Source organism: Pollachius pollachius, assembly GCF_949987615.1.
Source record: "Pollachius pollachius genome assembly, chromosome: 10".
In the NCBI taxonomy this organism is placed as follows: Eukaryota; Metazoa; Chordata; class Actinopteri; order Gadiformes; family Gadidae; genus Pollachius; species Pollachius pollachius.
The window spans coordinates 9,875,451-9,945,853 of NC_136943.1; the positions used below are offsets into that span (position 1 = coordinate 9,875,451).

A 70,403-nucleotide genomic window follows, 5' to 3' on the forward strand; every position below is an offset into this window, starting at 1 on the left:
GTACTTCATCTTAATTCGTAAATGATTATGTTTGGACTTTAACCCCAGGAGGTTGCGCGCATGGTTGTAAGCTGTGTGAGATGAATGAGTCCAGGCCAGATCATACGAGGACAGGGGGCTGTGAACGGCCACTGCACACATTGTGGTAGCCAGTGACAGGAAATCTCTACTGCCCCACATTTGGATGATTCATCAACAGGATTACAGTCGTCATTAGGCACATGAGGACCACAGGCATCGTTAAGATACTGAACAATTGTCTTTTTGTATGTGTGTGTGTGGTTTTCTCGATGAGTGTGCCTGTGTGTGGGTTTGTGAGTGTGTGTGTGTGTTTGTGTGTGTGTGTGTGTGTGTGTGTGTGTGTGTGTGTGGTTTGTGTGCGTGTGTGTGTGTGTGTGTGTGTGTGTGTGTGTGTGTGTGTGTGTGTGTGCGCGCGCGTGTAAGTGTGTGCACATGTGCGTGTGTGTGTTGCAACAGGATCCCTAGAGCATCACACATTTTGGGTTTCTAATAAGAATCAGCTCTGACAGCATGTATTTCCACGAGACAATAAGCCATCTTCAGATTACTCATGGCAATGTGCTCCCTGCAATTTTCCCATGCCCTCCTGATGTAGCAGCATGGCATTCTAGACCAACACGTCCCCTGGTTCACAATAGAGGACCATAAGGGTGCTGATGTCCCTGACAGTCTCTTCCTAATGAGTGACTGGAGCTCACAGACTCACTGGGGAGCACGGTGGTGGCTTTCCATCCATGGGTCAGACTTTTCAGGAAATCTGACATGACTACGGATGCTTCTTTTCACTGGAAAATGATGGAGAAGAGATGTCGGATGGAACACCTTTTCTCCACTCATAATAATAAGGAGCACAATTCAAACGTTGAAATGTGCATTTGAGACCAGGAGTGTGTTTTCTGTTGGTGTTCAAAGCTTGTGGGCTTCCAATGAAACTGGCTCAGAGGATAATTGGTTCAGTTGGGGGTGTAGTGTGATAAGTTCAATCCTTTGAGCTCTTTCTATTCCATTCCCTCAAACACCTCATATGAGTGCTCAACCCCACTACATTTTTGTTTGATCTAATACATAATGAAATCATTGTTAAAGAAAAATCTCAAGGTCCAAGTCCATGTCTTGCTTTGTGAAGGGTTTTGTAAAGGGCAAGTGAGGGACAATATAAGTGTTGACATTCATTAGTTTAAGGTTTGCATACAAAGGTATTAAGTGTGTTATGAATTCACAGCCTTACATTACACGGTAAAAATAATCAGGACATCTTGTTTTACTCCTACCATGCAGCATTGACAAAGTTATGCAATCAAAATGCTGGGTCTGATTAAAGATGAAGCTGCTCTCCACAGTGTGTGGTGGGTGGGTCAGCTTGGTGAGACAAGCACGTTCAGATTCCTGATTGGGCTGCATTTTCATTGTTTCAATGCATTGTTCTTCCATAAATATGTAGTCATTCACCAAACATATTTTCATTGATTCTTATAAATGCAGCTATTTTCCTGAAGCTCAATATGATTTATCGATCTATCTATCTGACCATCTTTCTATCTATCTATATATCTATCATGTATATATTTATACATACATATATAGTTATCTATTTCTATATATCGGATCTGTTTATTAATCATAGTTTATTAATTTGTCTGTCCGTCTGTCTGTCTGTCTGTCTGTCTGTCTGTCTGTCTGTCTCTCTCTCTCTCTCTCTCTCTCTCTCTCTCTCTTTCTCTATCTCTCTCTCTCTCTATCTCTCTCTCCCTCTCCATCTCAATCAATCCATATCAATGCATCCATCCATATTGAATCCAGACGAAAAACTAAAACAAAAATTACCCTCGAGCACCATCTAGTGGCTAGGTAGAATACTGACCAATTTTCATTCAAAAAGTATCAGCAAATAAGATCAACAGGGTCGCAATATGGGACTTCTTTTACTCAATAATAAAAAAATAAATAATTGAAATAACATACAATGCTCTATTTATGATTACAGTCTTTCCGTCATTTCTTTGACTCAAAACAGTGTAAATATTCAGTAAGCTCGAGGTGCATTCTTCTAGACAGCTGATTTGATAGAGTACAACACCACAGCCCCCTGGCCAAAGGTCATAACTCACGCAAAACCTTAAACTAATGCTTCAAAATCCTACATCCATCTACATTAAAGTGAATTAGTCATTGTGTAAACAATGGTGGTCAAATATAGATGTTTTGCAATTATGGCAGTGGGCCGTGGAAATGTTCCTTACATCCAAATTTCAGTTTTTTCATGAACCCTAAATGTTTACTGTATAAGAAGGTTATTTTTGCCTCGCTAACTGAATACTATTTTGTATCAAACTGAATGCTACTCAGATGCCAATTTCCACAGACCTACAATGTTTTACATTACACATGTCACTCATGTCACATGTTGACGTTACTGTATTTATATTTACGTAGAGTAACTTTCTTACACCACAGTAACGTTACTGTCCATCTGTACCAATGAGTGTCTCACATCTCACGCTGGCAGCCTGCGACGACGTCCGAACATCGTGTCCCATCAACCCTGCGTCGAAAAGTCTGCGACGCGTTCTCTTCAGCACACTCAAAAATGAAATGCTTCGAACTCTTTGATTTATGCAAAACCAACGGCATGCAGATAGGCTACAAAGAGGGCGAAGCAAGCGGTCCTTAGATGTGCAATATTTATGTTTTTTTCCCCCATGATAAGAATTATATTTTCTTGAATATGGCCGTCCCTGGAAGGAATTCAATCTCTTGATTACGACTGAAAGGTCGCAACTGTAACAATATATAATTCGTTTCTCATGTATTAATTGCATAAATTGCTGGTTTAATTTAGGTAAAGGAAACAGGTAGGAGTTTATAATTATTGTATGATTTAGTGAAAGGGGGTGGGATTAAACAAGTGTATACTTCTTCCCACTCCTTTTCGAATGTGTTTTTTCAAAAGAAAAAAGCAAAAAAATGGAAAAAGAGACCCTTGTTTTTGTTTCTGTCATTCGATGACAAGTTTCTTGAATATTTGAAATAAAATTTTCAAATCAAATCAAATCAACGTCCTCGTTGTGTCTAGAGTCAATTTAGTGTGCAACGGATGAATGAACGATAGTGCACAAACCTACTGCCTCAAACTCGAAGGACCTGCTTGTAGATTGTTGGTCGATACTGCCGTCTGTGGGAATCTTGAGGTATGACCAGACAGCGACAGCGAAAGAGCAATGGTTACAATAGCTGTTGGTGTCGCGCATAGTTCCGCACCTGACCACAAGAGGGCGCTGGTAGCCATAAATCGAACATCGGTGCGTAAAAAGACACTGAGACGTCCAGAAGCTATCACCACGTCAACAGAGAAATGTAACGAAATCAGAATACACAGAATGAAAACCAGTCCTTGGTTAACAAGATAACACATTGGTTAACGAGAAACAGTGGAACAAAGGCTTTAGCATGAAGGGACTTGAATATCGCTTCGGTCATAATAACATGAATTATGCAGAGGGGACAAAATAGCAATCCAAAACCCAGGTGAAGAGAATTGTCTTAGATTACAGTTTATTTAATAATTACTTAAGGATCTCAGCCAGGGAACATGGGGTTAGTTATAACCTTGTTAAAAAGTGACGGTGGACTAAAGGCACGCTTCTAATTGCAGTCTAATTATTTAGGCCTATGAAACCATTATGTGCCTATACAATTAGCCTACCACATTCATTTCCGATTGTATAACTTCATTATAGGTTTGGTTTACAGAGCAAAAAATAACCTTAATAAGAATTGCTTGTTTTAGCCAAGCCCTAAACCACAATGGATCTAAAGATTTCAAAAACATATATTTCCCCTATATGTAGACCTGCATCGACAGATACATAGATTGAGTTGGTTTCATTCCTAAATGTCTTTTCCTTTTCTCCTGTCCCATAACGCCTGTGAAATCAGGGTGTCTCGCCTTGGCTGAGAGAGATCGCTTCCTTCTGACCGGAATTAACTGTGAAGTGTGACCTTAAGGTGTTACCATGGAATGACTAACCCGTCTTGCCTCACGAAGAGTCCCACTTTACACCTCGTTTGCATAAAAAAAACCTAAAAAACAAGATCACAACACTTTGCCGAATGTTTGGAGATTAATGGCACCTTCATTTGGTTTTAACTACAGTCCACCAGGTGAATCTTCCAAAAAGCTCCATGGCTATTAGGCCTACTGTTGCATATTTAAACCAGAGTCAATAATGCGTGAATACATGGATGCATGAAATGTAACACAACATAACATAACAGGAGATTCAAAATGGACCTGCTTGACAATTGCATCTAGTATGAAATGCTTTTACGTGCTTGCAAAACTTCAGAAGTCATAACATATTCATGCGCAAAGCGCTGCAGGGCGCCCAGAGCTTACCTACGACAACATCTACTGTTTTGTAGGCTCGTTAAACCTGTGGCTACCATAGGCCACAGTGTGAATGTATGCATGGAAACCGACCTTCTGATGTCTTGGGATAGGCCGACTGGGAGGTGATGACGCAGCGCAGGACAGGCGCGAGGGGACAGTTGGGCCCAGCATCATCTACCCAGCCGTCATTTGGATGCAAATCTCGAAGAGTCAAGGAGCTTCCTGACGTCAGGAATTACATTAGTATGCTGCTTGCTCCTTGTCAACATAGCCACACTATGGACGGCTAGCAGCGCAGGACCTGCAGGTCGCCAATCATCTTGGAAACTTATTGGACTGTACGAGCCTCGGGTTTCACGGATTGTTTTACGCTAACAGATTTATAGCTTCAGTGTGACAATGTCACCGTAAAGACATCTTTATTTTCTCTGTGAAGTTATTACACATTGTGTGTTCCATGTGTATTTAGTCATCATGTATGTGGGATATATACTGGATAAGGACAGCAACATGTATCACCAGGGTCCCGTGAGGAGATCCAGTATCAATCTCCCTCCACAGAACTTTGTCACGACCCCGCAATACCCAGACTTTTCGGGATACCACCATGTGCCCAACATGGAGACGCACACACAGTCTGCGGGGAACTGGGGACCCTCGTATGGCGCGCCGAGGGAGGACTGGGGCGCGTACAGCCTTGGACCACCTAACGCTGTTCCAGCGCCGTTGAACAACTCGTCCCCGGGACAGGTCTCTTACTGCTCGCCTGAGTACAGCCACATGCACGCCCCGAGCTCAGCCGTGTTACAACCGCCACCAGAGAACATTAACGATGCGCAACTTTCACCCGAAAGGCGCAATTCGTACCAATGGATGAGTAAAACTGTGCAATCGTCTTCCACTGGTGAGTTTGCGGCAATCCTCCGTTTTGACTTGTTATGTAATGCTAGACGTGTGAGGTGTGGCCTTTCGCCTCGAGTAAACATGCCAAATTCAGAAAGTTCTCAATATTTATGCTGTGCGTTTGAGTTTTGATGTTTCATAATTGCTGCGTAATTCGTTTAAGGTTTGCTACTGGTGTATTATGAATAATAATAGGGAGAAAATAGTAGCCGAAAGTGCAAGTGTTATTCCTAGGCTATTAAGTATGAATATACATAAGAATAAAAAAGAAATTGAAACAGTTTCGTTAATAAATGCCTCGTCGAAGTTTAGCCTAACTAAACCAAACATTTCGGAATTCATTCTGCAGGCCGAATATGCTACTTTATTTTTTAATTTCGGCCTAGTAGTCTACAACTTTTTTAAGACGATAAAATGTATTTAAGCTCGGCCTATAATAAAAAACAAATTCGTGACATGTTCATTTATTATTGTGTAACTCAAAACAGAACCCAGGAGTCATTATACAGCGAAAACTAAAACGAATTGTAACAAAAACGTATACTCTATCCACCAGGCCTTCCTGCAGCCCTAACATAAAAAGGTGTTCACTTGTTATGCTGATGAGCTTCCACTTGTAAAGCACGTGTGAAGTCGGCTTCCCTGCACATTGCTGAGGGTTTGGCGGGTTATCCGTCATATCCAGGCGTGGACCCCTTTTTTCAACACCTCCTAGACTTTGATATGCACCGCTGTCTCTTCCTCTGCGAGAGTTATATTACCGGAAAGAGTCACGTGTTCCACAGCAAATGTCTCATGCACTACTCTAAAGTCCCAGTATAAATCTATTAAACCGTCTCTGGAGTTATGTAAACGAATTATACACTTATTTTTTCATGTGTTGAATGTATTTATTAACGTTGTAAGTGGCAGCTCAGTGGAGGAACTTCCACTATTTATTTTCTGCTTGAACGTTTATATAGGTCTATGATTTAGGCCTGCATCCTCATCATAATATATCAATTTTATGAATTATAGTGACCGATATGATCTTGATGTAGCCATGCGTTATGTATGCATTCATTAGGCCTATATTTATAGAATATAACGAAATACAAAATACCTTTTTGGTTTGTTTGACAATCTGCATGCAAAGATAATTTAAATCCTGAAAATGGTCAGGAAATAAATACATGAATAGTTACTTGTAATTGGCTGCATAAATCAGTCAAATAAATCAGCCTTAATTTGTGAATACATTTCGTTATTTGCTATAGGTAGTTATGAAGGGCCTGATAAATCAATATGGTCAAATGTATTCCGAAGCTCAAAAGTGAAGATATAAATTATGAAAGTCTTGAGTGAACATTTTTAATCCTAAATCAAATGTATTTCCTAAAATACAGTGTGCTGCAAAGAATTCCGCAGAAGAACGTCTGTAGGCCTTTTAAGAGTGTTTTTGAGGATTATTTCTGCGATGAATTTCTTAGATTTATGAGCTGCTTAACGAATACTGTGTCTCGTGTTGTGTATTCAAATTGACATCAAAGCCTGAGCAGGTACACAGTCTATCTGTGATCAACTGAGTGAATCTTTGTCCCAGACACCACTATAAAGATCAGGCAGATACATGCACCGCTCCGGTGCATGTATCGTCGCATGCTTGACCTCTGATAAAGGACTGGCCTTCTTTACTCTGTTGATTTAATTGTATTAAAGTCTAACCATTTCCCTTTTGTGTTTGTGTTGTTTCTTTTTAATTTAAGGTAAAACGCGAACCAAGGAAAAGTACAGGGTGGTGTACACCGACCACCAGCGTCTGGAGCTGGAAAAGGAGTTTCACTTCAACAGGTACATCACCATCCGGAGGAAGGCGGAGCTCGCGGCCAACCTGGGCTTGTCGGAACGACAGGTAACCCTAATCTCTTATCCTCCTTATTCCTGATTTAGTCCTTATTTCTGCACTGCACTTTAAAAACAATAACATCGTCCTTCTCACTGTGTGTAGGCCTTTGTGGTGAAATATTGTACTTCACATTTGCTAAATATATTTTTTCTCTTTGCGTTTGCAGGTGAAAATCTGGTTTCAAAATCGCAGAGCCAAAGAAAGGAAATTAATCAAGAAGAAGATGGGTCAGTCGTACGGCAGCGGGGGGTCGGTGCACAGCGACCCTGGCTCCGTGAGCCCGCTGACCGTCCCTGGGGCCCTCAGCCCCACTGAGATCCACGCCTCTCTTTATCCACCACAGGGTATGAACACCTTGCCACCCATCAGGAATATACAGCAACAACAACAGATACAACAACAAATACAACAGCAACAGCACCAGCAGCAACAGCAACAACAGCAAGTGACTGCCACTCTGTAAATTCGCTGTTGGACAACATAATATTGTATAACTGAGCACTCCGATATGCTGAAAGGACCTAGAAACTTTGAGACCCAGGAGGATCATTCTGGGATGCTGAAGAGAGAGAAGATGATGTATAGAATGACTCGCTGGAGGCTCTTGAAATATTGTTTTTATAGAATAGATTTAATAATGGAGTAAATAATCGTTGTGTTCAAATTTAGTTCTTAAAAAAATGTTTATGTTATTGATAACATGAATACCACTTTGTATGTTTAAAGCGTATGTGTTTGTTTATTATAATAAAAAAATACCTCAGAATGTTTGAGTAGAAGTTGAACTGAATCGACTGCATTTGGAAAGACAGTTGTGTGCTCGTCCAATAGTCTCTTCTATTTCATTGAAATCTTTTGTAAAAACAGGGAAAATTATAACCTATAGTTTCATGGGGGGACTATTTGTTTAATGGCAGACTTAAGGTGTAAATAAATTGTTTTTTTAAAGTAATTCTACATTTTTTTGACGATTATTTATTTGCTTGATATTATTTGCGAATTTCATCTCTAACTTTTTCAACATGAATTGGGCTATTTCTGTCCACAAGCTCGTAGCCATAACAAGCAATGTAGCTGTAACGTCCATCCATACATTTGTGCTTTAATCTTGCAGGTCTGGATAGCCTACTTTCTTTTACAATAACTGCCCCTTCTTTTAACTGTGTATTGCAGGTGTCAAATGGTTTATCCCAGATGACATAATAGCGTCCAAATAAAGGCAATACGTAATGTTAAGTTTTAACTCTTGGTTTGTTCATTTCTAATATTGTTTCGTATTATTCCATCATTAAAAAGGCAAATTGTATGCATAATTGCATGGGCCTATTGCTATTGGCATCCGATCTAATTGACTTTTTTGGGGTCTAATTGGTAATTATGAAATTATATTCATAGAAAAACTTTGGGTAATAGGAGTGTTGTCCATACGTTATTTTCTCGGCTTGTAGGCATGCAAGTTTCATTCTTTATTTTCGTCGTTGATAGAAAGATATCTCTAGGTTTAGTAAAATCACAATTGGGGCAGTATAAACGAAATAACCTTGTCGCATCTTCACCAAGTCTTTACAAATGCGTATGTTATAATGGAGAGAAACAAAACAACAGAACATTTTATAAAGTGATGTGAAAAGGAAACGATATGATCCAAGCTGTTCACGATCACCCCAAATTCAGCGCGGTGTATGCGCATGCGCAACAGCGAAGCTTGACGTCATGAGCGTCCTGCTGCCCAACATGGCGGACTTTGACACCATATATGAGTTAGAAGACGAAGACGAGGACCATGTAGTGAGTGAAGAAGTCCTGCCCAGATATTGTCCAGAGCCCGTGGTGGTGAGAGGGGCCGGGCACATCACAGTGTAAGCAAAAACAGATCGACTCTTATCTATTGGCTTTTATAGGACCTGAAGTCTGAACTAGCCTCATGCTAGCCTGCTAGTTCACGTCAATCACAACATCTGACTAGCTCCACAGCCACTATCTGTGTGAAATAACGAACACAATTCTTTTCGCGTTTCGTGTAAACTGGTCAGGGGCTGATGTTGTATTTCAGTTGTTTAAGCACTGTGTAGATGTCAGGTAATCTACTGTCACTTCTTGGTGCTAACATCACAATGTCTTTGTTTTCATTGTTAAGATGATTGGTCTGCAAGATCTACTGTATTTAATCAAGTTGACACACACACACACACACACACACACACACACACACACACACACACACACACAGAGTCTGGTTAATATAATTTATGGTCTTTTGTGCGAGGGGGATATCAGTCCTTGAACCTTTGACAGACGCTGTAGTAGGCTACTAAATCAATAAAATAACTAAACTAACTTTTGCACGAATTCCTATAATCCTTTGCTATTTCTTGCTGCTTTTGTTCGTTTATAAAGATTCTAATTCAGGCCCCATTAAAATTGGTGCATACTTTCTTGAGACTATTCAGACCAGATTTTGATCCAGTCTTTAGATCTATATTAAAAAATAATGTATAATAATGTAATTATTGTAATGAGTATAACAAATAGACACATTTACTTAACCAAGCTTAAAACTTATTACAAACTCTTGTTCACAACGTTGTTTTCCCAAAGAGATTGTAGAATCGATCACAAACCTTTTAATTATGTTTTTTGATTTCATCCCTCTATTTGATTTTCGTATTTTCTTAGTTTAAAATGTAAGTTGTTAAAGTTAATATGCATTTTCAATGTTCTCTTTGATTTACAGGTTTGGATTAAGCAACAGATTTGATTCAGAATTTCCCGCCGTTCTCACAGGAAAGGTACAGTTACATTCATTCCTCCTTCAGTCTCTCATTGGCTGGACTTTCTTCCAATTCCATGGGAATTGGGGGGAAAAAAGGGCAGTTAAACCCCCACAATACTATTGTTCTTTTGGTTGCCTTTGGATAAAGCCAACCTTCCTAAAGTCCTCTTTTCAGGGACGGCCTGGGTGTAATGGCGAGGTGTTTGAAGCCGCACACCAAAGTGTCCTGAATGTAGCTCTGTAAATGAGTAAGCCCGGCTCAGCTGGGCAGAGTACGACCCCAGTGTTTAGAAAGGTACAGTTCCAGGTGATAAACGAATTGAATAAAGAGTGTGCAACACACTAGAAAGGAAGGCTTCCTGGGCTGGACACTGGGACACAAAAAGGCTGCAGGGGCTTGTGCAGGCCCAGGGAAGTGGTGGGCAATAAACGGAGCGCTTGGTATTGTGACCCAGGATGACATGTGATGGATGAGGTCACAATTATGATGATTGAAGGGTGCAGATCAGGCCCTGCTGGTCTTTATTCCGAGGTCTGTGGCTGTTTGTAAAGAGACCTTTGCATCCTGTCATAAAAGCTTACGACCCCCGTTTTATGGCGTACAGACTGGGCAAGGAATGAGCATCTATTCATGTTGTTTGGCTGCTGCGGCCACAGGCAGTGAGCTTATCTCCCCTTTGAGTCTCCTCTTGCCTTCAGTGGTCTAGCCCTCGGGTTTAGCGAGTCACATACGTACGCTTCATAGATGTCATCTCATCTCTGGCCAGCATCTCACTGCATGGAACTGTTGGTTTCTCGGCGACTCTTTGATCCAGGGCAGGTTTCTGTTTGTAGTCAATCAGGAAGCTGTTATAACTCAGTACCGCCATAGCAGTGATTTGAGTTCCTCCTCTCTTCTGCTTCCATCTGGTTCTGCTATGAATTGCACGTGGCGACACCTTGAGGATTTTTCATTCAATGAAGTTTGTCTACAGCAGTTTGCACTCTCTTCTTCGTTTCCCCCCCCAATGAAAAACCCTTGTTCTGGTGTTCCTGGTAGGTAGCACCAGAGGAGTTCAAAACCAGCATCAGCAGGGTGAACGCCTGCCTGAAAAAGAACCTGCCGGTCAACGTCAAGTGGCTGCTGTGCGGCTGCCTTTGCTGCTGCTGTACAGTAGGCTGCAGTCTGTGGCCCGTCATCTGCCTCAACAAGAGGGTGAGCCTCCCCCTCCACACACATACAAACACCACACACTTCTGTGGCGCACGCTGCGCAATCCTACCGACTCTCTCCTTTAAGTCAGCACTAATTACTCTAGGGGCTGTTGCAGCAATCCAGGCATACTGGAGGAAAGCGCGCAGGGCAATCACAGACTCCTGTTCAATTAGTGGCCCTGTGCAGAAATTATACGTTGAGTGCATTATGCATTATTAATGACCTGGCCCAGCGAGGTCATTTAAAAGGTGTTAATGCTACAAACATTTACGGGCAACAAAGTGGAAATTACAAGCTGGTAAAATGGCCGTCCATAAATCCTACAAGTTGGTGGGTTTGGGTTACTGCTAACTCGTTAAGTATGTGTGTGTTTGAGTAATGGCCGAGCTCTCTCCTTCAATCTGTTAATGTTTTTTGTTCTCATCCAAACAGACAAGAAAGTCAATTCAGAAGTTGTTGGAGTGGGAGAATAATAGGTTATACCACAAGGTAGGTAAAAAAAAAAGTCAGTTCCTGTCTGAGAAAGTACCTGAGTGAAATGTGTCAGCAGGAGTAACTGGTTTAGATGGATCACGGCAAAAAGCACCACTCCTAGTGACCTCCGAGCTACTCCGAGTCAGATCTACTGATCGGCAGCTCAGGGTTGACCAGGGCAGACTGTGAGGTCAGCAGCAAAATGCTGCGTTCATTTTGTTTGGTCTCGCAGCAACTAATTACAGCTAGTAGCCGTACAAAGGCATAAAGGCAACTCTTCAGGGTGTCTGGCCACAGTTTGACCTCATTGGGACCAGACAGCCCTCCTCCCCCAGCGAAAGTGGAGATTCTGGACAGATTTCCCTTTGTTTATCGTGTCTTTGTGTGTCTGAGAGTGTTTGTTTGTCGGGGTGACTCGTCCACCCACTATGTCCCTTTGCTATCTTCTCTCCTAAGCTCGGGTTGCACTGGAAATTCACCCGAAGGAAATGTGAAGGAAGTAACATGATGGAATATGTAAGCCACCCTCCTTATGCTATCACTCTATATTTGAGATGACCTTAATTCATCTTCATTGATTATCTTAACATGTAAAGTAAAATGCCCCTCCCCCTCCCTCTCCCCTGTCTATAGGTGATTCTTGTGGAGTTCTTGCCCAAATATCCTATATTTCGGCCGGACTGAGGAGGCCACTCGACGACGGGACGTGTGGTCCTCAAACCCGCTCCTTAGTGCCTTGTATATACACACACGTTACACACTATGTCGGAAAAAAAGAGGTGATCCACACTGGAGCCGCGCCTTGGACCTGACCATCTCCCAGTACCTTGTACATACAACACTGTCACTTTGCTTTAGAGCAGATTTTGCACATCTACCGACTTAAAAGAAAGAAAATTGTGTTCCCTGGTTGCGCTCCCCATTTTGTTTGTTGTTACGTGACAAATAACAGAAAGTCGAATCGCTAGAGAAGTGCATTGACCCCAAAGAACTGGTAACCTTACCCCCACCTTATGTATCGTGAATTACTTTTAAATGTAGCGCCTCCAACCTTCTGACGCATCCTTGCCTTACGTATTTAAATCCCTTTTTTGTTTGTTTTTTACAACGTGGAAGGCGTGCTATGTATTATTTTGAGCTTTCCCCCCTACCGACTGCTGTGGCTTGCAGACGCAAAGCTGGAGGGCGGTTGTTTCCTAACACTGTATGTCAATACCCTGTGTTTTCTGTTAGGATTAACCGTGTTACATGAAGGGAGATTACCTTCCTTGTAAATGCAATGTCAGGATTAAGGTGTACATTTGTTTACATAATGTTACTTAGATATTTTAGTGGGGGCGCATCCTTGCCAATATATTGCTGTACCATGGTTTTTTCTTTTTGGAAGATGTGGATGTTCTTTTCCAGTTCACATGGACCTGTTTACCCAGTAAGCCATATAGTTGACTGACACACCTATGTGTAGGAGTTAGGATTGACAATTGCACTTTGCATTAATGTCAGGATTTTAGAGTATGATAACGTCGATCCCTAAAATGATGCTACGAATGCATGTTATTAACATTGTTGTTTTATTTGCCAAGGAAGTAGACAACACATTCATGTCAAATATTAACCAAATGTGGCTGAAATTCTTATGCTGTTGGAAAACAATTATTTTTTAATTGAATTTGTTTTGTGGTTTTCTCTGCTGTTCTTTCGAAAGGACATTGACATCTTTCTTTTGTTGCATTAATTCTGTTTGCCACTAACATTGTTCTTACCTAAATCTCGCTGCAGTGTATTGCATAAGAGTGCCTCTGGAATAGCTGAGGAATAACAGGTGTAAATCTCCTCACTTGTACAAAGGAGACTTCCAAAGTGTCTCCCAAGTTTTGTCCAGTTACATTTCTTGTTAATGTGTCATTTGAACTTACTTCCAGTGGAGTGAGTGAATAAATTGTTAATTTGGATTTTTCCTCGTTGCTAGCTTGTTGCTCTTGCCTCATTGTGAAATATAGCCCTCAAGGAATGTCTAAATACTATTCCACTGCATGCGTAAAGAGCCATAGAAATAGGACCTCTTTTGAATGAATAACCCATATCCACTAGGGGGCATGTTTGTGGTGAGCAGTCTAGGCAGGTATGGAACCAGCAATAAGCACACTTCCAATATGATATTCCTATGGATAAAAAAAATAGATGGCTCCTAGTTTCACACTACTATCCTAGGCCATAAGTATTGTCAACTGAAGTGGTTAAAACATGGTGTGATGGACATCTCGATAGACTAGTTATCTAGCAGACCTTATCCAAAGGGACTCTTGTGAATTGAGCTAAATGTCAGTAAGGAGCAGGTAAGATTAGGCATCTTGCTCAAGGATGCATACAGGTAGGACATTTGTGGATCAAACACAGCACATTTCAGCTGGGAGTCCCAACACCATTGCCAATACACTGTGCTGCCATGGACTAATGTACATTTAACCTCCCTAGGGTATAATTGCTGAGACTCTAGGGTTAAAACAAGACGGCCACAGAGCTTTCAGAAAAATGAATTGGTTCTTCAAGCAACTTAAACTGGGACATCATTGTATACTATCAGGTGTGGAGTGTTTGAGTCCCAGTAACACATTAAGTCAAAAAAATAAAGAACAAACATTACAATTCCTCGAGTTTATTGAAAGTGATGATAGAGGTGGTTCAAAACATGAATTATTTCAAATCATCTACAGGACATCAGAAAGGCCACTTGGTGATTAGCATCTCAGCATAGAACAGCTGAAGTACGGTTCCAAAAGAAATATAAAGGATGAATATAATAAGCACATCCTATTCATATTGAAACCATACACAATAAGTGTGAAGAACGTCACGTAAAAATAACTGTGGAAATGCAAAAAAAACCTTTGGATAAGGTGATCATAAAGGCAAGTGCACGTCTTGATTTCTCCCTTAATGTGTACCACACATCCATGTTGTAAGATACATTCAGCGAGATTTAGCATACTACAGTGCACTTTGTCATTGATTGATTGCAATCCATTGCACACATCTTTCGCTCTCTCAACATTCTGCATAATTCGTCCGATCACAAATGTGTGATGATGGGATTTATATTCCTAGCTTCAGCTAAAGATCATCAGCCGCTGTATTCTTAGGCAAAATGTTGTTGTTCAGTCAGTCCAGGCTTGGCCTGCAGGCTGCTTCTATGTACTGGTTGACTTCTGTGACCCAGGTTGTTGAGCGACATACCTGAAGTGGCCTAGTCTATTACAGCGAGGGCCCATGTTAACCTTTACTTGACCTTTGTCTTTTATCTTCTATATACATCCACACTTAAAACACTGTAGCAGCTTTGAAGGATACTTTATAAATGCATGTCATAAAACAACATGAGTGATGATAATGTCCTTAATATGATGATAAATGGACATCTGTGCGCATGGCCAACAGTCCATTTGTTCTCACTCCACAATGTACTCTGCATCGATCACATTATTATGATTATATAAACGCTGCACTCCTTTTTTGGATTCTACAGCTGACTGAATTACCTGTACCGGTGCTGTCAAAATGAAGTAAAATGTACATTAAGACATGATAAAATGTAATAAAAAATAAAATATTATATCCAGTACACGGTTAAAAGCTTGTCCACTGATTGTCGTCATTAATCTAAAATGATCAACCCCAACTGTGCCAATACTCTACTCAGATTATCCCAATTATTTCCGGATAGACCTTAAAAACACCCCCACTCTGTGATGAGTTTATACTGACATACGATCCATGCCAGAGATTACAGACTGAAACAGTCGGTTAACAGACTAGAGAGAGACAGGGAGGTATAGACACAGAGACAGAGAGAGAGGGAGTCAGAGAGACAGAGAGGGAGAGAGACAGACACAGAGAGAGGGAGACAGAGCGACAGAGACAGAGCGACAGAGACAGAGGGAGTCAGAGACACAGAGAGAGAGGGAGACAGAGAGAAATAGATAGAGAGACAGACACAAAGAAAGGGATAGTGCTTAGGTGTGTGTTGATTAGGCGAGGCTCCCTGGCCAGGACACCACGGTGAGTGTGACTTTGTTCTTCTGAAGCTTCAGCATGGGGATCAGAGAGGAGTTGTTCATGCCCACCGTGGTCGCTCCGTTCACCGCTACGATCTCATCGCCACATCTGGGGAGGAACCACAGACCAGCAGACATTATGGATGTTTTCTAAGGCCCAGGGGACCTAACTGTACAGGAGCTTTGACCAAAATAGGTGGTCAATTTATCCTCATGAATAGTCGATATTCTGACACAACATGCATAAAATAGGTACAATTCATAGTATTAACATGTCGATGAAATGCTGTATCCCTGGTCCTAAGGGTTACCTACATCTACGTCTACCAAAAGTAGTTGGCTGAAGCACATGCCATGCAGGCATGTATTCGTCATTTGTTATAAAACCGTGACAGTAAGACCGAAGTACAGCTAACACGGTCGTTGGGGTCCACAAAACGATGGCCGCGTTATTCCCGGGAACGCATTCAATCGCAATTTTCCCACAGTGAAGCACTTTTCTCGACGCATCACTCATGTTGACTGCTCAGCAAATGACTGGAATTAGCAACTGAGGAAGAGACCTAGGAAGCCTGTCATTTAAACAGTCATGAACGAATACCTCATGTGGCGACAGACAGCCAGAAGAGCTCTGTGATGGATTAATAACATTCGCTACAAACAACTCCTCCATTAACAATCTGGCAGAAAGAGTTTGATATTATTTCGCAGACGACTGATAAATACAAAACAACAAAAGGGGCTTTTAGTCGGGGTATTATAGGTAATTGCCGTGACAAATCTGCTTCTGACAAAGGGCGCCGGAGATCTACAGATCAACCTGGACACGGACGATTCACTTCATTTTATAGGCAATCCATTGCCAACCGTCCAATGGTACGCAGTGCGACCGTCGCGTTACCATCAAACAGTTTTAGTGTCAATCCATAATCACACAGCCCCTGAGCAGCATGCCACCTGTAGCGATGATGAACCTACTTGAGGCGCCCATCGAAGTGAGCGGGCGTGCCGGGCACGATGGTCTTGATGAAGAAGGGCTGCTGGCCGCGGCTCTCCTCGTAGCCCCCCACGATGCTGAAGCCCCAGCTGTCATTGTTGGTCTTCAGGAGGACAATGTCCCGGCACCAGTGCATGTTACTGGAGGGCAAAGGGAAGGAGACCCTACGTTTCATATATACGTCTTTTATATTCAAATGGGTTGTTTTCCATTTGGAAAACAACTACAGGTGAAACTGAGAATAATGGATGTTGCGATAAACTGGGCATAATCGATGGAACAACTCTCCAGATAATCAAGAGAGTTGTGGGGGGGGGGGGGGGGGGGGGGGGCATTACAGCAGAGCCAGGGTCGAGGCCTAGAGGTGGGGTGTGAGGCTTGAGGGGGTTCGGGCCGACGCAATCCCACCGTACCTGGGCAGACCCAGCCAGCTGGTCCAGGGCGGGGTCCAGTTCAGGTCGTCGTCGTGGGCGCTCTCGTGCGACTCGGCCTCGTCGCCGCTGCTGCCGTCGCCGCCCTCCACGTCGGCCTCCTCGGCGGTGGTCTGCAGCGCCCGCAGCACCACCTGGCCCTGGGCCGCCTGGGCCTTCAGCACCGACACTGCCTCCGCGTAGCTCAGCTGGGTCAGGTCCACGCTGTTGATGCTCAGCAGGATGTCCCCTGGAAACACGTCGGTAAGACCGGTGTGCAACGCATGAGAGGGAGACAGAGACAGACAGGCAGGCAGGCAGGCAGGCAGGCAGACAGACAGAGAGAGAGAGACAGAGAAAGAGAGAGAGAAAATAGAAGACAGAGGCAGAGAGACAGATGCAAAGGCAAGAGACAAAGAGAGAGCGACAGAGAGATAGGAAAGAAAAGAGAGACAGATTCAAACTGAAAGACAGCGAGAGCAACAGAGAGATAGAAAAGAAAAGAGACAGAGAGACTCAAACTGGAGGACAGAGAGAGGCAGAGGGAAAGGGACAGGGCCCTGGGAGGGTGTACCGGTCTTGATGGTGCCGTCCCGGTGCAGGCAGCCCACCGGCTGGACGCTGGTGATGTAGAGGGGCAGGCGGCAGCGGCAGTCCCGGCCCCCGGCGATGGTGATGCCCAGAGACAGCCTGGGCTCCTTCTTCAGGCTCACCGTCTTCTCCTGGCTGGAGAAGCCACTTGGAGGGTCCTGGGTGACAGGATGAACATAGACCGGACTCCTCAGTTGACTAGCCACTAGGGCAGGCTCAATTGGCTCAACAGTGTGGCTGTAGCCTTTAATTCTTGATTATGCTTGTAGGCGCAATGGTGATGTATGAAGAGTTTGTAAATAGTTGAAATGCATACACGGCATACCCTGGTGGCTGCCTGAAACAAGCACCAGGAAATAGGGCAGCAAATTAATGCAATAAGTTTGGATGAGTACGCAGAGAGCATGTGATTAAAACCGTTTTGTTTGTTGCTGCGGTATAAATCCCTGTGAAACCAAGCTAAGAGACTATTTGGATTCCTGTTTGTCCCTTTTTGTTTCCTTTCATGTGGTTCTGAACACAACAAAGAATGCATCTGGAACCACAGCCCTGCCTGCTGCCGCATCCCAATTTAACAATACGAACCAGGACCAGAACGAGAGCAGTGTGAACAACAAGGTATTTGGCAAAGAAAACAAACCATCTGCGCTTGTACGACTGCATTCTCAAACACTGCATCGAAGCCCTGACAACTCCGACCCCAAGCAATTAAGCTAATGTGAGATTAGAACTTTTTTCAGACAGCACCGTCCTTGAATAGGATGATATTCATTTAAGGGCTCGGGGGAGGGGAGGGGGGGAGAGGTGTGGGGTGTGGGGATGTGTGAACATTTGCAGCCCATTATCTTACACCCGTCTCCGGGAGACTCTTTGGCTTAATGGATCCTTTTCTGTCAAGTCGCTTGTGCAAACAGATGCGGAGCCACGCAGGAATTAAGCGGGCGGGGCCCAGAGTGTGCGAGGCCCCACGCCGGGCCCTCGTAGTCCAGGGGACGTGTGGGACCTGACAGCTGGGAGGGGGGGGGGGGGGGGGGGGGGGGGGGGCTTCCCTGGGCAGCTCCAGAGTCTGTGAACCACGCTTGGGGGAGAACAGGACGGTTGTAGGGAGGTGGGGGGGATGGTTGAGACAGAGGGAGGGGTGTCGTGCTCGGGGGTCGGGGGGGTTAGGGGGTGACGGTGATGTTGGTGGGGAAGTGGGGGGGGGGCCGAAGGTGGTGTTGGTGGGGAAGCAGAGGGGGAGGGGGGACGCTTTCTTCCTCCCCCCAGCAGGGAACCAGCCCCACCACAGCGAGACTCAAAGGATCTTCCCGGCAGGCTAAAGCCAACGGTCGCCAGCTTTGATCCTCTTGCCACCCAAAGAAATGACCCAGAGGAAAACAACCCCACAACAACAACACGCCGGAGACCGTGTAGCAGAGAGCCGCAGCACCCCTGGCCTTTTGATCAGGACGGAGGGGGTCCCGCCATGAAGAAAGGGGCCTTTTATCTTTGTTAAGTGAAGCAGGCGTCCACACTCAAGAGCTTTTCACCTCCGACTGCAGGGGGTGCTGGCCCGGCTACTGATAGTGCATACTGTAAGCACAACAGGGACGGATCACTGCTATAATATACAGGAACAAGACCGGATACGAGGCTCAGGTAGAAAGGTCAAAAGTGCTTGCACATGTCGATTGTATTTATTGAGCAGACACATTTATCGAATTCATGTGGTAGATAGTTCATTAATGCCTTGGTAGGGGTAAAGGATTCTCACTCTGTGATGCCTACAGGTAGACTGCTGACATTTGGTTTTGAAGCCAGACCTTTCGGCAAGACTACCTTACCGCTAGATTATCCTTCCCCAGTCAGCAAAGATTAGATTAGCTTTAAAAGCCAGCAAATTCCAAGTCGCCACTTTAAAAACTGTCCAGAGACCAGATGATTTCGAGCCTCTAAAATCAGACTCCCGTTCCCCTCCAGTCGGCAAGGAGGAACCAAAGCTGGTCGGAGCCGAGTGAAATGCACGGCCGCCCTCCGCCGGTGTCCGCGTTTACCTTCAGGAAGGTGGAGTGGCGCCTGAAGTACTGCTGGTCCGGCACTCTTCGGGACACCCGACCAGACCTCCCCTCTCCCCCACCGCCGTCCGCTTCCTCCTGGGCGTCGGTGGACCTCATCACCACAAAGTTCACCCGCACCTCGCTGGCCTGGAGACACACCCATCCCACCCAACACACACACACACACACACACACACACACACACACACACACATGTATTCAGATGGTGGACACGGTGGAATGGATGCCATTCACCCACGTCCATGTATGTACGCGCACAGTCACACTGTGAAAACGATGTCTGAGGATTTGTTTTCTCTAAACCACACTAGCTCTGGCTGGTGAGGAAAAACAATAAGTACACAAAAATGTCACGTAATTATAGCAGTTAAACTTAAGTGGTCTGCAAACTAGGGCTGCTCGATTATGCAAAGATCTTTAGCACAATTATTTCGTTCAATATTGAAATCACGATTATTCAAACTTTTATTTTTGAGTTTGAAACATGATGCATTCATTCAGCATTTCTCCCCCAAAAGCATTTTTGTAACTGAGAATTTTGAAAATTCGACTTAAAAAAAACACGCAAATTGTTGAAAATAATGTACAAATATGTATCCAGCTGCTCTGCAATTTCTATAAAACATTTAATGCATAAAAAAAAAAAAAAAAATTTAAACCAAGCACATCATGGTAGAACCACCATAAACGAGGAGCGGCTCCCCCTACCTGGATGATCTGGGCTGCGGTCTCGGGCGTGCCGTGCCTCAGGTCCTGGCCGTTGATGGCCAGCACCTTGTCATTGTTCCTCAGCTTGCCGTCCTTGGCGGCCAGCCCCCCCACCAACAGGTCCAGGATGAAGACCCCGCTCTCCTCTGACTTGCGGATGAGCTTGATCCCGAGGGGCTCGCCGCGGTCCCGCTTGACCAGCATCACCTGGACGACCGTGCCGTGGTGGGGGCCAGAGGCGGCGTTGCCGGGAGACCCCTGGGAGACCGTGGTGACGGGGCCGACGGCGGCGGGGTAGGGCTCAGCGCGGGGTTTGAAGCCCTTCTCCTGCAGGACGGTGAGCCGCAGCATGGAGCAGGGCTGCCGCAGGACAGCGATGGCCCTGGAGTGAGGGACGGCGGCCAGGCTGATGTCGTTCACCTGGGGAACGCGACACCGCACAGCCGGTCAGAACCGCACCTCCACCGGGGCCCTCTCCTGCCCGGGATCTGTGTCTCGCGAGCCATGTTCCTGTGTGTCTATGTTGTAAACACGGCACGGTTCGGGGCCTGCTCTCGGCCCGTCTGCATATAGTGTTCCAACAACACCTGATATGGATTATCTGAGATTCTAGCCTCTTATATTATATTTTTCATGTACTTTCGCCTATATAAATCAGATTGTACATAGTGCCTTTAGTTTTATGCTTTCATGTTTGGTAGAAAACCCCCCTTACCCTTGGGTTTGGTTGGTTTGTTTTAATTTATTAAATTAAATTGACTTTGTTTCTCAAAGCCAGCAACAACATGATCTGCAACACAGAACATGTTTTACATCGCTGCTGCCAAAATCAATGCATTGATTTAAGCGTCTGTGATCGAGTTTCAACCTATTCGGAGTGGAATCTTCCCTCCTCTTAATTCCAATTTCACCACCGGTTCTCGACAACAAAAAGTCATAATATGTATACATTTCATGTCCTGCGGCAGCAAAGGCCCGGTGTCTTATTTGGCTCTCGTTCCCTGGTTTGTGATTGGCTGGCCGGGAGGATGAGCACTGCTTTGGAGGGCATTCAGAGCCAGGGATAGAGCTCAGAGCGCAGAGCGAGACGGCAGCCTAGCTCGATTTACAGACGCACAACATTCCAGGACAACTGAGAGGCCGAAAGCCAAGGAGAGGTGAGGGGAGGGGGCTGGGGGGTGGGGAAGCATGAGAAAGGAGAATGAGAGGGAGAGAAAGAGCAGAGGGGGAAAGAAAAGGAGAGGGAACGAAAAAAAGACTACTGGGAACAACATGGGACTTGTCTGACTAGAGTGTTTACATTGAATTAAGCTAATTTTATTTATATATAATAATATAACTTCATTTTATTGTATCATAATTATTTAGAGAACAGAAATATTTGCATAGAAATGTGTCTTTTTTTTTTACCAAATTAGTTTAAAATTGACCCCGAAGCTGCTCATAGAAGGGCTATAAGCTGGTACCATTCACATCTTTCCTACATTCATCCTCCACTTCACACTTAAAGCGGAAATTCAGAATGTTATAAAAAAGCCAACTCTTGAGTTGAGCAGGAAAAAAATACAAACATTATTTTATCTTATTTAAAAAAGGAAATCAGTTGTTGCACTAGGATTTCCAAAGACTCCTCTCTCTTTAGCCTCTCATTTCAGTGTCTTTTGGGGACATTCTTTGGGTGCCATTGCACTAACGTATAGTACTGTTGATCCAGGCTAGCCCAGTACAGGAACAGAAGCCCTAACCATTACTGTAGACCAGAACATTCTGGGTTTACATACCATCCCCTACAAAAGCTCAATATTAGCTAAAACACAACCTATTGTCAGCCCAGAGCTATTGTTAGATTAGAATCAGCATGTGGGTCAGATAAGGTGGCGATGAACCTTACCCCTTTATAGACTGCCACTGAGTGAATCACTAACAAAAACAACAACTTTCAAAAAATGTCAGTTAAGTTAGCTACAAGTAGCATGGATTCTCCCTAAGGACTTGGTCCCACCCACCGCCGCAAACTTGCTTATCTTGAATGTCTGCTTTCCGTCTCTGCATACAAGCTCCATGTTTACTTAACACATCTTCACAGATCATGGGAATTCGTTTCATAGGCATAAACAGTAAGTCTGCCTTTGTTGTGAAGGTGAAAAAAATGGTTTGACCTTGTTAAGCTACGCAAACAAGCCTCCATTTCCCCTCCATTTTCCAGTCAAAACATTCCAGGAGGAATGCAACCTCTTTTTCCCAGACCATCTGCCCTTATACTCGGTCTGGTACAATCACCATACTGTGGTGGACTTTCTTTGTACTGTATTGTCAACGTACCTCAGAATAAACTTAGTAATAAACTGAGTAAAACTGAGTTTATCATAAAAATTTTAGAAAATAAATGTTCTCAACATGCCAATCGTATAAAAGCAGTGATCCCTGAACAGCGGGCACACTCCAGTGTTAAAGCAGGGAAACGTCCTTCAGGGCACAGGTGCAGACAGGGCTGCCACTAGCCCCTTCGGCCATCCCATGATGTACCTCGTGGTATAGCTATCACCCCAGGCTGTCTCAGTCTCCCCCCCCCCCGCCCACAAAGGCAAATATGCGCGACGCAAACAGTGAAATGGTTACTATAGATAATAACAGAGCTGACATTGTCTTATGTCTCATGCCTTATGTAAATGTCCAGGACAGTCCTCATCTAGAGTGAGAATGAGCCAGCGAGCCCCCCCCCCCCTCACCTCCAGGATGTGGTCCCCAGGGGCCAGCCGCCCGTCACGCGCCGCCAGGGAGTCGCGGACGATCTCCTGGATGACGATGTTCCCCAGCGGGGTGTCCTTCCCCCCCACGATGCGCAGGCCCAGGTCGTCCTCGGGCTCGTCCCGGAACAGCTCCACTGTGTTGGCCTCGGCCACCAGGCTGGACCTCATGGCCCCCGTGTCTGGGCAGAGGGAACACACAACACACGGTCTGGCAGGGGATCCAACGGGGGGATGCGTGGTGTAGTCCTGTGAGGCGGAGGTGTCTTCGCCTTCTGTCTCGTCCAATGGGTGAATTAATACGATGCTTGCTTATAAGCAATGTCGTATGTCGAAAATATTTTGTGTTTTTATACTGGATTCCTGGATTTCTTGATTACTTGAGAACCCACGCTCCCTTAAAACGGTCAGTGAACCCAAAATCATTTAATTCACGAATAATTTGTATTTTCTATGCCATTTTATTACTTTGACTGCAATAAGACCTTGGTTGAGAGAAAACTGGAGTCAAATCCTATGTTTTGCCAGTCTCCCCCAGTTTTTATAAACGCTCCACTTGTACAAGCGTGAGGTATTTGCCTTTTAGTATACTCTTCAAAGTCACGACATAGGGACACCGGTGGCGAGGTTTGTGTGTGTGTGTGTGTGTGTGTGTGTGTGTGTGTGTGTGTGTGTGTGTGTGTGTGTGTGTGTGTGTGTGTGTGTGTGTGTGTGTGCAGCAGTTGATTTCGACGTTAACGTCTGAGAGAGGGTGATGCTTCACACACGCTTACTCTATAACACCACGGTGTGTGGCGCAATAAATACACAACATCTCTCATCACAACGCTCCTTCACAACGACGGCACAATAAAAGTACCACAAAGTTTGCATGGGTCGTAACTATGGGGATAACCATTCCCCCCCACCTTTCTAGAATGAAGGAGCGCCGCAGGCCCGCAGTTGGGGGGTAGATAGGCGTGACACACCAACAGAGGACATTTCTGAGCAAACTTCAGCAGCGAGTCAGTTTTTCCTCATCCTGCCACACCTTTGTGTTTGTCTTCACCTGGATAAGCTGCCTGAGGGATGTGACTTCATCCCCTAAATCCCAGACCGCCTCAAACATCTCTCTCTCTCGCCCTGTCTTAACCGTCTACATGTTTCAGAGGTTAGGCGGAATCCAAAATGTATCTTCTTAAGTTTTGAAATTACATCAGCTATTCTTCTTTCACGGGAGATTACAGTTAACAATGATCCCCAACAACAACAACCGAGACTCTCTCTGGTGACACGTTTCCTTTTTTAGGGGAAGGCACACACACACACTGGTTACACACTAGATCAACACACAGATTGCAGGACTGTCACCATGAAGTCACTTTCTATGTTCCCACTTTGGCTTAACATCAATCTGTGTTTAAACGTTGAGTAACCATTAGCTCACCACAGGAAACACAAACAGATTTATTTTTTCGAAGGGAACTGCTCTACCTTCTTCGCTCTCCTCGTAGGCCGGGTTGATCAAGCCGGGGTCGGCGTGCTCTCGCGTCGACGTTCTGGACGGAGCCGCTGGAGGTTTGCTTTCCGCGCACGCCTCCACCTCCCCGCTGCGCCCCTTGACCTCTTTCCAGGAGGGCTTCTTCCTCCTCTCTGCCTCCTCTTTCAACTTCTTGTAAACAGGACATCTGAACGGTAGTGAATAAAAAAAAAATGAAAATGAATAAAAATGAGTGATACAGTCAGCAGAAATGTGTTTAGAATATACCCCATATGGAAGCCCTTGCCCACTGACAGTTTCCTGTGAGGTCCATCATAGTGAATACGTGTTTATGTACATCTCTTGAAATAAATAAGGGGGGGGGGGCTGTTTTGGGGGCTTCAAAGGCTGGCACAGACTATGTGACTATGTAAGAGAACCAGATGCTTGTCCCCACACACTGAATTTAGCCAAGTGCTCTGCTAGACCGATGTGCTCTGTACTGTTTTACTGCATTGCAGAGTCTTGGCAGGTAGCGGTGGGAGGGGGGGGCAGGTGGACTCTGATTTAGTCTTGTGAAACTACTGCTGTTTATTGCTGAACCCAGGGACTTTGCTGCTTGTTTGTTTAAAGGGTTAGAAGGCTAGGGTTATGCTTATGCTAGAAGGTGTGCAGCAGGGCAGAGGTCCATCTCAGCGAAACATTCACTCACAGAGGCTCGCACAACAACCACTGCCAGGAAACTTAGGCTCCACAGCCAGCATTGGCGGAACAATAGCATGGAGGCAGACGGTAATCAGCCAAGGGCCTAGTGATGGCACCTTCGCAGAGAGCCATTGTCGTGAGAGGTCATGGAAGGAAATTGCAGGATATGTCCATCACAGTTTAGAGGGAGTTCAGGTAAACAGGACATTTGCTCGTGCCATCACCCGGCTGCTGCAACTTAACAATAAAGGTCTTTAGAAGAAACACTGAGGATTGCAATGGAAATTTCCATAAGAAATGTGGTTTGCAGGACACTAAGAGACTGAGTTATTTTCTATAGTGACAATTTCCTTGTTTTGTACCATGGTTATCGCTCTTGAGGGGAACTGAGAGAACCTCAGCTGACTCAGACAGCAATACCACGAGCTACATTCCTGAGACGGAGTAGTGGCATCCCTGTCTGCAGCGGTGCCCTCCAGGATGTTCCCCTGCTTTAACACTGGAGTGTGCCCACTGTTCATGGGCCCACTGCAGCGCTTCAGCCTTCGAGGGCTAGTCGCACAGCGGGCTCTCTGCGCATAAACAACTTTTATTTTTTATACTATTTTTTTTACAATCAACTTATAAACTCAACGTTTATTCTGAGTTACGTTGTCAAGGAATTGTCAACTGTGTTGACGCTATTTATTTAGCATTCTACCAGGATGTAAATGTTATCGAGTTGTTTTCACAGGGCTGCCATCTCCCACACGTAGCAGTCTCACCAGCTACTGGAGAACTGATATCTATTGGTACTCAATCCAAGATACTCAAAAGAATATTGAATTTAAAATAGAATAGCTTAGTTCAAGAAACAGTCCAGAACATAATATTGAATTCATGTAGTGTTCACATTATCAAGTTGTCCTCGATATCTTGTGTAGCTTAAACAAGAAACCCTTCGCAGTGAAGGATGACTTGGCCTGATAGCAATGGTTCACGGCGTAACCACTGAGTGTTCATCGGGTGTATCTGCCCATACAGGCCTCATCAGACAGGCAAGAACACAGACCTGTGGCAGATGTCTGGGAAACATCGTTCGCAGCAATACCCCAAAGCACATGCAAATCATTCTACCCTGGAATGCACGGGAATATTAAAAGGGACCAATAGCCTGATGAAGTCGATTTGTGATTACAAACCATTTAGAAAATAGTATCGACCCAGATGTTTGATTGAGAAAAAAACAACAGCCTAACCAGACTGGCTGGATATCTAGCCAGGTTCATAATCAGTTATAAAATCAAAGCTCATTACAATACAAAATACCCTGCCAGCGCTCCCCAGCTCATAGCTCACCTGTTGTGCAGGTGGGGCATCAGCTCGCAGCGCTGCATCTGCTGGGGGCACTCTTCGTTGTGGGGACAGAGCACCATCAACTTGTCCAGCAGGTTCCGCACCAGCAGGCTGGAGGGCCGGCACTGGTGAAGCTGCAGCCTCAGCCGGTCCACGGGGCAAAAGTCCTGCTCCTTCAGAAAGTTACTGAGGCAGAAGAAGCAGTAGGTGTGGCCGCACGGGGTGTCCATGGGACGGAGCAGCGGCTGCAGGCAGATGTGGCACACCAGCTCGTCGTCCACCTCGTCCTGGTACTCGTACAGGTGGTTGTCCTGGCCCTCGTGATGCTGGCCACACTCCTTGCACACGCGCGCCCACGCCAGTGCCGCCGCGGGGCCCCCGCTGGCGGCGGTCTTGGGCTCCGTCATGGTGACTGAAAGAGGGACCACGCTCCGAACTTCCTTTGTTTCTACTGGAAAAGCTTCAGCAATCCCTCTCCTCTATTACCTCCTCCTCCTCCTCCTCCTCCTCCACACGTGCACACCTCTCTCCGGGGAAATCCGGTGTCTTGTTTCCTGAGGCTCTTCTGTATCGTCTAGTGTTTCTCCCCATGTACATCCCGAGAGAACTCCATTTAAAGACCTGTATCCTCTATTGGGCCGGTGTCTGTCTTCAGATCTCAATGATGGTCATCTGTTTGGAGAGGGAAAAGAGAATGAGAGGTCTGAAAGGCTGTACATTTGAAAACGGCACCAGCAACACAGGAAATGACACAAATCCCACACGCAGCAGCGACCCGGCAGCCAGCCACAGCTGTTTCCTCTCAGCAGGTTTCCTGAGGGACAAAGGGAATTCACAACTCAGCTAAATCAGTCACTGTGGGTTTCATTCACTCAGCTAGACTGAATGTAACTCGGCGAGGACACGGACTAACGCTGAACCGGGCTAATGTGACGGAACACAAGGCACGCCACTGCAATGACCATGGGAACACAGCAGCAGCAATGCAATCCTGTCCGCTAATGACCGCCGCGCATCCAATCAGCAGAGGTCTGGATCCCTCTGTGAGCAGCTTAATCTCCCCTAATTCCCTCTCATGAGGAGAGCCCAAGTTATGATTGCATTCTTTGGGGAAAAGTCTTGGTCCATTACCATCTATACACAGTCATCTGTTAGAAATGAAATTGATGCACGAGAAAGACATTAACATTTCTTGAGAAAGATTGAGAAGCAACAGCAACTGTATGTGTAAATCAATGTTCAACCTTTTAGGTGTTGTAACAGCAGAAATGGTAACCCGACACCAGGCAAGGACCAAAACCACCAAACGTTCAATTCCTAAGTAGCATAACAAGCAACATTAAACAGCAAAGCATAACATATATCACCCAAAATAAACGATGAGAAGCTCTGTTCTACTCACTGTGGCCCGGATGGTACTTATGTCGCTGAGACGCTGAGCCGTCCCAGCCACACAAACAACAGGCTCTCATCCAGCAGCTAGGCTCTGCCACTGAAGCCTGGCTGAAACCAGAGCCCTACCTCTCCAGTACACCAGCACAGTAATGATTGTGTCTCCGGTGTGAGTGAGAGACTGAGTGAGGCGGGATGGAGAGAGAGAATAGGTTGGTGTGCACAAGGGTGCAACAGCCGAAGTCGGCAGGGGTCTGAAGCATTCAGCCTACGTCCACCCTTGCGGGTTCCCAGTTCAGATCTGTATGTTTTTGTATGTCAGTGGTTAAGATCGTACGGCTGATGTTGCACTATTGAAGACGAATAGCTCCCATTGGCCGATGGTCGGACCGACAAATCAGACAGAGGCCCCAGTGCCTGCCGTCTTCCTGCACGTACAGAGGCCTTTGTGGGCGCTCATGCGTGTGTGCAGGCAAGGCGGGGTCAGATCAATTCAGACTTTGTCCTCAAGGCCATTCTTTCTCATTGTTCAGGTGACACCGACTCCAGTAACCGATAGGGGCCACGGAACCAGCAGCAAGACAAACATGAGAAACCAGGCGAGGCTCACTCCATGCACCTTAAACCCAGTCGCTCGACGATGAGGCAGAGGAAAAGATTGGTGGACTATTGTAAATAACCCACCCTGCCCTCACAGCTAACAGTAGGCATAGGGTGGCTGGTATTCAGGTAGGCTAAGGAATGATAGGCACTCTGTGGTTGTCGCCCAACCACATTGTTTCCAGGTGAATTGAAGTTGGCTGGTATCTCCTGGGGAGTTTTACGCATGACGAAGCGCATGTATTCATCAGAGGCCCGTGTTTCTCTGATCCTCCAGAGTCTTATGGATGGCAACAGTCAGTGAAGGTGAGAGAAGAAGATAGATGACCAGAGTCCAGGCAGCAGGCTGCTAGGTGTCATTCCAACACCATCATACAAATTGGGCGGTTCAGAGTTCGATCACAATGGTTCTCTAGAGTTCACATGACCTTTAAAAAAGGACATGGCTTTGTAATTACATGTTTACCTTATTGGTGGCACCCTCAAAGAAACAACCACAGGCCACAATGTTTGTCTGTTGGCGAGAACAGACATCATAAGATGATTACCTTTGGTTCCATTTGACATCCCTTGTTGACTGAAAACACAGATCACCAAACCATATCGATGCCACAGACAGATTTGAGAGTATAAAAGCTATTGCTCATACATAGGGGGTTGTCTCACTCACAAGGAGGGAAAACAAAAAGGGGGCAGGATAATGTTCTGGCTAGGTTGCTCCCAGCCAAAAGGTCACTGGGCTCAAGCCCCAAGGTCTTTAGTCTACCTGTAGGCATGCTTGAGCGAGATGCCCAATCCCTACCTTCACCTTAATAACATGCATTTGAAATAAATGTCTAGCCTCTACCTGCTACTTATGACATGCACTGGATTCATTGCAGTGGCTTTGAGTAATGGTAGTAACTTGAAACTGAAATAAAAAAAAATAATGTTCCAACCTGTTTGAAAGGGAGCCAACTGTAAGAAATGATAGGGTGTTATCAATGTCTCTGAAAGTCTAACCGTTCTGACATTGGAATGGCTTAGTTTTTTTTAACAACAAGAGCAGACTGGAAAATGTGCTCATTGCTCAATATTCCTAAACATATTGAAATCAAATTTCTCTCAATCATGTGACTCTCTAAGCTTTGAGGGTGAAAGTCTTAAAGTGTCCTATATTCTCATAGGATTACCAGAGGTGGCATTCCCCCCTTTCTGAGCCAAGTCACTGGTCCAGATGGTATGTGTTGGAGTCACATGCGTGTCCTGTACCTAAGGAACACAGGTGAGCTGCTGACTCTCACTTCCCACCACTGGCCGTGAGACTGTTTGTCATCATGTCTACTCAGCCTGTTGCTGCCTTTACTTACAAAACAATTAAGTCAATGCCTAACGCCTCAGAAAACACATTAAAAGGTCAAATGTGTTCAGCAACATTCCCTCTCTATGTATCCTGGTCCAAAATTTATTATATCACCCTTGATACTAATGATAATGATAAACAATACATAATTCATCATAATTTTTTTACTGATTTTGAACTTCTGTTATGCCTTTGTCTTACTGTCTCTTTTATTATTAGACCTTTAATCTACTGGTATGTGGGTCTATGTCTTTATAGTACTGCACAATAAGCATACTTAAATATCTATTGCACTAAATGTCATAATACACTTAAGAAACTAAACCACTTTATCGTACGTATTTCCTCCATATGCAGCAAGTATTAGGTTTACATTATTGTTTGATTAAATAATCATAGTCTTATATTTAAAAAAGTGTATTATTATAAATGTATTTAACAAATTTTCCCAAAAGGATGCTACAAATGTTATTGTCATTGAATTTATCCGAAAACCTTGTCATTCCACTATTTAATATTTCAAATTCATCCATATCTAAAAACATATCATATTTCTCATTACATCCTCACTGATTAATCCTGTCGTAAGGGGGGGGGGGGGGGGTGACAGCAATGACCCCCTTACGCATCTGACGGCTAATTATGCGGTCGCCAGAATCATAAATAATTCACCGTAGGCTACCCACTGTCAGCGGGTGACAGTCAGCTCGTTCCTTATCGCTACACTGACGTGACATACGCCGCTGATAGAGGAGGTCATAAAAGTACGATTCAGGGACGTCGGCGATGGGGCAACTCACTCGTGGCTGGTCGTCCCAAGAACATGGCTCACCTTCAGTACGTCGGGAACGAGGTTACACGACACATTGAGCGGTAAAAAGGATTTGGGTGTAAACTCGGCGAATTCGAAACAGCAACACACAAACCGCTGTATCATTGGGAACAAATGAATTGTTCAAACATCACGTTATCACACTCACAGTTGCCCACCGATACCGAAACTCGCCAGTCGCCATACCTGTAAAGGTTGTTTTTTTTTCCCCGGAAGTCGAACGAGTCGAAAGAGTTTACCGTGAAAAGCATTATTTCATTAAATAATAGTACTTACATTGACGGATCTCGACGATCTTCTGGCCAACGTCGCTTCTGATTCTGTGGTGTAAAAGTTATTATGGTACACCGCCCCTGCTGTAGTCCATCCGACAGGCGTGAGCTGGGCGATATTCCCAGTTTGGAAAAACAAACAAACCCAGGTCTGACGCTTCTTACAGGAAGTCCGCGCAGGTGTTGTACTGCTCTGTCTAGGAGGGAACACAGCCACGAGTTATATAAGTTACAATATTAAGTGATTTTTCACTATTACAAATAGAATAACGCACGTTAACTTGCAAACATTTATACGAATTAACGTTGTCATTGCAACATCGCATAACAGATACATTTACAATTCTAGAATTCAATGAACGGTAGTTCAAATGAACAAACTTCAATAGATATAATTGTTATTATTTATGACGAATAGGAACGTGTCGTGACTTATTTAAATAAGGAACACTGATAAATGTTTGCATATTCAATGTAGCCTAATTGTAATGAGGGTACGAAGTCACAACTATTATTTTCTTGATTGCCCGGGGAATTTCCGCAGAGACATCTACAATAATTACACATTTCAGAAAACCATGGACACCACTAATCTATGGGCCTACGAATGTCTTGATAAGCCACTCGTTATGTAAAAGTATAGCTTTACTTCTGACTTGAATACATTCTAAACTCAGTGACAATGTAAAGGCACCGTGCCCCCTGCAGGGCGCAAGGGAAGTGTGCGTGCTATAGAACTACAGTGTTGTTAACACTCCACCATGATTTATAGATGTGGAAGGAAACGCCACAACTGCAGGGGCCAATACATGGGGGAAATCTGGACAATTAAGTGATTTATCACCACTTTTATGCAAACCATGTTGATAATAATTGTGTTTGGCTTTTTGTAGAGTCTACATGTAGAACTAGATAATCTATCTGTTAAAGCACCTTTAATAGTTTCTCTATCATGTAACAGCTGTAAGATGTTGGAGACAAATTAATGAGATATTAAATAGCAGTTTACCAACTTAAAGTATACATCTCAAAATGGGGGAAAATAACTCATTTTTTAAATATAAACATTTGTGGGTCCAACAGCAGTGGTGAGTAAGAGTGACCCCCTGTGGGTTGCAACGTGTATTTAATCAATTTACAGAGATATCACTACATTTTAGATACTTAAACTAGGCCTTCAACGGTTATCTAGTCACTCTTCCTGATACTATAAGGAATAGCAAAAAAAAAACTGTAGTGATGTTTATTTTACGACAAATTAATCAAATTGCAACACTACTGATTGTTACGTCCATTGACTAAGATTCATCTATAAGTAAGAGGCTTATCCTAATTATGAACGAAAGAGTGAAGCCAGTTGTATTCCACACTGGTGGTGTGGTGGTGTAGAAGTGTTGAAAAGAAAGGGGGACAAGGTAAACATTGGACAACAACATGACACATCCTCCTCTCGCGTCCTGCTCTCGGCCTGTCTTTCTCGTGTACGAACAGCAGAAGAAGAGAAAAACCTCACAGGCCTCTGTTTGAGGTGGGCGGCGCCTACAAACAAGAAAAGGACGCTGTTTGTCTCTCCTGGGATCAGTAAACATCCTCTACACAAACAAGATCCTTTGGAGCAAGAGATAGCGAGAGGAGAGAAAACCTCACACCACCAGGCCAGCTGGACTCTCACTCCCGGAGACCCTTTGATGTCCTCGAGGAGGGGTTGTAAATGAAAGCATCGTGGGTCCCCACCGCTGGAGATACTTTAGATACATTGTAACCAAGTTCTGTCATGAACGTGAGTGTTCGATAAATGGATGACAGGTACAATAAATACACAAGCAAACCTGCACAAAAATACTTGCAGAAAAGTGTCATTAATCTAACAGAGAAGTGTAGGCGCGTGTGTGTGTGTGTGTGTGTGTGTGTGTGTGTGTGTGTGTGTGTGTGTGTGTGTGAGAGAAAGAGAGTATTTGTATTTGCTGTCAATGGTCCCAAACCTTTGTGCAACAACAGATATTTGCCAGAGAAATCTGATCCATTAAACAAACGTGATCTCAAAAGACAACTATCTACCAACAGACAGCTGTCAGAGCAATGCTGTAGTTACCTACAGAACATTCCCCCAAACACATGCATGATTGCAGGACTAGCCTATCGAGACTTTCCAAAGGTATAATAAATATCCACTCTGCAATCTAACTGTCACTGAGGGGAAACATAAGGCTAAACTAAGTAGGAACCTCCCTAGTCACTGGAGGCTACGCCTTCCTCCCCTGGGTCAGACATACAGATATGTGGTTCAGGCCATGGCTTGTACTCCAGCCTCAGGCTCTGTCTGGCCTTCTCTGCATGGGGTGAATGCCTGAAAATGCTAAAGGGACAAGAGCCCCTTCCACCCCAAACCCCCTTCCACCCCGCCCCTCTCCTTTACAACAAGATGCTTCAAAGGAGAATTTTGTGTGTGTGTGTGTGTGTGTGTGTGTGTGTGTGTGTGTGTTTGTGTGTGTGGTACTGCCAACAGGGTTTAATCGCTCTACCTGGTATCCAGAAACCCATTCCCCACACTACGTTATGCATAGAGATTGGGTAGCATACGGAAACCATTGCACACATCAACAAGGCCTCTAAGATATACAATCTTTGTACATTCCCTGGCATGATCGTATTGATAACCTTGTTGATGAGGTCTAACAAGTCTGGAGAACTAACTCCCTTTACAAGGTGAGGTGGTCAACAACAGTGCTCGGCATGTGTTCTTGAACATCTCAAACTGACATTATTCTGATAGTCAGAGGTCAAAGAGAAGAGTTTGTAATAGAGTTAGGCTGCCCATATGATCTGTACCTCAACGTTCAAATAAAGAAGTTAATCTGTGTGTTTGTGTGGGTTTGTGTATGTGTGCATTCATGCGTGCGTCGATGCTCGTGGACAGGTCAATGAATGTGTGTATATGGGTATGTTTGTGCCTGAGTGTGACTGTGTATCTCTGTGAATGTGTGTGTGTGTGTGTGTGTGTGTGTGTGTGTGTGTGTGTGTGTGTGTGTGTGTGTGTGTGTGTGTGTGTGTGTGTGTGTGTGTGTGTGTGTGTGTGTGTGTGCCCTGCGCTCAGTCTCCACTACATATTACCAGAGCCTCACCACTATCCTTTGTGTATTTGTTTGACTAGCCCTTAGCGCCCGGCCGGCCTTCAAGGCTCAGCTTGTTTGTACCAGCCGTGTCGAGGGGCTCGTCCTCCCAGCATGACGCCCTGTAGCAGATCAAAAGCCCCAGTGATCCTTATCAGGGAACGCGCTTGTACACCTTGTCCCCAGCCTCCTCACACTGTTGACCTGCGCTGTGCACACGGCTCTACAGTTCCTCCTCTTATCTGCATGAAGGCCAGGTTGTGATGATGATGAGAGAGAGAGAGAGAGAGAGAGAGAGAGAGAGAGAGAGAGAGAGAGCTGACCCAACTTAACTCAGGCTGAAGTAGAACTTGTTGTTATTATTATTGTTGTTATTGTGATGAGATAACATGGTACTGGTATTAATCCCAGACAAGAAGTTTTTTATTACTATCGAGTATTGAGTCATTTTATTGAGATACACCTGTGTTTTGTTACAGAGGTAATCTTTATCCGCATAAGCTAGGGGTTATGTAGGGGTTATGCAACTCAAGGGTGCCCACAGGGGAGGCCGTGGACATTAGGGGTTAAACTCAGAACCTCTTGGCCGGGAGTCAGACACAATACTTTGATTCCCAAACTATCCTGCTGATGTTAACGTTATTGTTTTATTCATCAATTACCTTTACAATATAAATGGTTCCCATACTGATGAATCTGGAAATCGAAAAATTGTTCTCTATGCTTCCACCATGTCACTGTTGTCATAGAAACCAACAAATAACACATGTAAATGTGCGGTATCAATAAAAGTGATGAACGGCCACGTTAATGTAGTCTAGAAGCGTGCCTTCACTTGAATCACCCGTGATCCGTTTGAGGCGTAACCCCCATCTCTGTCGTATTGCCTGGGGCCAGGTGTTGCAGCCAGCGCAGGCCGTCTCGCTGATGCATGACAACAGTACATCTGTGTGTCGCTCGCATTTTATGAGTGCGCAGAACCGAGAGACAGACAGGGAGGACCTGTGTCCAAAGTCACGACCCTACCCTGACCTGTGTTAAGGGAAATGGTCGAGCTGCCCGAGACAAAGGAGGAGAAGGGAGAGTCTGTGGACTAACAATGGGGCCGCACTCAGACTACGGGCCACACAAAGGCCGGGACTGAGCCCCCCCTACTCCTCTGTGCCCCCAGATTGCAATAGCGCTGGCATTTCACACCGGCCTGTGAACCAGCCATTCAATCAAACTACTGTTTAACCCGACCCCTCTGGCCAACACAGAAATCAGAATGGGTCTGGCTGGGATGTCTTTAGCTAGGTGACCTCATTAACCCTATCGGGAGCTGTCCGCTCCTCACCGGACACTCTGCTGTGATTTCTCTCCTAGTGTTTCCCTTCCATAGGTGAAGGACAGCTACAGTAATGGTTATGGTTGTGAAAACCACAAGGTGTCACGGGTTTCGTGGAGCACGTCCCTAATTTACTTGGACGTTCGGTAAAGGTGCATAAAAAACCACAACAAAGTAATCAATCGGTGTAGCAATAAATAAAACGTCTAGTGTTGGGTGTAGCAGGGCGATTGCACTCCAGGGAACGAGAGACATGTGCAAAGCACTCGTCCTGGTCAACTTCCCTGGAGGCAAGGCTGAGGAGAAACTGTAGGCCTCTCCCCCACCCACCCCTCCACCACCTCTCTTGTCAATGGACTAACCCCTCCCCTTCACCTGTATGCGGCTTGAATCAAGGTGTTGGGTGGCTGGGGGACGGGGACGGGGGACGACTGCATATCAAACACAGTGGGGCCTTTGAAGTAGCTGGAAACACAAACAATGATTTGGCCACAGTCGTAACAGCTTATTTGTCCCCTTTAGTCATTCATGGGCTGCTTGTTACATGTCTATGCTTTCAAAGGGCTGGCTGGGAGCACCAGAGGTACAGTAGCTAGGCCGACTATGAAGGTTTCTGCCTGTAGGGTTGTGGGTTTAGAGGAAGGCCATCTGGCTTCCTGTTCCTTAGATTTGATATTGATTTATTGGCTGTACACAGGGCAGATAAGGGGACGACACACCAGCTGCCCAAAGCCTAGAGCCTCTTACTGTTGGCCTAAACCCCCGCCCCCTAATTGTTCCTTGCTTCATCTGCCTCATTGAAACACATCAAGATGAAACAACCTAAAGTTGAACGACTATCCCTATCATCATATTATTATTTATTCAAAATAATCATTAGTTTTTGCTATTACAACTTCATTGTGCAAGAACAAATCTGATTGCTAAAAATCGAATCTGTGATTACAAGGGATGTCGATGACGTACTTCCAAGAATATCATGTGGTACTGCACCAAATCATTTAACTAGCAGAAAACAGAAAGGTATCGTTTTTATCATAACTTAAAAGAAATGCAATTTGCACCTCCATCAAGACGTTTTAAAGACTTTGCGCCAGGATGACTCAATATTCTCTCTCCGAGAAACCCTTTTGTTTGTAATGAGGTGCAAAGTGACGTTGACCCTTTCTCACAACCACTACGATCATTTTCACAGTAAGCCCATCGCAGGAACAATTAATAAGGTCAAAAACGTGGCTTCTGTTTGGCCTCCCCTGCCTGTAAAGTGGGCCTGAGAGTGTTGCAGTGTGGCTGGAGCTTTGCTGGCCTCAAAGGTGTCAACACAGCCACATGAATGAATCCACTCTGTTCTCTCACCAATTCAATGGCTTTACTCTCACCCACCCCACCCGACTCTCATTCCCCACCCCCGAGACTTCTCCCACTTCCACCCCCTCTCCCCCAACACAGGGCTGTGATGTAGCGGTCTCAGATAATGAGGTGAGAATTTTATTGCACCAGTCTGTGAGCCTGGCACCAGCCTGTATGAGGAGGAGGAGAAGGAGAAGGAGAAGGAGGTGGGGAGGTGCAGCCTGTGTTCACTAGTCACCGGCGCCCTCTGTTGATCCCATGCCACGGTCCGTCCCCTGGCTGGATGTACTGTATCGAGCCCCCTGTCACACACCAGCACTTCAAAGAGGAAGATCAAGGGTTGGTTTGCGCATGACATCCCCAGCATGACAATGCCCTGGCCAGCCTACACCTGCTGCTACGTGCTGGTCCCCCTGAAGACAGGCCGGCTGCTCCCGCACTAGCCTCTGTGGAGGAAGTGCTCATTCAGGGGGCAAATATACATAGAGGAAGAGGGCAGTTCTCTATCTGTGCTCTGTATAAATAAAAAGGGGAGGGGTCGAGGGCGCTGGGGGGCTAATGACAGAGACAGAGGAAGGACAGTGGAGGATGGTAGGGCACTCCTAGGGACGACCGGGCAACATTGCCCGGGCAGATATGGATAAGACGATGCGTTTGAGCGCACATCTCAGTCTACTTATCTTGAAAAAAGGCCACAGCCCTGCTATCTCTGGCACTGAGAGACACACATGCGTCGTCGGGACAGTGACATCAAAGGGAGATCTTTTAACCAAAGCGTTTTCAAAGGAAGCCCCGAGACTTTTATTGCTCTTGGGTGCAAAGAAAAGCCTAGTTTAAACTGTGACATTCTTCAGGCTTTGGATTCCAGTTCTGAATCATGTGCTTCTATAAATCTGCTCTGTTCTATGAGCTAATTTGTTACACAGTGAGCCCACAGGACAGCAGACACATTCACTTAATGTACAATTGGATCCAGAACAGATTTGAAACGGACCTCATCTATTTCAGTCATAACGACTTTACCTCCATGACCTTTCAGTTAAGAAAACATTTAGCTCTCTGGGAAAGTGCCATCTTAACAACCTGTCTGTACAGTGCATTATCATTATTACTTCCATTAAGAGATGACTGCATTGAGAGGAGTGAAAGGAAGACTGATTACTTCTACTCTGCAAGGCCCACTCCTGAGAGAGAGCGAGAGAGAGAGAGAGAGGGAGAAATCGGGGGGTTCTCTCGGCAGGATGTAAACAAAAAGTGGTAAACATGAGTCATGACAGGGATGAAAATATAACTCTTATAAATATTTATTAATTGTGAATTAAAGGCATAATTATTTAATTAGCATCGTGCCAATGGGCCATAACTTGGTCGATGTTAACAGGGAGGTGTACAGTACTTTGATCATTGTAATATTATAGCAGTTGTAGTTATTCAAATGACAGTTTCAATGCTTTTTGAGGAAACAATAATTTCTGTCATTTAAAATGATGGAAATGCTGTGGTTAATAAAAATGTCTTCTTTTTTTTTTTAAATAAAATACAAAGGTTTTCAGTGATCGTACCACTGTAAGTCCAGCTGTAAATGAAAGACTGATCTTTTTATTGAGCGATTACCGACCCCCCTAAGTGGCGTGTCATTCCCTTTCAGTCATTCGAAAGCAAAATGTTTGAGCCTGGCGCCATCTATCGTTGTGTCTCACTCTGAACAAGTTGAAGTCGAAATAGCACCCCCTGATGGTTTTACAGTGAATAACCAACCCTTTGGCGTCACTGAATAGTGTGACGTAACTCACAAACACAACACCGCTGGCTGGGGGAAGAAGGATACTTTCCTAGTCTATCTTTAGGCCGAGTTGTTCAGGTAAACAATTTATTCTCATGGCTCCCTTATTATAGTTAAAGTCGTTGGGTGACTATTCTGCCCGATTTAAAATGGCAACAATTAGAAAGGATGATAGACTGACAAGTTCGCAAAGCTTTTCGTGTGTCGGTTTTGCGGGTATTCTTAGTAAAACGGTCACGTCTCCTTTGGAAGTTATAAAAATCAAAAGTCAAGTTGGCACCTTCCATTGCAAGAGAGGTTTCTGGCAAAGTTTTCATCTCATCCACAAAAACGAAGGACTTCGAGGGTTTTGGAAAGGAAACCTCGTTTCCTGTCTTCGGTTGTTCCCTTACAGCGCAATTCACCTGGCAGCGTACAAAAAGTAAGTGATTTAATAAATAGTATATATAACCTCCTTGATTATACTGTGGCGTTTCCTTACCTAATCAGCTGTGGTTTAGGGAACAAAGGCTAGCATTATTGCTAACGTAAACACCAACTTCGTTTGGCTAAACCAAGCATGAATACAGGGATACATAGCCAGTTTTATTCAAAATGTATGTATCTATGAGTTAGAGTTTATATAGGTTGTTAAGACACATAGACAACCTATTACTATCGACTTTATTTGATTGTTACCACAAGCTATTAAGCTTTACCCAGTTTAACACTTCCTCCATTTCAACTAAGGCACACCCTCTCTTATTATCCAATCAAATCGCTCTGTTCCCTCAGTCGATGTTTTGGCGTCATCAGACACCCGTCTCGGGGTCACTAAAGAGCGAAACCTGGCGAAACAACCGGTTTCTAAATCATTAGAGCAGCTAATCATAGGTTCAAGTGTTACGATATTTATGATCGGAAACCAATGTAAGTTGTTTTTGGCTGAGCGTAACGCTGAAGTGCCTTCATGTTAATATTGTTCCAACCACCAACACGAGGAAATGTACCTGCTGTACAAAATGTTCCAGGAAGGAAGTGCCGTGATTGGTTGAAAAATATAGTGGATTCTTCGTTCATACACAGAGATTACTTACTTATTTAATATACTTTTTTTTGTTGCTTTTTACGATAGAATAGGAAATATTCCTACAAAATGAAGTTATTACAACTTTGTCAAGGATAATATTCCCTATGAATACTACTAAATGTTAAGAATAGTAAGAGATCTCTTGACAGGCAGTCAAGCTGAACAAGGTTTTAATATTTATCAGGCTGAGAGTAAATATTTTACATGGACAAGCCTGAGCATTATCTTCCCTCTTCCCTACTGATTTCCATACTTGGCTGCTTCTGTCTCCAGGATAGTCCACCTTCACATGGACGAGATGGGCTACGTCTCCCAGTGGAGGGCCATATTTGCTGGAGGAATCGCCGGCATTGCAGCAGCGCTGGCTACCTACCCTCTGGAGGTGGCAGAGACCCGACTGATAGTGCAGAACTGCAGAGAGCCCACGTACACAGGCGTCCTGAACACCCTTGGCTCCGTCTACAGGAGCGAAGGACTTCTGGCCCTCTATAGGGGCTTCTCGCTAACAGTACTGGGTACATAATGCATCTCCTCCAGTATTGATGTGCAATAGAAGTTATTAAAATGCACGCTACAGTGCTTGCAGGGCAGGTTTTAGAGTATTAATGACATTGCCCATTTGAGCACTGGTTGTTGACTAGTTGTCATGGCAGCGATCAAGAGCCCTTTTGTAATATTCGAGGCTGAACAAATTCAAGGCCCATTCATTCAAGTTCCATACAAAATATTTTCAGAAATTGTCCATCTTGGTCTATACAGCACATAGCAGAAACCTATTATTATTTTATTTGTTCATCTATTATACTGCAGAACTTCAGAAAAAGTCATCCTCACTTTCAAACTAAACAGCAGAGTTTATTGTTGCTGATTCTTTTAAATTGTTGTTCATAACAGAAGATAATCAACATATTCATGAGTGTATGATAAGTAGAGGCTACAGACTGAATCATCATCTAAATGTGCCCAACTAGTCAGAATTGTCATGGACTAAAAACCTTTCGGAATCTGTTACTATTAATGAGCGTGGATGACCTTTCTAACCAACTCCTTTGCTGTTATGCAGGTGCCTTTCCCTTTTCCATCGGCTGCTTCGCGGTGTACGCAAACCTTGACAAACTCTGGCAGGAGCCCCCCTTCCGCTTCAACTCCCTGCAGAACTTCATCAATGGCTGTCTGGCTGCTGGAGTGGCCCAGAGCCTGTCCTATCCCTTTGACACGGTCAAGAGGAAGATGCAGGTAAAGTAGGAGTGGATCACTGACGCTTAGGTGTCAGACATTGTTGAGTTAAATTATGTCCACCAGGGGGCAGTTTTGGCATTGCTATTCAATCTGCCTTTTTTTGGTCATTCAAGGTTTAAACCAACATGAGTGATGTTGTCGGAAATATGTCAGGACATTTTTCCCTTCAGAATGTCCCAGTGTCATGTCTGTAATAAACGTACGGTCATGATAAGAGAAATTAAATAAAGTTTACTGGTAACTGTGATTAAAATACAAAGTTAAGTATATTCCGCCCTATTTGGTTCAGGATCCCCAAAACAACATATGTAGTTTCACAAGTAGGGGACTGAATTCTGCAAGAAAGGATGCATGCTGAACAATAGCTCGGCAAAGGACAGAGTACTACATGGGTCTATAATAAGGCACCACGGGGTCATACAGCAGCTGAGAATGTGATGTGAATGTGAAAACAGGGCCTGGGTTTGCATACGCTGTACATAACCTCTCTAAACATAGTCACGGCCACTATCACTTTGAAAGGCACAGTCAGAGTAATGGGTTCCAAGTTCATTCAAGTTGACTTTTTAGGATTAGAACAAGGTTTTATAAGCATCACCATATATCATTGTTTTGACTGTTTGAAGATTTCATTAGAGGAGGATGAGGAAAGTTAAACATTTATTTTATACGATTTGTTTAAACGACAAGGTCACCAAGTATAAATGATGTTATCTATCTATCCAGCCAACAAATGGCAGAATGAAACTGCCTTGAAGCAGAGAGCGAACAAACAACTTCACACCCTCCTGCTCACAAGCATCACAAGCATCCTCATCCATGTCGCTTCACACGGCAAAACACTGATTGCCAAATCCATCTGGATGATGGATTCTGTAGAGCAGAACAGGTGGGACTTGTTCCACTGTGTTCTTGGAGAGCAATCTAGCTCTATCACGCTGAAAGTGTCTTGTCTGCCATTCTCTAGAGTAGTCTTCTGAGCCAGAGAAAAGGTTGTTGCTAATTGGGTATTGCATCGTGAATGCCGGCCACAAGAAGAATTGTATTACCTCGGCGGTGTCCTTTATAAATCGGTGGAAGTAGTTTAACAAAATAGCAATGGTTGTAACTGATGGTTATTATTAATCAGGTTTCTGAAATCCATGCAATATTGGTCTTGGTAAACATGCTAGCATAGCTTTTATCCCTTTTGAAATGTAGGTTCCTGCTGTTCCTCTCCCAATCAGTTTATTTATATGATCTAATTGTGTGAGTAATGTGTATATAATTAAAAATATATATATTTGGGAGTGGTTAACTCTCATCCAGGTTTGGAGCTGTAAGTTACGATCTTATTCAGTTGAAAAAGTTGATGTATAGCAATTTGATTATCTTTTTCCCCACTTACAATAATTACTGCAGTATAGAGAAATTGTATAGCATGATAATAGTAGTAGCCTGATTTTCACCCCCTTTCATTGACTAATTCCTGCCTTTGCTGCATATGATTAATCTCAAACCCCCAACTCATGTATGCACTGTGCTTCCTTTCTCAGGCCCAGAGTTCCCACCTTCCACATCTAGGGGGCGCTGATGTGCACTTTACTGGAATTCTGGACTGTTTCCGGCAGATGATCAGAAACAAGGGCGTCTTCTCCCTCTGGAGTGGCTTCACTGCTAATACGGTCAAGGTGAGGACGATCTATGTTGCAGACCCAAGGGCCCATTCACACACAGATTGTCTAGCGTGATCCTAGAGCATAGAGACCATTATTTCTTAAATCACATCAGTTATTGGGTTTGTTGGCTTCTTCCTGTAACGATCTAGCCGGGCTGGAATAGAAACTAGGGGATTTGCCATGCCGAAAGTGTCTGGTTCGCAAGCCAGCCACACTACTACTGCATCAACTTTATGCCTGTCTTTGAAAGCTGATCAGTGTGTTTCATTACCATACTACGCATGTACCAGACGTAACAGAAAAAGAGGCAGGGCCTTGGCCCACGATGTCCTCAGCGTAGTTCAGCAGCACGGATATAATGAGCTAGGTGAACAAACCATGGAACAGTATGCCCCTGTCTCAAATTTCCACTCCAAATGTCATTTGGTGATGGCGGTGGAGTGTATGCGAGTAGAAGGCCCTCTCTTCATCATAAGAAAAGAGAGTGTTTTCTATGATTATGTGTTTTGTATGATTTTGTGTGTGTGTGTGTGTGTGTCCATGTCATGACGCCAGGTCACTCAAAATTGCAGAGACACCATTTGCATGTTGATTTTGATTCCATTTCTCCTTCTTCTACAGATCGTCCCTTACTTTGGCCTCCTTTACACCTGCTTTGAAACGTGCAAGCAGGTGTGCCTTTACCGCAACGGGTACATTGTCTCCCCTCTGAGTTACACGTTGGCCCCAGGTGTTGACCAGAGCCTGGGGCCTTACGAGCTACAAGAGGTGAAGCGCTATTTGAAGAACAGGAACTTCAGGTCGCAGGACTCCTTTAAGAATCGCTGGTGAAGAGGGACCGTGCGACTCTCTGTGCAATAGATAATGAATGCGGCTCACAATGACCTCGGTGATAAGGCAAGGACTTGCTGTGGCAAGATGAGTCGCATATTAATTTCCTTACCGTAGATTTTTTCTATGTGTTTCTTTTTTTGTTCTGTTCTCCTCACATTTCTGGACTCCTATTCCTTCAAAGAGATACCTCGACAAACACAGCCCTATGTATTATCTGACAGTGTTATTATTGTTACCCTCACCTTCTTATTCCTCAGTATTTCCAGTTTGATTATTATCCATGCTGCTGTTTTAATATTAGTCCTCAAGGGACTGGCATCATGTATGTATTTGTTATCATGTATGTATTTGTTATTTGCATAGGAAAATTAAGTCTTTGAAAACCACAATGTGTTTCCATAGGAGTGTGGTTTAATGATGGAGACAGTTAACTGTACATGGGGCTTATTCATCTAGCGGCCATGTTTGTTTTTCTCAGAACTAGTTGCAATAATCAAGATGGAACAAAGATGGCTACTAGCTGAATAATCTCCATTATGTGCCTTCCTTGAAAGTTTTCCAGTTTTTTTGTGGGGCTGATTTTAAAATGTTTGCTATGGAGAACTAGATGTGCCATAGTAAAGAAAGCGGTTTATCAGTTAAAAAAAGATTTTACTGATCAAGATGTTTCAACGATCAATTTTACTGCAAACAAAGAGTCCTGCTTGGGTGGTAGAGAGAATATGAATTTTATTTGAGCAATCATTTTTGTTGTTGAAGAATGTCTGTTTATTTTGATCATTTGTCATTTTGAAACTTATTTAAAATCATGTAAATCCCCTGTATTTTCTTTGTTTCTATATTTTGTTATGGAGATCATTTTTTGCCAGGGTCTTACTATCACTGTGTCAAAGGTAATGGAGGAAGTGAAATTTAAAACATTTATTTGTGTCCCTAATGATAGCACACACACACACACACACACACACACACACACACACACACACACACACACACACACACACACACACACACACACACACACACCACCATCCACACAATATTAACCCTCCCTGGCTGCCCTCTAGGGCCAAAAGTAACATAATCCTTGTTTGTTCTTTTCTTCGCTCGTTTCAAACTCATACACATTACACATTAACCTGAAAGCTTGTTTTAAAAATGAAAATACCCAAGTTTTATCACTTTTTTGTGATTTACAACAAACTGTGTTGACAACTTTGCATATAGACTCATAACGTATTTGCCCACTGGGTGAACAAGAAATGGGGTCATTAACTGATGCAGTGACCTCTCTTCAGCTGGTTCACGATGACCTTTATTTGGCATGACCTTGAGTTAACCACCAAAACTACACGTGATGTTTAGATTGATTAATCTGACTAGAGGTTATTGGCCTGAATTAAATGTTATTAAATAAGTTAGTATTTGTAGTACTTTGTTTGATTGTAGAGAACATTATTCAAACTTATTTGGGAATGAGGGGAGGGGGCACATGTAAATCTAAAGCCACTTTTGATTCCCGCCCCCTTGAACGCAGGACCACCAATGAAACACAGAGGCCAAGTTGACGCTATGTCCCGCGCACAGCCTTCTTAAGCCCCTTCCCCCGATTGTCTCTAGGTCATTTTAACTCAACCGGCAAACCTCACCCGGTCCTGCAAGTGAAAGGGAAGGTACCTTAAAACAACTGAAGATGGGTGATCAAGCTATTTCTTTCGCTAAGGACTTCTTGGCTGGTGGCATTGCCGCTGCCATATCCAAAACAGCTGTTGCCCCCATCGAAAGAGTGAAACTTCTGCTCCAGGTGCGTACAAAGACAAATTACTTTGTCCCCATTCTTTGCAATTTACCTCTGTCTAGTTTAGCTTTTGATATGTTTTGAATCGTTTTGAATGTCTTTCATATGTTGCACAGATATTGCTGACAGATCCGGGCTCTGATTAAGACTTCTGCTTATGTCTATAAGTTGGGATCCAAACGAGGAAAAAATGGTTTGGCTGTTTGATAAATTAAGTGACGCCTCCTGCGTAATATGCCACATAGCTAGCCAAAGGTCCAATAGGTCAGGACATGCAGTCACTGCGTTATTTATTCAATTTGAATGAATAACAGAGTTGCACATGTTATCAAGGTCGCGCAAGGGTAGGCTAGAACTGAGCCTGAGCCAACACTTTCCATTGCGCTGGGCCTTCAGTCACGAGTGGGAGGTGGGGCGTAGTTGTTGAATGGATGTCGTAGAGGGCGGCTTGTTGGAATGACATTAAGGTGTCAGACCGCACTAAGACGATTTTAAAAGTCTGGTGTTGTGTTACCAGCAGTCATGCGACCAGTTGGGACATTTTTAAATTGTGCAACCACAATTCAGCAGGAGTATTGTGCATTACTTCAGCAGTATTGAAGCAGTTCCTCAGAAGTATTGTTCAACAGTATTGTGCATTAGAAATTAATCTTCTGTCTTGCTCCACAGGTCCAACATGCCAGCCAACAGATCACGGCTGACAAGCAGTACAAGGGCATCATGGACTGCGTCCGGAGGATCCCCAAGGAGCAGGGCTTCCTGTCCTTCTGGAGAGGTAACCTGGCCAACGTCATCAGATACTTCCCCACCCAGGCCCTCAACTTTGCCTTCAAGGACAAGTACAAGAACGTGTTCCTGGACGGTGTGGACAAGCACAAGCAGTTCTGGCGCTACTTTGCCGGTAACCTGGCGTCGGGCGGCGCCGCCGGAGCCACGTCGCTGTGTTTCGTCTACCCCCTCGACTTCGCCAGGACACGCCTTGCCGCTGACGTGGGCCGGGCCGGGGCCGGTCGAGAGTTCAAAGGCCTGGGAGACTGTCTGGTGAAGATCTCCAAGTCTGACGGTATCAAGGGTCTGTACCAGGGCTTCAGCGTCTCCGTCCAGGGAATCATCATCTACAGGGCTGCCTACTTTGGTGTCTATGACACGGCCAAGGGTGAGTGCTCTGCTTGTGGTGCCAGCCCTAGCCCTAGCCCTAGGGTCATGGTCGTCTTACGCCCGAATTTGTATGCGTTGGCCAACTGCCAATAATTGTGGATGCATGTTTGTTCACTGTTCTTTTTGATACTTTCGCTTCCGCAGGCATGCTTCCCGATCCCAAGAACACACCCATCTACGTGAGCTGGGCCATCGCCCAGACGGTGACCGCCGTGGCCGGTTTCGTGTCCTACCCCTTCGATACCGTCCGTAGACGCATGATGATGCAGTCCGGCCGCAAAGGAGGTAGCTGCCATTTATTTTTTTAACGGTTATCGTTGTGTCGCTAAAAGTTGTGGTAACAATGATCGTACATTTAAACTTCCAATTAATGATAATGTTTATCAAATGTTTTGTTTTAAATTTCCCATTCTTCCTCAGCTGACATCATGTACTCCGGCACCATGAACTGCTGGAAGAAGATTGCACGCGATGAGGGCGGCAAGGCCTTCTTCAAGGGGGCGTGGTCCAACGTTCTCCGAGGCATGGGTGGCGCTTTCGTGCTGGTTCTGTACGACGAGCTGAAGAAAGTCCTATAAGTTGTCGCTGTTCGTGTCCACGGTTTCTGTTGTGACGACTGTAACATATCTTGTACATTTGAAAGAACTGAAATACCACTGTATTTATAGGGACCAGCTAGTATGTTCTTACTAGTTGTAGTGGGGAGTCTATTATGCACTACTTTGTTGGCCACGTTTGTTTGTTTCCGACCACCTGAATGTTAATCCTTCACCAAAGGAATGTAAAAATAAAGACAACCTTCTAATTTAAACGTCATTCCCTTGTTTATTTGGCTGCAGCTTTTGTCAGGCATTTAATATATAGTCATATATTTACAAGATGTTGCCTCCCCTGGCTACAGCTTTACTTGGAAGCTATCACACCATGCTGAATGAAACTTGATCGTTGCTACACCGGGTCAATCTCATGGGTTGTGATTGGCCTTTACCCAAAGCCAGCTGAAGGGTTTGAGCTGCAATTTGATATTTCAACGTTTCTTTTTTTTGCATATGGCAGATGCAAGTCGTCCTGGTTTTCACTGCATTGAATGTCCTTGCTGAATTCTCGGCATACTAGTGGGTAACTGGAAGGAGCAGTGATTACCTGTGCCAGGGTGGATTATTCCCTCTTTCTAAAGTGACTTTAGTTTCCCATCATCACGCCTCTTCTCTGCCTCCGACTGGTGTGACTAACACTTTAACCTTGAGCTGATGGAGTTCCTCTGCTAATTGGACATGCCTGCTTTGGGTGAGGCACACGCATTAATATAACTGAAACTACAGCCATTGTAGAACTACTGTCCATGTAGTACCAGTAAGGTGGTCAGTGGGTATTACTACGGACACTTGAGGTTGGATTATTTGACTATAGACGTAAATTTACTCTACAATAGAGGGTGGTTACGGTGATGGCTTTAACATGCTGTTTGTGGTTTGGACTGGGTTTGTGAAAGCAACGACTATACACCAGAATGCCTTAACAGATTTCTGGAGCTTTCACACCAGCTGTAAGGCGACATTGGCTTTTTGCCCAAATGTCTACACAGAAGGCGTGTACTGATTAACTTGCAGGGACTAGCTTGCAGGCAATGTTGTCACTGGCTGTATTTGGTCCCTTGACACGATGGTCATGGGGCTACTAGATTATTTAGAGCTATATTGACTCCACTCCAAACGGATGCTTAAAAGAACAAGCTTACATTAGTACTAAAGTATTGTTTCATGTGTATTGTGCCCTTCTGGTAGAGCATAGATATTGTAAAGAAATTACTTTTGTTCCATTATTGTCGCTATCTCGGGGTACCGCAAACTTGCTTTGAATAAATGATGGATGGGATGTCAATGTCTGCGTACGTGGAAAGCATAAAATTCCCCATCTACACTGGTGAATTGACGGCACAATATAAATCAGACACTGAAAGTGTCTGACCTGAGCTACTATTCTCTGACACTGAAAGACAGACTGGCTTATTGCCTTGGCAAACCTACATTTTTACACACAAATGATTCAAATTGTAATGGTCTACTAATTCTGTTAGATTGTCATGGTAGCTTTGGGACACAAAATTCTTACATTTGCATATCAGTAGGCCTAAACCAGCCAGGCGGGTCCATGGTGGTAATCCTTCAATTACCACTGAGAGCCCCCAAACACACACACAAACACTCAACACACACACACACACACACACACACACACACACACACACACACACACACACACACACACACACACACACACACACACACACACACGGAGCTGCCGGCTAACAACCGGGTTACAAGAATGGGCAGAAGAAGGATTTGTCAGAAGGAACAGGGATCAGTGCCATTTATGTTCTGTTCATCTGTGGTGTTAGGCACACAGCGTGAGTTTGAGGACGGTGGACAACCAAGAGGCGACCAGAAGTGCCAGAAGTGTAGGGCCCAACAATATAGAGGTCCCTGCGGCATGACTAATATTTTTAAATTTGGAAGTGTTCTGATCGAAGCAACTTATTATTTACTATTAAGGATATGTACATATAAAATATAGCAACGTGTATTATATGTAATACTCACCGTAACTCATCACTATAGGCTACTAACAAGTGTTTAAAGTAGTATTGATGAGTGATAAAGATTTTAGATATCAAGAAGAATCAAGGTTGGACATTATATTTTTATTAAGGATCAAAGCGGTCTCTTTAAACTTGCTGTTAGGCTATATATCTCTGTCTTCATAAGATCCGCTCATAATGTGTGTCGTGGAAAAGATAACGTTGATGGCACAGGGAATTTCATGTTCTAGGTGTGTGGCCCTTGGTTAACTTAATAGAGGTGGAATACGAAAGACCAATCTTACCCAAACAAAATCCTATGATATCGTGCTTGATTTGGGGATTGGTGCTGCATGTCCAACATACATTTATCATTATGGAGACTGATAAGCAACGTTCTTCTGAAAGCATTTATACTCATTCACTGTTAGGCCACCAAGACATCGGGGTGAGGAAAACATTGTCACAAACACATCTTCCTGAATAGTTCTGAATTAAATTAAGAGAATACACACCGAATGAGTATTCAGGCCTAATATTATATATATATATATATATATAGTCCTAATAATAAAGGCATGTAACTTACAACATTTTCATCTGACCTCCTTTTGTCCACCAGCGACCTCAGGTGGTAGATACAGAGGTCCATGTATTTTATTTGAACAGTCTATTGTTTGAACCCTTTGAAGACAGCATGCCGTAAGGCAGCAAGAAAGTCAGGTATGTTGGCCAAATGCAAATGCATTGATTAGGCGATAAGAGACCGAAACCACGTATATCACATTCAAATAGCATCGCCCACACTTCAATAAACCCCTTTTACATCTGCAACAATGCATCGCAACTCCAACAAGAAAACAACAAGAAAAAATAAAGAAAAAAACGTAGCATTCTCCAATCGATGGCAAAGAAATCCTCCTGTAGTTTTTTTGTTAGTACACTAGTCCACGCCCAGACCCCTATCTCGAACAAGTTTGACTCTTTTTAACCTGTAGATGGCATTACATTGCCCCCCTGACTCCAAACCACGCATCTGCTTCCAATACGTAGGGGCTGCTGGTACATCACATCTGCTCCGAGTAGCCTGCTGTTCACGCCTGAAGAAAAACGGAATCGTATCAGCACTGAAGATGTGCATAACCAGAGGAGCAAGTGATAGGACTAAACCTATACGTCGAAACTAAGTAAAAGCAATACCACGGGAACTTCTTCGTGGGTGAAAAATAAGAAAGATGTACCCATGGCGGTTATGGATCGCCATGATTATGGGCTCACTATGGTACTTTTCAGAGTACGGTCAAATAGCGACTCAGTTCGTGTTGTGTGTCCTGTGTTGTTACCTCTCTCCCCCGCCGACATTGAGAAACATGGGCCAGGAGAGCGGCACACAAACAGACGAAACAGCCCAGGAAGACGATCATCGGGTAATGTACATTTTCGCACACAAAGATTAACTCTTGCGATGATCTGTACCTGCGAGAATATGCATTGTCAACCATGAGGAAATGTTGTATCATTATAAAATACAAAGGAGCCTGTTTAGCTCGATTAGGTGCCCAAGAATTGAGTTGAACATTGCGGCATTGTGCCGCAAGATGCACCAAGTCCATTAACCCAATGCACTAGGGCTACCCTTGATTTATCTATCGTTTATTGTGGGTAAAGTGACTTCGGACGTTCTGACAACTCTTAAAAGTCTTTCAAAGGTTGGTATGCAGCCAAAGCCCTCGGTGAATTTGCTTTATGTCAACAACGGATACCATTATATTGTTCACATGATGGCCTAATTGTTTTTTTTAACTTAACATGTTTCCATTGTTTCTTTAAGGGAAACGTAGCTGGTGCAACATGTTTTGGTTTCGATATCAATGATGGAGGGAATAGCCCACAGGTTAATCAACAGGAGGACCTTTCGTTTGAGCTGCAATATCCCAACGTCAAAAGGTCGCTGAGGCAAGGTAGGACTTGCCTTTACAGCCGGAATTTAACACTGTAATGTAAATGTACTTTGGCGTCTTTTTCCTTCAGAGTTCCGTAACATGAGTTTGAAGGAAAGCATTCGAATGTCCAATAGAGCTCATATAGCCAGACAGTTTCCATTGTGTTATCAACCAAACGGTGTGTGTACAGATGACAGTGTTACCTTGCCTAAAGCATTAGGCTCTGGAGAGCTCATGTTACAAGGTGGAAGTGAAAGCTTTGCGGGAGTAATTATAGAACACTTTTAAATGCTGTGAAAGCAAGCCAACAGTTGATCTGTCTATTGCTACACAAATGCGTTGAGTTCAGAAGCAAAGGAGGCTAGTTGGTCGCTTTTGGCTTTTGAATCTTCATTTTGGTATTGATTTTCCTGGTTGTTTACTTTTGGCTTTTAAGTTACACACAGAATAAGTGCATATCAAAACCAAATCAATATCTAGAGAATATATACATGACTGTACTTAAATAATTGTGTGTGTGTGCGTGCGCGTGTGTGTTTGCGTACGCATGTTTGTGTGTTTGCATACGTGTGTGTTTTGTTTGGTTGCATTATGCATGTTTGTGTGGTCATGTCTCTTCGTGTGCCTGTGTGTTTTGTATGTGTTCCCCCCCCTCCCCAACCCAGTGTTCGAGTGTGCTTACAGACAGTTAATCCTCCCCTGGTACTGCGTCCCAGAGCCCCCTGAGTGCCAGCCCCTTCATCAGGCTCTGGGCAGGGGGTTTGACCTGGTGGTGGACCGGGTCATCAGCAGAGCCCGGGACTTTGACCTGTGCGAAGCTGTGGTGGGCTCCGTCCGGATCCTGACCCAGCACTTCCATAATGCGAAGCAGGCGGAAAGGTGAAGTTCTTATTCCTGTTTCTACTTCTATGGAATCCCCTACAAGTTCTAAATAGTCGTACGCACAAGGTATCATGTCATCTAGAGTGGTTTGCTGTGTGGTCTGTTATGGCAGATTTTATGTCACCGGTGAATCATCAGACATTCTTTGTTTCCTTGGCGTGCGTCTTTTAACCTGAGGTGTTTTATGGGATGACTTACGACTGGAATTTCACCTGCGTCATCAAAACAGTGCTGCAACCATTAGAAAATCAAACTCAAAGATTCTCTCTTCTACACAGAAGAACATTCACACAAGCCGATTGCCTGGCCCATCGGCCAGGCAACTTTGCTAGGCCTGCCTGGTCTATGCTCATCCTACAGTTTTGGTTGAAAACCACACCACTGTGTTTCTACTCCCTAGTGTAGTATACTATTGTGTGTAAAGACCTGACTCAGAACTATTAATGTTTACACAAATTCAACATTGTACGTTTCCCTTGTCAACGATCAATTTAAATCAAAGTGTATTTTGTTGGTGTACGTTTAAAATCGGTTAATTACAAACTCTGCGTCTCGTCACAGGGATCCCCTGTTCGGCTCCAGAGCAGAGGAAATGGCTGTCCTGCGGGTGTTCGCCGAGGCCCTGGTCCGTAATCTGTTCCCTGAGTCTCTGTGTGGGCTGGATGTGAATCGCTGTGCCCTTAATGAGATTGTGGCCTTAAAGGGTGAGCAAGTGGAACATGCGCATGCACACAAATTACTTATTCTATATGAGAATACATTCATAATAACCCTTTATCACTTCAAGTAGCAGGATAGGGGGCGGCGTTGTAATCCCTCATGGTCTGTTTCAGTCCAAAAGCAGGATTGGCATTACGTCTTTTGTTGTTGATAACATGGTGTCATTATTTCTATTCAGAACGAATTCCCATTTAGCTATTTTCATTGCTCAGTTAGTGTTTTGAATAGGCCTTTGCATGGCCCCTCGGGACATGTGTTTTCTTCTGCATGCGGCAACCTGTTAGACAGCACACACACACACACACACACACACACACACACACACACACACACACACACACACACACACACACACACACACACACACACACACACACACAGTGTCAAGTAAAATTTGACAGTTTCACAGTTGCTCTGGATTCCACCATGTAAACATGAGGGAATGTCTGGCATTTAATGGCAGTGCCTTAATAAATTCCCTATATAAAGATGGAATTTATATATTTTCTGTCTTCCAGGTTTGGAGCTGCTGGTGGCGTGGCTGTCGAACCCGGACCACCTGAACCAGATGGTGGTCGGTCAGCTCGTCAAAGCCTCTCCCAAAAGCTCTGTGGAGGAGCTGCGGGGGTCCGACTGTGACAGGACCTCCTCCCCCTCCCAGGGAGAGGAGGAGGAGGAGGAGGAGGAGGAGGAGAGCGAGGGCTCTGAGGAAGAAGAGAGCAGTGAAGTGTGAGCATTTGTCTGGTCTTAACACGCTTGTTTTGGGTTAGATTGAAGTGCCGCATTGTGATGCATTTTCCCATCTTGTTCTGGCGGGCGTTTGTAGGTCATGTGAGAACTCGGAAAACTCCTCAAGCCATAAGGAAAAGATGAAACTGAGATGTATGAGTCTGCAAGTATATCTTCTGCATTTAAAATACTTTGGGGAAATCTCTGTCCTACCTCAACGTCAACCACATTTGGTCCCATTTCCTCAATGGATCAAAACGGATGTAGTGTTCTCACTGAAACAACCTCAAGTATCGTCTTTTTTGTGAACAGCAGATAGACGTGCCTAGACTTCCACTGTCGACTTTCATGTGACATTAGTGTGACGGTTTAAATAATTGTGGATGGATGTTGTTAGCAAAAAACAGCAGGGTGGTTGCAGTGTGCTTTTGGACACATTGTGTGTGTGTGTGTGTGTACAACACTGAAAGAAGGAGTCTGCCATTCATTCAGACTGACAGTAGTTGTTTGCAGCAGAACATTTTGTTATTTCAGGCAGTAAGACCATAGTCACACCATCCGTATCCTTGAGCTGTTTCAAGTCGATATTAAAGTGTTGGACAACTGTGCTCAAAAAGCCTAGACTTGGTTTTAAATCAGTAGAATTTGTGTTCTGTTTCCTCACCTAAACAACACTTGACAGCAAGGCATTTGGGATAACCTTTGCTCATATCTTATCCTACAACAGGAAATAAATTGTGCTTACTCACAAAAAGCATGTGTGCTGTACTGCAACAAAAATGACAGTCTCATCATTTACTAAATAAATAATCGTATGGATAAGCATAAAGTAGAACGTCATAACCATCGTCCTAATTGTATTCACTTCCAGGTTTATCTCCTGCCAATAAATGACTAATTGTCTTTTAAACCATTGAATACCCCCAGCCAAAAAGCTCAAAGAAGGATGGGTCAAGTTTGTGGACAAGGTGAAATACAAGAGACAAAAGAAGAAGGCGAAGAAGAAGATGAAGAAGATTGAGCAGGAGCTCATCTTCAGAGCAATGACTAACCAGGGCCCGCCGACTCTGGAGGAGAAAGGCTGTAGCAGAGTGGCTTCCAATCGCAGCCACCCAGACTCTGATCCGGTGAGATCCCTGCACACAGTAAACATGCTCACAACAAATGTCTTGATGGAAAGATACGGAGATAGAAACCTTGACCGGTTTGTTGGCTCTCTTTTACCAGGTGCGGGGCGATCTTCAGAACTACCTGGCCAGCGTCCAAGAGGACATGATGGAATTCAAGCTGTCGTACGAGATGTGGCGCATTGGCCACTGGACTGTGAGCATCCCCAATGTGAGTGGTAAATCTCTTTGGTGTGGTGCACATGACCCAACTGCTGGTTTACTGCAAGTTGCAGCTCTGTAAAATAAAGTCCTTGTTAAAGTTTTGTTAATGGTTAAACACCTATTTTGTGTGTCTGTATGCGGGGTGAATAGAATAATCTTTATTGATGTGTCCTCACCGCACATTTAAGATAGCATAAGTGCAGTGTGCCATAAAAGGTAGAACATGTGATAGAGATACACCCTATCACACATCCAGAGGTCCTGAGGACCAGTCCAAAGGAGTTGTGATACACTGTTGAAGACATTTTCATAGAAACAAGCAAAATAAATCCTATGGCAGAAAGTGTTCTATCAAACAATAATTGTATGATTCACACCATTATAAATACTAGTGCAGTATTGGTTCAAAAGGTGTCGGTTTGTAACGGGCCGATTGCTTGGCCTTGGTAATTTATTGCTGCTTCCAGCTTACTCGAAAATAGCTCATCCAAAGAACTCAACACTTGATACTGCGCTTCACTGGGTCCTTAGCAATAAAACCACCAAGGGTGAAGTAAAACAGATGCACAAGTCGAGAAATCCAAAGACAGAAATACATATATACATACAGAGACTCTTTCCATTTAAGGTAGCTTAAGCACCCATAAAATATCTAAAAATGTGAGTATTTGGCGGCCAGCCTTGGTGATGGCTGATTTTAGTATAAAGACATGCAAAATGTTTTTCATTAACATTGTTCACAGCCTGGTTCGCAATGTGGTAGAAAGCTCAGAGCATTAATCGTGTGTGTGTGTGTGTGTGTGTGTGTGTGTGTGTGTTAGGTGGACGGGGAAGAAGGAGAGCTGTTCTTCACTCTCCACCTGGAAGAGAGGGACAGCCCAGAGAACCTCAGCTGGGACATAAGGAAGACTTACCTGCAGGTCATATATTTCCGCAACAGATGGCAGGTTAGGATCACGTTCGTGGACACATCATTTAAATTCTGAAGACTCATTTACATTTATGTTTTGCAGATGTGATCACAGATGCTCCGTTAATTACAGCTACATACTGCATTATGCTGAATATATGTTTTCCAATGAAGAAAGTCCCGTTTCAGTTAATGTATTCAGGCATGTATGTTTACGCCCGCAATCAATTATAAACAGATTGGTGCAATTAAAATCTATAGTCTTTGTATGGACATGCGTTGCTTGTGTAGAGAAACACCATGACTTTCTGTCTCTGTGCTCATTTATTCCAGTAGAACCACAAGACTCTAGAAAACAAGACTTGTTTCATAACTTTTACGTCATTTGGGCATATACCACAATGTCAAATTGGATTCACATGTTGTGTTGTGTTGATTTGCCGGCACTTTCAAATCTGAAACCATAGTGGGACCATTGCTCTCACAACTTATCATAGCCTCTCTCTCATTTACTTTTTGTCAGGATGCCCCCAGACTCCCCTCCATCACGAATCTGGAACCAAACTCCCAGCAGGAGGCCAGTGCTGAGCTCCGAGAGGAAGTCAGAGTTTCCGTGGAGCTCTTCCTACAGGTACCACTCACCCATTAGACACAATCCACGCATACATGCCGCATTCAAAGTGGCAATGTGCCCTGTGGTATTTGGTATTTGCGAATGTTTGTTTTTTTTTGCTTCAAGGAACTGGTCTCTGATGAGCTGATAGGCCACACCCAGCCAGTGTTTCAGTTCCTGTGCCCCCTGGACAAGCTGCTGAATGAGGAGGAAAATGGTGGGGGGGTGTGGGGTCTTCTGAGTGGTCTGGCCTACCTTTTGACTCCTGGACAAGAGGAGGAGGAGGAAGAGGAGGTAACTCACCCTTGTTGTTTGGAAAAATTCAGAGTCACGAGTCTCCTCCTAGAATGTTAGAATTCCTAAATCCAGAGGAACGGCTCAAAATGCAATGTTAATGTGGCTGAGTGACTTTAGCCTCAATTTGAGATGGAGCTAAAAATGAAAAATGATGGTGCTAATCTCTCCACACAGCTCGTGGGGAACACAAACGCTTGTACACAGTGGAGCACACAAACGCTTGTAAAATCCTATAGAATGATGCTTGCTTAGAGAGTGATACTTGCAAAAAAACAAGCAAAACCTGTCTGCCTTGAAATTCGTGCCAAGAATGGAAAAGGTACACGTTATCATTCGTAACACAGTAGCTTGGTCAAATCAAAACCCTGCATTCTTGACATTACGCCACACAAGGTCTTTAGCGACGTTGCATAATCAGTTCCATTGCTCCCGGGAATGTGAAGATTCATGCTCAAATGGTAATTGCTGCATATTATTTATAAACATTGATTGATGTCATGGAGGAATTGTGTGTTTTGAAGTGAGAGGGCGTACGTGTATTTGCATATTTATTCATACATGTTAGAAAAAGTAATTTGCATGGAATTATAATCGTCAACAGTCTCGATTTGCGTCAACAACAGTACGTCAATCCAAAAGATATGATTGACATACTATTGCTTAGTAACAGCTTGATTTAAAATGTGTGTACATTCAATGTAAGAGCATATACACGTTTTTTAACTGTAACATGCTGAAGACTAAGATGCTGAAGAAAATTTAAGGATGAGTACATTAAGATATCTTAAAATAAATTAAAGGCAATATTTTACCTCTTTATTCAAGAACCTTGGAAATATCTCTTATGTCTTTAACAATACCACAGTACCGCCATCATTTGTGACAATGAATGTGTGTGAGTGTTTTAATGCCATCAACTCACAAACAAATCATTGTTTCTTTACAGCAGAATCGCCTAATTGTAGATGCAAAGGTGTGGTGCTCCCCGGAACCAGAAACCACCACGCTGAATGCAGAATCTCCCAGTGAAGGATCCGGAAAGAAGATCAAGGGCATGACCTATGACATCGTCCGGGCTGTTGGCGACCCTGAACACCATCCTCCTGCGACAGCATTTGAGGAAAATTCAGAGAACAGCGGTTCAGACTCTGTTCCGCATAACGACACTGACCCAAACAATGCAGACAGAGGGGAAGGCGGCTCTATCCCTCTGACTTCCCAGCTGAAAAACATCATAAAGGGAGTGTCTCTGACCAGGTCGCTAGAATCTCTTTTGTCCCCAAGAGAGGCCGACGATGAAGTCCAGATGGTCGAACTATCTCAACGATCGCGACACAATGTCGCCCTGCCAGAGGACAGTGAAGTCCTCCTAATGTGGAGACATGCGCACGCTAAGTCTACTAAGAAAGTGGGGCTGCCTTTAAGACTGTCTGGCGGACTCCTCCGGCCCAAAGGAAAGGAGGAGAGTGCTCTGACCAGGGAAGACATTCCCCAGGGTCAGAGAGCCCAGGTCTGCAGGGAGAACCTGGAAGCCACCAAAGCCATTTTTGATCTGTTGAAGGAAATCACGGGTTTGTTCGGATTGTTTTTTTTTTTAAAGGTCAAATCTTGATTGATGCGTGTGCAATTTTCCATTTTCAATGAGCTTGAAAAGTCATTTTCTGAATTATTTCCTTCTTACGAATGCCAATTTTTTTTTAATCTTATCTTGCAGGCAACTCGATACTCTTAAACATATTTGATGCCATTTTGATGCCTGTCATGCCGATCCTTAAGAAGTGAGGGTCTTTCACACTTTATACTTTCACATTCTAACTTGTAGAGTGTGTGTTTGTAGACTGAAGTATCGCTTTCAATTCATGCTTTGTCTCCCTCGTAGAAAAGTGAACACCTTTTTGACCAAGATGAACCCAACAGAATTGCAAATGGCGTCTTACATAGACAACTTGCGTAACAAGCAGTGGCCAGCAGGTGCGGCCACACACCCAACAACTCCACGTACAGCCGAGGAAAAACAGGAAACCAAAGAGAGAGCACATCAACTCATCAATGCTAAATGTAAGCCGCCCTTCTCTTTGTGTGAAGACACAACAACCAATGTGGCTTTTTGGCGCTAGTTTCATGATATACGACCAACAAGTGTTTCCTGTGTTTTGTTCTTGACCCAGTTTCCAGCTATCTCATTTTGAAGAAGACTGATGTGGAGAATGTTTTTAGACTTTTCCAGGACAGCGAGGAGAACAAGAAGTTGGTGTATGTGAGTATCTGAAGCTGACTCATTTGAGTGATGTTACTGCCTTCATCCTAGCCGAGCCTTGTTCATCACTTTGATTTGTTGTGCCCTTCTGTTTGAAGAAACAAACATACACGTGAGGATAATGTAGAAATCTCAACTGCTTTCTTGCCTGTATTTTTCTGACAGATGCTCCTTTCATTTTTGCTGAAAGAGTTTTTACCACATGAGGACGCCCTGAATGTGAGCGCCATTTATCTGCAGAAAGTAAACCACAGCAACAACAGCAGCCGCATCAACTGAATTGTGAAGTATACAGTTGTTGTTTTTTTCCTCAGGTACCATTTTAGACTACCTCTAGGTTGGACTTTTTAGAACAATCTAGTATTTATTAAAAGGCCATTCACTGCAATTACTTTTGTGGCTTGATTATATGGTTTAATTATTTTATTCTTCTACTTGACCTCATATGCCTTTAAAATATCAGAGAATTGTGATTACAATACTATTATTTATTTTTTAAATATTGATTTGTGTCCTTCACTCGCCATTTCCAAAATGGCGAGTGAATAATAATCAATATTATTTTAATTTAGAAATTAAATGCCTTATACATGTTGAATTTCTTTTGTTAAATCAACGTTGGTCCTTGAAACCGATCTGTATGGATTTCACTCGGGAGTTTGGGCCCCCTTGGGACCCCTTAACAAAAATACAATCTCACTGAAAATATTGAAGCACTCGAAAGGGGAGACTGTTAATGAATTGGGTCACTTTGTTTTGTGTTGCATCGGTTCCAGATTTCATAATGCTCAATAATCGTACAATATCTGACATTCCTTTTTAACCATTTTAATTTAAAAAATGATGTCCGATATTGAAATAAACAATTGAGTTATACTCAAACCTTTGTCAGGTATGCTTTGTGTTTATTTATTAGATGATAGGAAAATTTAAATTCTACGTTGATATTATGTAAATTATTTGCTTGTGCCAGCAACCTTGCTCCTCTATTACATAGAGGGAGAATAGAGCATCAAAGATGTTTCATCCAAGGTAAACCTAATTATATCATAAGGGAGACCCTCTTAATAAATTGGTATAGGTAATGTTATAGTCAGCCCTTTCTTTGTGTTTGTGTGTGTGAGTTTGTGTATGTGTGAAGGAGAATAAATGGGTTTATCCTTCTTAATAACTTAAAATGTAGCATAACATATCGAGACCAAGTTACAGAAGGAATATGAGGTGTAACAGTATAGACAATGAGTCTGTTTTACCTTGTTTGACAGAAGTCTATGAATTTGCTATTATTCATGACCATTTGATCAACAAAAAGATGAGTTAAGCGAAAGTAAATTAAACCCCATTAAAAAAACTCTTAAATAACTTTTAAATGTAGCATAACATATCCAGACGAAGTTACAGAAGGAATGTGAGGTGTAAAAAACAGAATTGAATGTGAAGAAAACGTCATGCGCTTCAACCAGTCCTATGGTTCACTTGCTGGTGTGGTGTATCCACACCAGCAGGGGGGACCATTCAGCAATCGCTTCTCGTCGTAAGCTCCATTGAGTAATTCAAAATGGCTGCGCCCTTAGTGGTTCTGTCAACAGCGTGAAAGTCCAGATCAAGTCCCAGGTATGATAATATAGCGGTAAATTAATCTTGATCAATAATGCTGTGTGTGAGCTGGATGATGCTTAACATGGATATGCGAACCTAGTAAATGTCGTTACAGTAACTCGACAGTTGCATGGAAGTGGACTTATTTAAGCAGACGTTAGCATGTTTAACGTTCAAATAATTACAGACGCTTTAATCACATTTCAATTATAAATGGCGTCTGCGTTTATTTTATTACACTATCCGTCTAAATCACAACGATTGTACTTTATCATACGCTGACGTTATCCACTACTGTCATTTCCACTTTAATGCTCTTCAGCTTACTACCTTGCTACTCTTGCAAGATATAACTGAAACTTTAGACAACCACTGTAAGATTAAATTGTAGCAATGTATGTAATACATACAATGTAGCCTATGTATTACCGGAAAGTTAGACACAGTGGAGGGGAATTTGCATGAATGACAAGGTTGTGTGAAATGCGTCCATGTCATGAAGGTCACAAGGTGGCAGTGCTTGCTCCCTTCCTAAAATGATCAATGGCCAACGTTATAAAATGGGTTTCCCTTTTTTTTTCTTCATAATATGAACCCATCTAACTGCGTCAAAACAAGTGTTGCTTATAATGAAGGGTCGCTTCATCTGATTGTGCCTGATGAATACATTTTTTTACGGTTGAAATGTGTTCTTTGGTTACGGTAATATTCTATCTCACTACACTACAAGTATTCTCTTTTTGATCACTGGCACCTAGAAGCAAGTTGGTTCTGGTATAATACACTAAATATCCGCGCTCTGCATGTTCTCTTGATGTTCACCCTATGTACCATGACCGTAAATATTTAGCCTGGGTAAAATAGATTCCACACCAGACTCGTACATCCTATTCAAATAACTGTTCCACTATGTCGCAAACCGTTATTGGGACCTTTGTTATCGCTCTACGTGTATGTGTCCTAATTCTTCTCCTTTCTATCTTAATGGGAAGATAGACACATCATAAGCTTAGCATGCACGTATTTATAAGCTAAGCCTGCTCTTCTGTCGATTAGTCTTGATTCTTTTTATTTTTGGTTAACATTTTAATATAAACTGGATTCTAAACACATTTTCTTAATGACTATTGTACGGAAAATGGCCTGATGTATATTTAATTGTAGCAGTTTCCCAACAAACGCTGAGACAAAAGCCCAAGAGACATAATAAGGCGTATAAGGAGTCCTACCATATCCACACCTAAAGCTATCACTATCTGGATAGCAGCTGGCATCCTTTGTGCCTCAAAATGTATTAATTAGAGAAGCCCTAATTGAGAGGGACACTTAGGTAAAATGCCTTGATGAAATAAGCCCCTGTTGAAATGCAACTACGTAGCCTAGACTATATCATCAGGCTTTATTGTACAAGAAAATTCTAAAACCACTTGCGTAACAACTAAAAATGTATTAAGAATTTAAATTGCTACTGGGACCAATTACTGCTTGGGGATAACACAGTGATGACATTCTTCTCACTTACTCGCTCTCTGAACTCAATACTCACTTGTTATTTCCCTCTAGTTTATTTCATCTCTCTACCCTTATCTCCTTATTGATGGTGACATCAATAAATCGGTAGATCGTCGCCCCATCCGCAATAGAGCTGGCTGATGATAATGATGTATTTTAGACATGCTATCGATAATATGAATGTGGACATTAGCGTCAACCCATGTTGTTATGCCAAAAGATGACAAGACAGCCTTTAGACTTAATCAAGGGATGTAACATTTTATGTATTGATGTGAGTAGTGGTTTATTATTGACATCAATAATAAACCACATACATCAATACATCATATTCAATGTCTCTTGATGTAGCTTTAGATGTTTCTCAGTTCACCACCTCAATGGAACATGCTCTCTATTGCTATTCTGTTGCTGCCAGTCCTAACTGAAGATGGTCCTGAAATTAACACCTGCCAAGACCAGTAAATTGTTAGAGGTAGGTGTGTGGGTGTGTGTGTGTGTGTGTGTGGGTGTCAGTGTCACACTTGATAGAAATATGACATGGCCCACATGTCATTGCCGATGGATGCTATGCCGTTTGAGCGACAGGCGTTTGCTGTCTTCTAGTGTTGCCATCAGCCAATTATGTGCATCAATCCTAATGGTGGGCGTTTCAAAGCTGTGTTCTACCGCTCTGTGTTGAAGACCAATGTTTTCCAAGGTGGCAGGTAAAAATTCCAAGTGGCAGATAGAAATATCCGTCAGCCCGCCACAGCACCTGGGGGAGTGAAGTGTATCTCAACTGCGAATTCAACCCACATAGCGATGCTCTACCCAGAGGCCTGGTGCTGGGCGACACAGTGTGATTTGTTACTTTTTATTGCGTTTTTTGAAGCACAGGGATGACTTGTGGATGTTGTGCTGCCAATACACGATTCCTCACAGCAGTCAGAGTTATGTAAAGACCTGCTTAAGGGCAGTCCTACATTCTCTTACCGAAGCTAAAACCAGAATTACACAAGTTCTGTTTTGAGCCCCTAAGGGGATCTTTCACACTCATCTGGACTTATTTGTCCTGTTTGAGGGGCCCCTTAACACTTGCCATCCAGCAATCAATACGCTGCCTAAGGTGTGGTATATGACAGAGGAATACTAATGTGGAACAACACCGGAATACCGCCCATCCTTTTGTAACTACGTTTGATGTCGGCTAATCCTCTAATCTCATCAGGACCATCTTGACTAGCCCTCGGATCACGGCTCCCTACTATTAGGAGATCCGGGATGATCGATTTGATCAGTATTCAACCTGTGCACGCTTTTGTGCGCCACCCCCCTCCCCATCTAGAATCCCATATTTTCAAAAGCCTAACAAATCACAACTTTTTTTTAAAAAAATGTTATGGTGCTTAGAAGTGGCCGATGCGTGTAAAGGCTTCAAGGTTATTGGCCGTATAAGATGTATCTGTTCACTACAGCCAAGCCGACTTTTATTTAACGGCATGAAACTACGTATTTTTGCCTTGCAGATAAGGCCATTTTTTTTGCAATTATCTCCCGTATCAGTATTCTGATTGCCTATTTCTGACGCTAAGTCATACCAATGCTATGGTGACCTTTAGTGAGATGGTTTGTCTAAGAGTTCACAAATGTTAAACCTATATTGGTTAATGAGACCTTGCGAGACATACAACGGCTTCTTTTTCACTTGCGCTGCATTGCTCTCTGAAACTGTGTGGGAGTCAAGGTAACCGCATAGCATGAGGTTTCCCTTTGGATTGTCTACCAAAGGAGGAGATTGCTGTTGTTGCTCATTATTGTTGTAGTTGTGTAAATGAGCATTGAGGATTTCAACCTAGATTAAAAAAACAACTCCCTAAGGATCACATATCTTAGGTATTATCTAACGCACCAAAAACATCGGTTCAAAGCCTTACTTGGAACACCAACCAGACAAGAACACGCAGTGTTTTTCCTGGCTTTAATATGACACAAAAATGTCTCGTTATTGGATCCGAGAATCATCAGAAAAGCTTCAGGTACCATCTTCATAACACTGAGTAAACAATGCAAGACACAGTCTGTCACTAGTCGGAAGTGATCAGGGATGTGATCAGATTACTAAGCGGCGTCTCACATGGACGTAATTAGATGGGTATTGTGTGTCAGGAACAATGAAGGCGGCAATTGCTAACACAAATTTACTTGGTGCAAATTCAACTCATATTGTTCGGGACTTAGTTGTCCCGAACAAAAACGGAAAAGCCTTTCTTTTGTGGCTTATAAAATGTCAGGCATTTGTAGTGAAACTGAGCATGGGGACTTTTTTGCTCAACAAAATACTTTCCCTTTAGCGTCCTTAATTATGACCTGAGACACGCAGCTGTGCAGGCCTCACTGACCCCATGCGGGTAATGGACGAGACTTCTGCCATAAAATGACAAAAGACGCCGTATCCCGACTAAACGCAGCAGTAGCACCGCTGTGTTTAGCCCACGTGCATGTGCATATTTTCTGTCAACAAATGAATTGTTAATCTTTGCTTGTTTGCCTCAGATACTAAGTCTGCATTAATTAGATTTGACCAAGCACCATGTTGAATTCTGAATACCAGACAAGGTTTGTTGTGTGGAATCACAGTGAATGGATGATGAAGGTTAACAATGACTCTGGGAATAGAATAGAGCTTTTCATGGTGTCCCTTGTACTCACAAAATGCACAGGCTGATTATCAAGGACTTTCCACTGGAATGACGTTTCAGCTTTTTGATTGAAATTATTCTCTCCTTTTTATTTATTTGATATGCAAACGCTTTTTAAATGTTTGATGAATTTGTCAACAATACATTTGTAGAGGCATTACCCACAAGTAAAACAAATTGCGCTGCAGCCTACATTTCTCTCACTGCAGTTTCCTGGCAGGAATGCATCAGAGAAAATAGTGGCAGAACTTGGTTCCAGAACACCACATGCTTTGCAAGGCTCAATTACTTTGTTCACCCAGAGCTTAATCAAGCTCTTAAATAAGCTAAACCTCCACAATCTTTGACCAGAACATCTGAATGTCAATTCAGTTGTGTAAAACTGAGCGTTAGTGTTCATGAATTTTTCCTGGTTAACAATTAGCCTTGCATCGTCAGACAAATTGTAAACTGCAATAGATCCTCTCTGTTCGTTTTCGATTTCCAAAGGGCGGCACCAACAGGTGCAGAACAAAATGCCTCTGGACAGGATTGGATAGGCCTACAACCAATCATAGCAATGAAACATGTGATGCAGCACTTGGTGACGAAATAACCTTTCTTCTCAACAAAAGCTTTAACTGCAGTCGTTTATTCTTATTTTAGTGAAAGTATACCATCCAGTTTGTTTAACAGTGTCTCGATAGCGTAACCAACAGACCGTTCTCCATCAGCCAATGAAAACGCCTCTACGGCACTCCTCTGAACCATCATCGTATTACCCCACCTCATGTTAGATAAACGGTTGTGATTGGTTTATCTCATACCGGGCATACATCTTTTTGTTAGGGAGGGGAACCAGACCTTATCTTGAGCGCAAATTAAACATGAGCTTGTGAGAATGGGGGGTGATGCATGATCCGCGAACATTTTTTGCAACGAGTCTGTTTTACCTTATTTGACAGAAATCCATGTATTTAGTGTCATATATATGACCATTTGATAAATCTAAATCTATATTAGGCTTAAGTAAATGAAACCCCTTTTAACAAGAAAAGAATATATATATATATAAGAAAAAAATATATATTACCAGGCAATTGTGCTAATTTCCATTACAGTGCTTTCCATAGAGGCTGGAGCTGCGGACGTAGTGTCAAAAAGAAAACCATTGCGTGCGGATAAAAAAAAAAATCCGAGCTACCAGGAAAACACTTTGCGATCACTAAGGCAAAGACGGCATTTGTGCACAGGGGGGGGGGGCGGTGTCGGTTTCCTGCTGCTTACATTATTTGCTCACTCAAGGAATGATTTCCCCTTAATGGCTTTATTATTGCGCTCGCAAGAAGAGAAATACTTTTTGCTAATGCAGTAAAAGTGCTCTCAATAAAAAAATTTGTGCATAGATGTGTTAGTTGTGTGCACGCGTAAAGTCATTGTTGCTTGCTACTTTTGGCAGTGATTTGCCGCCATAAGTATTGTGGGCTTTGTTTGTCAGCGTCACAAGAAAATAGAGGCACATAACCGGGAATAATTGTATGGCTAATTTTGCATTTACAGCAAAGGTTTCAGAAAGCCTGGTCCATTCAATATATAAGAACGGACAGTTCTAACTTCCTATTCATTGAATCAATTGGACCAGTGCGACCTTCTTCGGTGCTGGCCGGCCAAAGACCGTTCCTATCCATGGGTCTGACAATAACAGGCGCTTGGTTGGTTTCTAGTAGGTCTCCAACCTACCGCTATCCGTTGGCCAAGACTATATTTTACGATTTTAGTCATTAACTTACACTTTGGCGGTCGGGATTATGCTTTGCCGGACCCTGGATTTGCTTTGGCACCCACAAGAGATAATTCAATGTCCAAAAACACCTTCTGTTGTGTGATACTGTGATGCTTCTTCTCCAACACTCAGCGAGCATCACTCCATCCATTCTAAGTCAAAGTAACAGCAATTTTCATCAATCATGGTGAATGACTGAGATCGGCCGGGTCCTCACCCGACCACTTCTAAAGTGTTCACGCCGACCGGCTAGGTCGAAGTTAAGCCCTGCATTTTCTGCGATAGCAAATCGTTTTGTGTGTCTGGATTGGAATTCTATTCCTGAAGAAGTTGACGCCTTGGTTTGTGTTCGTTTTTTCTGGTTGCCAACAAACGATTGGAATTTCTGCTCAGCCCATCTGCAGCTTGTGTCATGTTTGATAACTGAGTTTCTTCACTCAGGATTTGATGTATGCTGCCCTGCTTTTTCCAATCAAATTTCCCAGGAACCCTCCTGCACCCAAAATAAGCATGCGAAACACTGAAATCCCAGTGTTGACGTAAACTAAAGCAACTCGCGTATCTAAATAGATTCGGTTTCCGAGCGGCTGTCAGTAGTCTGCTCATCAGCTTTAAACTGCACCAAAGCAGCGGTTGGACTACACGGTGCGCGCCCTCTGACAGCCCCCCTGGGGTTACTTAGAAGCCCAGATAGAAAGGCTTTTCAGGCAGAACTCACGGGAGGTTTGCAGCTCTGTGGTGGAGCAACAGGGGGCTCCATACGTCCTCATGTGCCGCTGCCTATTTTGCTGATCTAATTGGTTGCCCCTCCCCAGCCCATTGGTTCCTGGAGGGAAACATGGTTCGACTTTCACTCTCCGACAAAGTACTTTGCCTTTATTGAATTCAGAGCCCCCCCAGAACTACCCGTCCGGGCATTAAAACCTCTATTTGTCCCCCGGGCTCCAGTCATTGATCTTTCTTTACTTTCTCTTTCCTTTTTTTTTTAAACTGCCATAGCTGCATTTTTTTCTTCAGTAGATTATAGGCCTTATTTTATGTCTATTGCTTCACTAAAGTACAGCCAACAGTTCAGGCCAGTTGCCCCCGCCCCCGCCCACACTCCTCTAATTAAGTTCTAATTTGCCAAATGCATTGAGCGGTCGAGTGAAAACGAACACACTTGCCATCCTTCCGTTGTGGAGTGACCCCTACCCACCCTGTCCACACATGCACCATATTAATATTTTCTTGAACCCGCTGTCCAATTACAGCTGACGACCAGAAGGACCCTTGTCTGTCACTCATGGAGGGACTTGGGGAGGGAGGGGTGTGTGGGGATGGGGGGGGGGGTCTAGGGCTGGGGTGGGAGCGGTTAAGTGCTAGGCCATAGCTCAGGGAGTCAGTGGGGACAGACTAGTAGGAGGCAGACTGAAGGTGGTGAAGGTTTTTGGCATGCTGCCAGTGTTCTGAGCACACACAGAAGTTAAAAATCCTTGCAGGTTGTCCAGCTGCACGCAGCAGAGGCCCACAGTTGTATCCACTTGCTGATCATTACCAGAAACTCTACCAGATGAGAGGTCTTCTGCTGTGTTGATGGAAGGCAAAAGATTTGTGTTGCTGCTCAACACCTTTTAAAATGGATAGACGTTGGAGTTTAGGCCCGTGGGCGTCAGTTTTGACGTGTGTATGATGTTTCAACAATCAGGACCGTGTAAATGATTTGCAGCAGTTCATAATGCTCCGGGGGCTAAATTATCTTCCCACTTTTTATATAATTGGTATGAAGTATGTTTGTGTTCTCCTTATCCTTCCAGGAGCAAACAGACCAACCACCACTATGTCGAAGATCTCCAAGGCCGCTAAAGCGGTTAAGAAGCTGGATGTGAACAACATGATCCGGGCCATAGTGAGGTCTGGACAGGCCGTCCCTGGACCCCCACTTGGCCCCATCCTGGGACAGGTAAGGTCCCAAGCAAAAAACTCTTATGTGCCATCCTTTTCCCATCCTTTTCCTCTTGATTTCTCATCCCGGATCATGCTTCAACACTGCATCCATCCACACATTGTGTACATTTACCATTGAAAGAAATCACAATCTTTGGAAGATTTCTCACTAAAGGCATCATCTTATTCGACCCGGCGTGACCTGTCTTGTTTGTAGCCAGCTTCCCCACATCTACCTTCCCCCCCCAACCTACCTGTACATCAATCACTCCCCTGGCTCAGCTGCCCAGGGCCTCTGTTCATATTCTCATTCCCATTCTGGTGTGACGGCTCTGCGCTGCCGGGGCCGTCACGCTCCACCTTAGCCTGCAACCTTTTCACTCTGCTTGGGGTCTTCAACACCAAAGGCTTCCACAGTATCCCCAGAACCAAAGGTGTCAGCGAACGATTTAGACTATCCTCAGTCAGGTCTTTTGTTAATGTTAATGTGTTCGCCCAGGTTTGTTATATGTATGCGTGGTTTGCATATACGTATATATACGTTTCACTTAACAAGGTGCGGTAAAAGAAGAAGAAATCGAGTTGAACACTTTTCCTCGCGTCAGTCCCCATGTGTCAGAGCCATGTGGTTGTTTCTGTGTTTTTGAAAGATGTTCAGGGTTAGGGTGCATGCAGTACAGTAGGCACAGTTTATCCGTCTGGGATAAAAAAAAGACGAATATAGCATGGGGGTGTCGCAGCGGCGTGTCGCTCTTGATCACCACATCCCTTTGTGGTGTCACACGAAAATATTCCTCCCGCACAAAGCCGGTGGCCCCCATCGAGCGTAAGAACTCGGTGGCGGTGATAAATGATGCAGACGTCCCCGTTCCGGCTCCGGCTCCCCCCCCCCCCCCCCCCCTCGCTCGCACGCGGTAACACGGCGGTCGGGCGGACCCCCGCACGCTCTGAGGGATTGATGTCGTGGCGCAGACGTTAATGAGGCACGTTGAGCCACAGCGGAGCAAATCAAAGCCACCATGTTTGTGTTAAGGTGGCTTTTTTTCTGCTTTGACACAACTCCCCTGTTATTTTGGCCGTGTCATGTTCGGCATTGTTGTGGCACGGAGCGAGCGCTTCGACGCAGGCGTGCCTGTGTCTGGGTCTTTGTGTGTGGCGGCCCGCTGTATGAACCTCGGTGTGTGTGTGTGTGTGTGTGTGTGTGGTAGAAAACTGTAAATAAATGGCATTCGGCAGCCCGCTCCACTTTGGGCAGCGGGCCGGACCCTTTAATCTTGCAGCATCTCTTCTCCTTGGGTTCGTCTCTCCCTTGCCTTTCCTTGCCTAACCACCCGTGACAGGGGAAGTGCAGAGGTGGGGGTACGGCTGCCGGTCGGCCCCGGGGCAAATTTAAACAAACGAGAGAAATAAAAAAGAAGGGGTGCCGGAGACAGGAGAGAACCGACAGAAAATAATTACAGTCCAGGATTGAAATAAATGCGAGCGGCTGGTGGAATGTGGAGAATGGAGAGAACAAATGCAGGGAACTTTGATTGCGTGGGGGAGGAGAAGGAGGAAGAGGAGGAATTTTGGGCGAGAGATCCTTTGGACCGTAGTGAAGGAGTCGTGGTCGCTGGAAGAGGGCTGCTGAGCGTGGTTATCTGGGGCTTAACAGGTGTATCAAATCCAAGGGGGTAGTCATTTGCCCGGCATGCTGCCTGTGGACTCCACAGCTTTTATAATAGAAAAATGAGTAGTCGGCCAATGGGGAGAGCACCCAGAATGCCGAGTGTTTGAAATGGAGAGCGATGGAGGCAGGGAGAGATGAAAGTGAGAGGGTGGGCGAGATAGACGGTGTGACTGTTCCATAGTGCACATCCTGCCGCAGATTCACTGGGAGTGAAATCACCAAGGGAAACAAGAGTGAACGTTCCCAGAGGAGCCCAGAATAAATAGTTATTTTTTTCACCCGACTGTGTGAATTGACGTCCACATTTTAATGTCAATAAGCCTGCCTCATAAATCACAGAGCAGCTTTTTGGCACTTGAACAAATATGATATCAAATTAGGAGGGAAGATAAACGGGTGAGAAGCAGGCAGAGGAGCGTGGCGTTGGCTCAGGAGCACCACTGAAAGCCCTTTGTGAAGCGTTGAAAAAGAATCGCAAGATGCTCGCTCTGGTTTCTTTTGTATGATGCAAGCAACCTTGGTTTCTGG

The 70,403-nt window shown here is 44.0% G+C and overlaps 6 protein-coding genes across 8 annotated transcripts in view; 5 read left to right on the forward strand and 1 right to left on the reverse strand.

The window, feature by feature from the left end:
- Window positions 1-8,912: 8,912 nt before the first annotated feature.
- On the forward strand, window positions 8,913-13,788 carry chic1 (cysteine-rich hydrophobic domain 1; the record flags this gene model as incomplete). The annotated part of the gene is made up of 6 exons (XM_079744306.1): window positions 8,913-9,058; window positions 9,934-9,988; window positions 11,012-11,167; window positions 11,600-11,656; window positions 12,098-12,157; window positions 12,275-13,788. The coding sequence occupies 6 exons, from the start codon at window positions 8,913-8,915 to the stop codon at window positions 12,323-12,325; spliced, it is 525 nt and encodes a 174-aa protein (XP_079600432.1). The 3' UTR covers window positions 12,326-13,788.
- A 500-nt stretch (window positions 13,789-14,288) lies between these two features.
- lnx2b (ligand of numb-protein X 2b) lies at window positions 14,289-31,285 on the reverse strand. The gene is made up of 10 exons (XM_079744698.1): window positions 31,145-31,285; window positions 26,706-27,374; window positions 24,677-24,870; window positions 23,186-23,385; window positions 20,457-20,876; window positions 19,725-19,874; window positions 17,675-17,849; window positions 17,104-17,350; window positions 16,672-16,830; window positions 14,289-15,802 (listed from the first exon to the last, which is right to left on the reverse strand). The coding sequence occupies exons 2-10, from the start codon at window positions 27,107-27,109 to the stop codon at window positions 15,667-15,669; spliced, it is 2,085 nt and encodes a 694-aa protein (XP_079600824.1). The 5' UTR covers window positions 27,110-27,374; window positions 31,145-31,285; the 3' UTR covers window positions 14,289-15,666.
- Window positions 31,286-38,740: 7,455 nt separating this feature from the next.
- slc25a43 (solute carrier family 25 member 43) lies at window positions 38,741-44,533 on the forward strand. Its single transcript, XM_079744335.1, has 5 exons — window positions 38,741-39,131; window positions 40,053-40,294; window positions 40,843-41,015; window positions 42,554-42,688; window positions 43,298-44,533. The coding sequence occupies exons 1-5, from the start codon at window positions 38,860-38,862 to the stop codon at window positions 43,505-43,507; spliced, it is 1,032 nt and encodes a 343-aa protein (XP_079600461.1). The 5' UTR covers window positions 38,741-38,859; the 3' UTR covers window positions 43,508-44,533.
- Window positions 44,534-45,159: 626 nt separating this feature from the next.
- slc25a5 (solute carrier family 25 member 5) lies at window positions 45,160-47,210 on the forward strand. Its single transcript, XM_079745313.1, has 4 exons — window positions 45,160-45,314; window positions 45,978-46,464; window positions 46,611-46,751; window positions 46,887-47,210. The coding sequence occupies exons 1-4, from the start codon at window positions 45,204-45,206 to the stop codon at window positions 47,042-47,044; spliced, it is 897 nt and encodes a 298-aa protein (XP_079601439.1). The 5' UTR covers window positions 45,160-45,203; the 3' UTR covers window positions 47,045-47,210.
- A 2,850-nt stretch (window positions 47,211-50,060) lies between these two features.
- LOC307082058 (uncharacterized protein) lies at window positions 50,061-59,619 on the forward strand. Of its 3 annotated transcripts, none has more exons than XM_079745479.1 (16): window positions 50,061-50,471; window positions 50,876-51,005; window positions 51,653-51,866; window positions 52,431-52,573; window positions 53,108-53,318; window positions 53,416-53,471; window positions 54,246-54,445; window positions 54,546-54,656; window positions 55,471-55,596; window positions 56,083-56,190; window positions 56,299-56,466; window positions 57,416-58,040; window positions 58,184-58,247; window positions 58,349-58,527; window positions 58,638-58,726; window positions 58,892-59,619. In XM_079745479.1, exons 1-16 carry the CDS (start codon window positions 50,280-50,282, stop codon window positions 59,003-59,005), a joined length of 2,730 nt encoding a protein of 909 aa, XP_079601605.1. In that variant the 5' UTR covers window positions 50,061-50,279; the 3' UTR covers window positions 59,006-59,619. The 3 variants fall into 3 exon arrangements, 2 of the variants coding, with proteins under 2 accessions (XP_079601605.1, XP_079601606.1); XM_079745480.1 differs by having other exon boundaries at window positions 57,419-58,040; XR_013812191.1 differs by lacking the exons at window positions 58,184-58,247; window positions 58,349-58,527; window positions 58,638-58,726; window positions 58,892-59,619 and adding an exon at window positions 56,644-56,788 and having other exon boundaries at window positions 57,416-57,521.
- Window positions 59,620-60,256: 637 nt separating this feature from the next.
- The window catches only part of mrpl11 (mitochondrial ribosomal protein L11), a 27,937-nt gene continuing 17,790 nt past the window's right edge, over window positions 60,257-70,403 (forward strand). Inside the window, exons 1-2 of the mRNA XM_079745116.1 lie at window positions 60,257-60,340; window positions 68,077-68,222. Coding sequence (XP_079601242.1) covers window positions 68,100-68,222 — 123 coding nt within the window. The 5' untranslated portion in view covers window positions 60,257-60,340; window positions 68,077-68,099. The remainder of the gene's footprint in view (window positions 60,341-68,076; window positions 68,223-70,403) is intronic.

What these genes read in the sequence shown, in the direction of transcription:
- slc25a43 (XM_079744335.1), top strand. Translation starts at nt 38,860, where the DNA reads ATGGCAACAATTAGAAAGGATGATAGACTGACAAGTTCGCAAAGCTTT. An exon ending in CACCTGGCAGCGTACAAAAA is followed by an intron (nt 39,132 to 40,052) that starts GTAAGTGATTTA and finishes TTCTGTCTCCAG; the next exon opens with GATAGTCCACCTTCACATGG. An exon ending in CTTCTCGCTAACAGTACTGG is followed by an intron (nt 40,295 to 40,842) that starts GTACATAATGCA and finishes GCTGTTATGCAG; the next exon opens with GTGCCTTTCCCTTTTCCATC.
- slc25a5 (XM_079745313.1), top strand. Translation starts at nt 45,204, where the DNA reads ATGGGTGATCAAGCTATTTCTTTCGCTAAGGACTTCTTGGCTGGTGGC. An exon ending in GAGTGAAACTTCTGCTCCAG is followed by an intron (nt 45,315 to 45,977) that starts GTGCGTACAAAG and finishes CTTGCTCCACAG; the next exon opens with GTCCAACATGCCAGCCAACA. An exon ending in TGTCTATGACACGGCCAAGG is followed by an intron (nt 46,465 to 46,610) that starts GTGAGTGCTCTG and finishes TCGCTTCCGCAG; the next exon opens with GCATGCTTCCCGATCCCAAG.
- lnx2b (XM_079744698.1), bottom strand. Translation starts at nt 27,109, where the DNA reads ATGACGGAGCCCAAGACCGCCGCCAGCGGGGGCCCCGCGGCGGCACTG. An exon ending in CTGGGGACCACATCCTGGAG is followed by an intron (nt 20,877 to 23,185) that starts GTGAGGGGGGGG and finishes CGCGTTCCCCAG; the next exon opens with GTGAACGACATCAGCCTGGC. An exon ending in AGCTGGCTGGGTCTGCCCAG is followed by an intron (nt 16,831 to 17,103) that starts GTACGGTGGGAT and finishes TTTGCCCTCCAG; the next exon opens with TAACATGCACTGGTGCCGGG.
- LOC307082058 (XM_079745479.1), top strand. Translation starts at nt 50,280, where the DNA reads ATGTACCCATGGCGGTTATGGATCGCCATGATTATGGGCTCACTATGG. An exon ending in CAAAAGGTCGCTGAGGCAAG is followed by an intron (nt 51,006 to 51,652) that starts GTAGGACTTGCC and finishes TCCCCAACCCAG; the next exon opens with TGTTCGAGTGTGCTTACAGA. An exon ending in GTCATGCCGATCCTTAAGAA is followed by an intron (nt 58,248 to 58,348) that starts GTGAGGGTCTTT and finishes TCTCCCTCGTAG; the next exon opens with AAAAGTGAACACCTTTTTGA.